Source organism: Lithobates pipiens, unplaced genomic scaffold (assembly GCF_037356315.1).
Source record: "Lithobates pipiens isolate NorthernLeopardFrog02 unplaced genomic scaffold, aLitPip1_a1.2 Scaffold_22, whole genome shotgun sequence".
Classification (NCBI taxonomy): Eukaryota; Metazoa; Chordata; class Amphibia; order Anura; family Ranidae; genus Lithobates; species Lithobates pipiens.
In genome coordinates, this window is record NW_027507784.1 from 325,037,831 (window position 1) to 325,109,919 (window position 72,089).

At 43.3% G+C, this 72,089-nt stretch overlaps 2 protein-coding genes across 3 annotated transcripts; both read right to left on the minus strand.

Annotated features, from left to right (window-relative positions):
- Positions 1 to 23,330: 23,330 nt before the first annotated feature.
- LOC143925540 (olfactory receptor 2L3-like) lies at positions 23,331 to 29,746 on the minus strand. Of its 2 annotated transcripts, none has more exons than XM_077450018.1 (2): positions 29,654 to 29,746; positions 23,331 to 24,685 (listed from the first exon to the last, which is right to left on the minus strand). In XM_077450018.1, exon 2 carries the CDS (start codon positions 24,669 to 24,671, stop codon positions 23,751 to 23,753), a length of 921 nt encoding a protein of 306 aa, XP_077306144.1. In that variant the 5' UTR covers positions 24,672 to 24,685; positions 29,654 to 29,746; the 3' UTR covers positions 23,331 to 23,750. The 2 variants fall into 2 exon arrangements, with proteins under 2 accessions (XP_077306144.1, XP_077306145.1); XM_077450019.1 differs by lacking the exon at positions 29,654 to 29,746 and adding an exon at positions 26,978 to 27,031.
- Positions 29,747 to 60,040: 30,294 nt separating this feature from the next.
- LOC143925541 (olfactory receptor 1E16-like) lies at positions 60,041 to 64,149 on the minus strand. The gene has a single exon (XM_077450021.1). The coding sequence runs from the start codon at positions 63,961 to 63,963 to the stop codon at positions 63,043 to 63,045; it is 921 nt and encodes a 306-aa protein (XP_077306147.1). The 5' UTR covers positions 63,964 to 64,149; the 3' UTR covers positions 60,041 to 63,042.
- Between the last annotated feature and the right edge of the window lie 7,940 nt (positions 64,150 to 72,089).

Sequence of the window (72,089 nt, forward strand, 5' to 3'; positions counted from 1 at the left end):
TATTTTGTAAACGCTATAACTTTTGCGCAAACCAATCAATAATCGCTTATTGCGATTTTTTTTTTACCAAAAATATGTAGAAGAATACGTATCGGCCTAAACTGAGGGAAAAAAATGTTTTTTTATATATTTATGGGGAATATTTATTATTACAAAAAGTAAAAAATAATGCGTTTTTTTCAAAATTATCGCTCTATTTTTGTTTATAGCGCAAAAAATAAAAACCGCAGGGGTGATCAAATACCACCAAAAGAAAGCTCTATTTGTGGGAAAAAAAGGACGTTAATTTTGTTTGGGAGCCACGTCGCACGACCGCGCAATTGTCAGTTAAAGCGACACAGTGCCGAATCGCAAAAAGTGGTCTGGTCTTTGACCAGCAAATTGGTCCGGTCTGAAAGTGGTTAAGGTAAACCATTAATGCCTGCATATGTTAACACTATTTTTTTATCTACACCTTTTTTAGGTGATGATCTGGTTGTAGAAGGACAAGCCGCAGAGCCATTCACAACTGACAGCGCCCAGAGACTGATTGGGCAGATCATGGTCTGGAATGGCGAGATCGATTCCATGCGGAACCAGATCCGCAACATGCACAGGCAGTTGGACACCATTCAGCAGCAAATGAAGAACATGATCGATGTTTTGGGGAGAATCTAAGCCCCTTTTCCCTAAAATGCAAGATCATGTTCTTCATTTGCTTGCAAAAATCATTTAAGGTTTTTTGAAATTTTAATTCAGTTTTAGAGTCCAAATTTAGAACATGCACACAGTGTGTCAACATGTACTATGTGCCATCAGAGGATCTCAATGTATTTTGTGTTTGCAACCCCTTCCTCATTCTAGTATGTGAGAGGAAGGGATTGCACCCACAAAACGCATCCATTGATCACTCATAATGGGAGATAGCACATGTTGACATTACCAATTTTAGGTGCACATCTTCTAAATTTGGCTTTTACCCTTGTTTTATGTAAATAGTTCAACTTTTAACATCCAACAAATATGTATGTGTGTATATATCTAGATTTTTTATTCTTTACAAAAAAAAAATATATATATATATCTATATCTATATATATTGTTTACTACAAAAAAATCTATATTGTTTACCAAAAAAAAAAAAAAGATATATTGTTTACTACAAAAAATCTATATTGTTTACCAAAAAACAAAACAAAAAAAGGCACTTGTTTCAATGTGCACTATTACAACTTTTCTAAAAAGATATGTGTGTGTGTGTGTGTCTCCTTCTTTCAATACTCAATACCTTTTTGGGAAGTAATTTTGTGTTTTCTGTGACAAAGGACCTTATTTCCTATTGGGAAAAAAAATAACACTTTGCAATACAAATGCACTAGGACAGGAATATGCAATTAGTGGAAATCCAGCTGTTGCATAACTAAAAGTCCCATGAAGCATAGCAAGACTGACAGCTACAAGCATGAGACCCAGAGGCATGATGGACTTGTAGTTTTGCACCAGCTGCAGGTCCGCCAATTGCATATCCCTGAATTAGGAGAATGTAGGAGACAACCACCTTGAAAAGCAAACAAGAACCAAACTTAAAAATTTGAACAGACAATATATATTTGAACAAAAGGAAATCTTTATTGCTCAGCTGGCATTGGAATAGCCCCCCTACCATTAAAATGGGTGACATACTGGTCACGCACCTCACGTGCTGTTTGGGGGGCTAAGCCAGGATGGGCAGGATCCAGCCCTGTGAGTTCAGGAATTAGTCCGGCCTCAGGCCCAATTGGCTGCAGGTAATGGGTTCCTGAATGTTTTCTTAAAAAGTTGTGTAAAATGCAGCAGCAGAGAATGACATAGTTCAGTTTGTACTCCTCTCCGGGGTGAGGGTCCTTTGGGGGAAGGGCTTCATCAAATGGTCACTCAGACCGAACGGTTCATCAGCGATAAAAACAAAAGGTAGACCCTCCACATTATCAGCATCTGGTGGCAAATCCAGGCCACCAGTGCTGAGACGGTGGCAGAACTCGGTCTGCTTAAACACTCCTCCGTCTGACATCCGGCCGTTCTTCCCCACATCCACATAGATAAAGTCATATTGTGCTGACACCACCGCCATTAACACCACACTATGGAACCCCTTATAATTCCAGTAGTAGGACCCCGAATGGGGTGGGGGCACAATCCGCACATGCTTCCCATCGATCGTCCCTCCACAGTTGGGAAAGTCCCAACGGGCAGCGAACTAGGAAGCCACAGTCTGCCATTCCTGTGGCGTGGAAGGAAACTGGGGAGTCAAACACAGGTAAAAAAATAAAAATAAAATTAGTCATTAAATCAAAACAATTCATAACAAATAAAACTCAAAAACATTTTGGAACAGTAGTTAAACATAAATATTGAAAATGTTTTTCTTCCAAAAAAAAATAGACGGCCCAATTCCCAGATTACTCAGCCCTCTGATGGACCAGGGGACATAAGTTATGTGGGTGAGTGGGGTGGGGGCCTAATTAATGAGTATACAATCCCTGAAACCAATTCCAGTGGGGTGGGGGCCTAATTAATGAGTATACAATCCCTGAAACCAATTCCAGTGGGGTGGGGGCCTAATTAATGAGTATACAATCCCTGAAACCAATTCCAGTGGGGGTGGGGGCCTAATTAATGAGTATACAATCCCTGAAACCAATTCCAGTGGGGTGGGGGCCTAATTAATGAGTATACAATCCCTGAAACCAATTCCAAAAGGGTGGGGGGCAGTAAAACAGTACAATGGAGCTGACAATATGAATTAGAGAAAAACAGTCTCGGCTGTGGGTGTATAGGGGCCAGGATTGCATGCTGGGGACGTTAGTGAAAGCAAATATGCACGTGGGACACAAAAAGGTAAAAGCAATAAAAAAAATGACACAAATAAATAAATAAATCAATAAAACAATTGCATGTATTCATATAAAGGGAACATTCACAGCATATTCCTGTCATGGATATTAAAAGTCATGATGAAATTAATACAAACATACAGTGCATATAATGCAATATTAAAAGAACAAACTTACCTTCATATATTCCTTCTGCAGGACCCGAATAATGGCAGAACAGGTCTCTGGAATAATGATCCCCAGAGCCTGGGGGGAGATGCCTGTTGAGAACTTGAGGTCCTGAAGGCTTCTCCCTGTCGCCAAGTAGCGCAACGTGGCGATGAGCCTCTGCTCCGGAGTGATGGCTTGCCGCCAGAAGGAGCCCAAAGGGTGCTTTGCTGTGTCTTGGACTTCCTATTTCTAGTCCCGTCGTACGTGCTGTACGTCATCGCGCAAGCTTTCGCCGGACTGTTTGTGTATCCGTGTGTGGCCAAGTCCGTTCAGTAGAAAGTACGCCGGATTGTCCGTAGGATTGTATGACGGACTAAGTACGTCATACAATTCGATCGTGTGTACGCGGCATAAGATTCATTTCAAACCTACGAAGGGCATTACATACCTACACAACAACAGCTTCTATCCTCCGGCCTGGAAATGCATCATTCCAGACAGCTATTTGTACAGGCTACACAGGAACTGCACTCTCAAGGAAGATTACATATGCCAAAGCTCAACCTTGAAGCAAATATTCCAACAAAAAGGATACAGGGAAGAGGCCATCAATTCATCCTTCCATAAATATTTGGTGAGGAGTCCCCTGATTGCTCTATTAAGAAGGCTCTTTACAAGCACTGGGGCAAGGTCAAATGTGACCCTAAGTTAGGCCCCATCCCTGTTTTCAGAAAGTCCTAGAGCATCAAGAACCTCATTACCCCAAGCAAATTATCACCTGCCACTGCCACGCCTGCCTATGGCCTTCTTACTTTCCTAGCTCTCAAGGGGAGCCTTTGTCAATGTGCCTTTGTCAATCATGGGTAACAATAATTTATGGATTCACAGGTCCACCTCTACACATTAAAGGTTTTTATACCTGCTCCACCTCCTTTGCTGTACTCCGTAGTGTACTGCATTAACTGTGCGTGTGGTATGCAGTACATGGGTAGGACTGTCAGATCACTTCGACCAAGATTTGGAGAGCATCATAGTAATGTGGAGAAAGACCTCCCCAAATTCAGTTTATCCAGACATTTTCTTTTGCACATCACAAGGATCCAAGCATACTGTTTATGATTGAATCCATCACACGGTCCCTACCTGAGGGTGAATGTTTCCAGAGAGACCTATTGGATATTTAGGCTCAACACTATGTCCCCCAATGGCCTCAATGAGGAGCTTGATGTGAATACCATCTTATAATCCTCTTGTGCGCTTGATTTATTCTGGAGGCCCTCCTTCCCCTCGGCTATTATAAGGAGTGGTGTTTGTTCATCATCCATAAACCCCCCTTGAGTCTCCTCCAGAGCCATTATAGTCCCTACCCATCTATTCGCCATACATTATATATGAAATATTACTAATGACAATCGTGTCTTAATTTTCAATCCTCTTTTTTTTTTTTTAATACACCATATGGCTGCCTTATTTCATAAGCTATCTGTATGATTTATATTGGTCCTTATACATCAATTTGACAGCCAGCTCTTGGTGACATCACTACTTATAATTTTCTGCCTGTACGTGGTGGTCCTGTCATAATAATACAAACATCATGTGTTTAGAGATTTTCTGAGAACCCTATATACCTCTGTCATCCAGGCCATGGGAACATGGTCACCTTTGGTTTTCACATATTTATTTATTCCATCCTGACAGTCCTCTCAGAAGCAGAGAGATATAAATATGTTTATATCCCTATGTGTGTGTATTTTGGCCTGGGAGTATTTTGTCCTGGCTTCAGAATTGATAACCACTCTTCATCTTCTCCCCTCTATGGTTGGGCATCTTAGATGCAAAATCATTCATAAAATAACAAGCGTACATCGATTTTTTTTTGAGGTAAGCATATCATTTGTTCCCTACCGTTTAGTGCATTTAGTATCTAGATGTGCTACTATTAATTTGGACACAATCAATACCCGTACGTATTCTTGTTTTATCCTTTTATAGTTCTCTTATATTCCCCCATGTGAGATGGTCTTCCCACAGGCTGGTGGAACTGTGTCCACACGCTTTTCCATCAATATTCTATTACCCTATCGTATATCTAACAGGTGACATCTGTTAATTTGATAAGGTATTTTTCATGACTCCATACAAGGATTGATATAATCCTGTTTTTTCCTTTCCCTCCTTGTGTTCCTGTTTCTCTTTCTCTTGCCCCCCCCCCCACCCCCCACTCTCCCTCCCTTTTCTTTCCCTTTCCCCCCTCTCTCCCCTTTTTTCTCTTCTCTTTGTCTCTTTTCCTGTCCCCTAGGAGATAGTTTGTCATTAAAAAATTTATGATTATTGTTATACATTTTGTACGCTATATATATTTTTCTTTGTCATTGTAGTGTACAATTATATGTAAACTTATATATATAATTTACTTTGATGTAATTGTAGTGTTCACTCATATTTGCATGAGAGATTCAAGGTCCTGATGAAGTGAATTTGTCTTAGAAATTCATCGACCCACATTGCAAAATCTGGGAGGATCTCCACGCAACAAATCCTCTGTTTCCTAATTGGAAGACAAGTGGTAGACTTGATGTCTTTTGTATAAGGATATGTTTTTAAAGGATGACTTTTTAAAATTGATATAATAAAGACATGTTTATTGTTTTGTTTTTTTAATATAGTTTTCAAGTGTATATTTGTCCATTGTGGGTATTTAGAATTCCACTACATTTAGTGCTGTCTCTTGAATTAATTCACTTGAAGATGAGACCCTCTAATGACAATTGTAATGTCATGTACCTGATATAAGAGAGGCTGACCTCATCAGCTCAGTCTCCTATCTCCTGTCCTGGCACACTGAGGATGAGACAGAGGAAGCCGAAGGACAGGAGGGACATGAGTGCCTGATGTGGATGATTCTGGGCCGGCAGCTTGTCAGGGTTCTGGAGACTGGAGTATGCAGCAATGTGCAGAGCGGGAGCAGGAGACAGCCAGGCAGGCACCTGAGGGTTACCAGAGGCCAGGATCATAGACAGAAGCGCAGTCTCAGGAATAGCCAGGGTCGTCAGCATGCGGGCAGCGGGGTACCAAATCATAGACAGAGTCAGGAACGGAGCCGGGTCAGATGTGAGTAGGCCATCTAGCACCAAGCGGGATTATGCCTGTGCGCATGCGCGTGCCTGTTAGCCATTCTTAGGGAAACTCTATGCAAATCTATGTGCCAGACATCTCCCAGGGATTCCCTGACAAGTAATTATCTTGCACCATTCCCATGTACTTAACATTTTTATACAGTATTCCCATTTGTCTATAATATTAATTCCATAGCTTTTCTCTTGACTGCACTGCTGGTCCTATACCACAGGCAGCTGTAGCAATTACAGTCAGTGTATTGTGCCACCTGCACAGTGTACACCTAAAGCTATCCCAATTGCTGGTGTTCTTCTGATCCTATACCACAGGCAGCTGCTGCAGCAATTACAGTCGGTGTATTGTGCCACCTGCACAGTGTACACCTAAAGCTACCCCAATTGCTGGTGTTCTTCTGATCCTATACCACAGGCAGGCAGCTCCAGTGATTACAGTCATCTGCACTGTGTCATCTGCACAGTTTGCACCTAAAGCTACCCCAATTGCTGGTGTTCTGCTGGTCCTATACCTCAGTCAGTTGTAGAAATTAGTCAGTGTATTGTGCCACCTGCACAATGTACAGCTAAATCTACCCCAATTGCTGGTGTTCTGCTGCTGCTGTTCTTCTGATTCTATACCACAGGCAGCTGCTGCAGCAGCAATTACTGTCGGTGTATTGTGCCACGTGTACGCCTAAAGCTACCCCAATTGCTGGGGTTCTTCTGATCCTATACCACAGGCAGGCAGCTCCAGTAATTACAATCATCTGCATTGTGTCATCTGCACAGTTTGCACCTAAAGCTACCCCAATTGCTGGTGTTCTGCTGATCCTATCCACAAGCAGCTGTAGCAATTACAGTCGGTTTACTGTGTCATCTGCACACTGTACACCTAAAGCTACCCCAATTGCTGGTGTTCTTCTGATCCTATACCACAGGCAACTGTAGCAATTACAGTTGGTGTATTGTACCACCTGCACATAGTACACCTAAAGCTACCTCAATTGCGCCAGGGGTTCTGCTGGTCCTATACCTCAGTCAGCTGTAGCAATTAGTCTGTGTATTGTGCCACCTGAACAGTGTACAGCTAAAGCTGATAGGTATCTGAAAATGACTTTTGCTGACTTTTAAAAGTTTCTTTACAACTTGTTTGTTTTGAGGTTGTCATCCTAAATTTATTCTCTTGTTTTTTAAAAGTACAAGATGGATTCTAATTGATTGCTATGGGAACCATTCTTAAGAATTCGCATTTCCTTCAATAAGAGACTATTATTGCTTTATGTCAGGGAATGGGAGACAGCTGAAATATCAATTTGTCCCTAAATACTTTTTGTACTGGAGTGAACGATTTAAAAAAAAAAAAGCCATGCAACTAATTCAAAATGGATAATGTTAATGGTGAACATTTGGAGATAAACTTTATGAACCATTATTTTCCCTGATATTCAACAAGATTTCAAAATGAAATGACAATTCACTGCAATGTATTTATTTATTGCAAGTAAACTTTCCTTAGAACTTTGTTATAAAGTTTACATGAGCTTATTCATCTGTTGACATGTAATGCATGTTATCTTTTTTAACCACTTAATAACCGCCCTATAGCCGAATGACGGCTTCAGGGCAGTTTCTTAACTCTGGGAGGCCATCATATGATGTCCTCCCAGAATTCCGCTCTCGTGTGCCCCCTGGGGCGCGCACTTGAGAGCATCCATGACCGCCGGGTCCACAGGTCCCGGCGTATCACGGATCACGGTAAATGGCCGCTCATAGCGGCCGTTTACCACGTGATCGCTCCGTCAAATGACGGAGTGATCACTTGTAAACAAACCGGCGTCATGTTATGACGCCGGTTCCTCCCTCCCCCTATCTGTACCGATCGGAACAGCGGAGGGGGAAGAGATCGGTGTCCGCAGCGATGTGGGCTGCATCTGCAGTGCCCACATCGCTGCTCACCGAAAATTAACCCTGCAATAACCCTGCAATAACCCTGCAATAACCCTGCAATAACTCTGCAATAACCCTGCAATAACTCTGCAATAACCCTGCAATAACTCTGCAATAACTCTGCAATAACTGCAATAACTCTGCAATACCCTGCAATACCCTGCAATACTCTGCAATACTCTGCATTATCCTGCAATACCGTGCAATACCTGCAATACTCTGCAACACTCTGCAATACCCTGCAACACTCTGCAATGCTCTGCAACACTCTGCAACGCTCTGCAATTCTCTGCAACACTCTGCAATGCTCTGCAACGCTCTGCAATCCTCTGCAACACTCTGCAATGCTCTGCAACACTCTGCAATGCTCTGCAACACTCTGCAACGCTCTGCAACACCCGCCAATACCGTGCAACACTCTGCAATGCTCTGCAACACCCGCCAATATCCTGCAATGCTCTGCAACGCAATACTCTGCAACGCCATACTCTGAGATACCCAGCCATACTCTGATATACCCAGCCATACCCAGCCATAGTCGGTGATACCCTGCAATACCCAGCCATAGACAACCCCCCCCCCTCCCGCCGCCCTCCGGTGCTTCTACCGACTCGCCAATACGATCAAATCCAGAATCTTTTTTTTTTTTTTTCAGGCTTCCCAGCTTAGAGGTGAGATGTGGGTCTTATTGACCCCATATCTCACTGTAAAGAGGACCTGTCATGCCATATTCCTATTACAAGGGATGTTTACATTCCTTGTAATAGGAATAAAAGTGATCAAAAAATTTATTTTTGGGGAAAAAAATGTCAAACTAAAATAAATAAAGTAAAATGAACAATACATTTTTTTATTTTTTTTTGAAAGCGCCCCTGTCCCCATGTGCTCGTATGCAGAAGCGAACGCATACGTAAGTCCCGCCCACATATGAAAACGGTGTTCAAACCACACATGTGAGGTATCGCTGCGAACGTTAGAGCGAGAGCAATAATTCTAGCCCTAGACCTCCTCTGTAACTCAAAACATATAACCAGTAAAAAAAATTTAATCGTTGCCTATGGGGATTTTTAAGTAGCGAAGTTTGGCGCCATTCCACGAGCCTGTGCAATTTTGAAGAGTGACATGTTGGGTATCGATTTACTCGGTGTAACTTCATCTTTCACATTATGCAAAAATTGGGCTAACTTTACTGTGTTTTTTTTTTTTTTTTTTTTTTTAAGCACAAAACTGTTTTTTTTCCAAAAAAAAAGCATTCGAAAAATTGCTGCGCAAATACCGTGCGAGATAAAAAGTTGCAACAACCACCATTGTATTCTCCAGGGTGTTTTCTAAAAAAAACATATATAATGTTTTGGGATTCGATGAAATTTTCTAGCAAATAAATGATGATTTTTACATGTAGGAGAGAAATGTCAGAATTGTCCTGGGTGCTCCAGAACGCCTGATGGCGCTCCCTGCATGTTGGGCCTCTGTATGTGGCCACACTGTGTAAAAGTCTCACACATGTGGTATCGCCGTACTCGGGAGTAATAGCAGAATGTGTTTTGGGGTGTAATTTGTGGTATGCATATGCTGTGTGAGAAATAAACTGATAATATGACAATTTTGTGAAAAAAAAAAAGTAAAAAAATCTTGATTTTGCAAAGAATTGTGGGAAAAAATGACAACTTCAAAAAACTCATCATGCCTCTTACTAAATGCCTTGGAATGTCTTCTTTCCAAAAAGGGGTCATTTGGGGGGTATTTGTACTTTTCTGGCATGTTAGGGTCTCAAGAATTGAAATAGGCCGTCAGTACTTCAGGTGTGATAAATTTTCAGATATTGGCACCATAGCTTGTGGACTCTATAACTTTCACAAAGACCAAATAATATCCATCAATTTGTACTTATTTTTACCAAAGATATGTAGTGGTATAAATTTTGGCCAAAATTTATGAAGAAAAAATTACTAATCTGCTAAATTTTATAACAGAAATGAAGAAAAATTCATTTTTTTACAGAATTTTCTGTATTTTTTCTTTTATAGCACAAAAAATAAAAAACCCAGCGGTGATTAAATACCACCAAAAGAAAGCTCCATTTGTGTGAAAAAAAGGACAAAAATTTCATATAGGTCCAGTGTTGCATGACTGAGTAATTGTCATTCAAAATGTGAGAGCACCGAAAGCTGAAAATTGGTCTGGTTATTAAGGGTGTTTAAGTGCCCAGTGGTCAAGTGGTTAAGACAAAAGAAGGAAAAAACTGTAAAAGCGGTACATTATAAATTATTGCAAATGTTTACTATAATTTTATATAAGCTGACTGAAATAAAAAAACACAAACCATTTTGTATTCAACGCATTAGTTACATTTTGTTTAGTTATAAATTACCTAATAATATTAGCACATTAAGGATAAAATAATTCAATGTATTCAGATTTTAGATTAATGATCAATTTAATTAATGACTTAATAAACTAAACAGTACATAATTATTAAGAAACTAAAGAATGAAAAACCTACAATCTGTCATAGAGTTACAGTGGGGCAAAAAAGTATTTAGCCAGCCACCAATTGTGCAAGTTCTCCCACTTAAAAAGATGAGAGAGGCCTGTAATTGTCATCATAGGTATACCTCAACTATGAGAGACAAAATGTGGAAAAAAATCCAGACAATCACATTGTCCGATTTTTGAAAGAATTTATTTGCAAATTATGGTGGAAAATAAGTATTTGGTCACCTACAAACAAGCAATATTTCTGGCACTCATAGACCTGTATCTTCTTCTTTAAGAGGCTCCTCTATCCTCCACTCATTACCTGTATTAATGGCATCTGTTTGAACTTGTTATCAGTATAAAACCTGTCCACAACCTCAAACAGTCACACTCCAAACTCCACTATGGTGAAGACCAAAGAGCTTTTCGAAGGACACCAGAAACAAAATTGTAGACCTGAACCAGGCTGGGAAGACTGAATCTGCAATAGGCAAGCAGCTTGGTGTGAAGAAATCAACTGTGGGGAGCAATAATTATAAAATGGAAGACATACAGGACCACTGATAATCTCCCTTGATCTGCGGCTCCATGCAAGATCTCACCCCGTGGGATCAAAATGATCACACGAACGGTGAGCAAAAATCCCAGAACCACATGTGGGGGGGGGGGGGCTAGTGAATGACCAGGAGAGCTGGGACCAATGTAACAAAGGCTACCATCAGTAACACACTACGCCGCCAGGGACTCAAATCCTGCAGGGCCAAACGTGTCCCCTTGCTTAAGCCAGTACATGACATCTGAGGTTTGCTAGAGAGCATTTGGATGATCCAGAAGAGGATTGGGAGAATGTCATATGGTCAGATGAAACCAAAGTACATCTGTTTGGTAGAAACACAACTCTTCGTGTTTGGAGGAGAGAGTTGCAACCAAAGAACACCATACCTACTGTGAAGCATGGGGGTGGCAACATCTTGCTTTGGGGCTGTTTCTCTGCAAAGGGAACAGGACGACTGATCCGTGTACATGGAAGAATGAATGGGGCCATGTATCATGAGATTTTGAGTGCAAACCTCCTCCCATAAGCAAGGGCACTGAAGATGAAACGTGGCTGGGTCTTTCAGCATGACAATGATCCCGAACAGGAGTGGCTTTGTAAGAAACATTTCAAGGTCCTGGAGTGGCCTAGCCAGTCTCCAGATCTCAACCCCATAGAAGACCTTTGGAGGGAGTTGAAAGTCTGTGTTGCCCAGCGACAGCCCCAAAACATCACTGCTCTAGAGGAGATCTGCATGGAGAAATGAGCCAACATGCCAGCAACAGTGTGGGACAACCTTGTGAAGACTTACAGAAAATGTTTGACCTCTGTCATTGCCAAAGGATATATAACAAAGTATTGAGAGGAACTTTTGATATTGACAAAATACTTATTTTCCACCATAATTTGCAAATAAATTCTTTACAAATCAGACAATGTGATTGTCTGGATTTGTTTCCACCTTTTGTCTCTCATAGTTGAGATATAACTATGATTATAATTACAGGCCTCTCATCTTAAGTGGGAGAACTTGCACAATTGGCGGCTGACTAAATACTTTTTTGCCCCATTGTATTATCAAAATGATTTTCATATTTAATTCATGTATTCATTCAATTAATAAATGTTGTTATTGTTCTTCTTATTATTATTATATTTTAGGAATTTCGGAGTGTATTTACCTAAACATTTTCTGGGAATGTATATTTCAGAATCAAAATGGTGGATGGAACAGATGATAAGTAAGTTTCATAGTAGACAGCACGAAGATTGCTTTATCTCTAAGCCCAACCAAGAAAGAGCCACAGAATCAAAGTGGTGAGCAAAAAATAAAATATCAAAAGCTAATAAAAAAAATTTAATTTATGTTCATAAATGTGAAAAGTCTGGCAAGCAAAATAAAAGAGCTAGAATTTCACATGACTGGATCAGATACTAAATGGATTGTAGGAGTATATTATAGGCTTCCTAACGTAAAGGACGAGCAAGATAATTGGCTCCATTTATAGACTGAAATAGCTGGGAAACAGGGCAATGTTCTTATTATGGTTGAATTCAACTATATATAGTCAAAAAAATGTTACCCTGTGACACTGCGCTATCCAAACAGAAAAAACAAAGCTGCTATCACAATCACAAGGATATAAAACAGTGAATCATTAACAAATATTAAATCATAGTGTAGCGCTAAAGAACAAACTATTACATAACAATATGTGATCATAAAATATTTTAACCAATCACAAAACTCATATAGTGTGCAAGAAATACACCTTAAGTGTATAATTCATAAGTGTATATAAAAAAAGTCCAAAGACAGAAAATAAAAAATAATAATAAAAGTCTCTGTATAAACGTTGATCGAATCCAAACGTGAGATAAAGGTCACCATCCACCTTCCTTAAATGAGACTAACATGCAGACACCATGTGGTATTCCCGTCACCTTTCAAGATAGAGGCTTACCAGATGTAATAGACCCACACGAATCTACACTCGGAGGGTCACACAGGCTTGTGTACTCGTATACGAGATTTTTAGACGTAGTTTTTCCAGGAAAGTAGCGAATCAGACTGGATGTCTCGGCTAGTTGACAAATCCTTCAGCAGTAAAATCCAACTCAAATAGTATTGAACCCATACAAAGAGAAAATAGGGGCCACAATAGTGTAATTCCGTTTAAGAAAAATATTTAATAAAAAGGTAATAAACTTACATGTAACCAAAGAATCAAGCGCTTAGTCAGTAAAAACAGTGCTACAGCAGGAGTCCCGACGCGTTTCGTCCTCCACAGACGTCATCAGATGACGTCTGTGGAGGACGAAACGCGTCGGGACTCCTGCTGTAGCACTGTTTTTACTGACTAAGCGCTTGATTCTTTGGTTACATGTAAGTTTATTACCTTTTTATTAAATATTTTTCTTAAACGGAATTACACTATTGTGGCCCCTATTTTCTCTTTGTATGGGTTCAATACTATTTGAGTTGGATTTTACTGCTGAAGGATTTGTCAACTAGCCGAGACATCCAGTCTGATTCGCTACTTTCCTGGAAAAACTACGTCTAAAAATCTCGTATACGAGTACACAAGCCTGTGTGACCCTCCGAGTGTAGATTCGTGTGGGTCTATTACATCTGGTAAGCCTCTATCTTGAAAGGTGACGGGAATACCACATGGTGTCTGCATGTTAGTCTCATTTAAGGAAGGTGGATGGTGACCTTTATCTCACGTTTGGATTCGATCAACGTTTATACAGAGACTTTTATTATTATTTTTTATTTTCTGTCTTTGGACTTTTTTTATATACACTTATGAATTATACACTTAAGGTGTATTTCTTGCACACTATATGAGTTTTGTGATTGGTTAAAATATTTTATGATCACATATTGTTATGTAATAGTTTGTTCTTTAGCGCTACACTATGATTTAATATTTGAATTCAACTATACACATATTGGCAAAAGGAACTGTGCATTCAGCAAAGGCTAGGAAGAGTCAGTGCAAAAAATCTTGTTGATAGTTCAGCTGGCAGAAGCGCCCAATGTGGTTGTTCAAAGGATAGGCAAGAGTCATATGCTTTGGGGGCGTGTCCAAGATGGCGCTGGGAGCAGACGTTTGTTAACTGAGCTCCCGTCTCCGGCTGCTTATCCTGCCGTTATCCTGGTGTACGAGACTCCCTATCATGTGATCCATCGGCGGAGTGCCTGAGGGGGATTTGGGCGATGCCCGGTGGCCGAAGAAATAGCCAGAAAAAAGCCCGCTACGACTCCTGCCTCTGCTCGCTCGGCCCGCGGCCTCCCGCACAAGCGGTCAACCACATGGAGGCACAGACGGACCCCCCCTCGAACAGAGCTATCCATGCCGGCTCGGAGGCTTTTGATGCTCTGATGCTGGCTATCTCCACCTTTCAGGCTGCCCTCACTACAAAGATTGACCATGTACAGACCGAGACGGCCCTGATTAGGCGAGACATGGACAAGTTTCGTGACCGGGTGTCGGAGGTTGAACGCAGAGTATCCGGAGCGGAGGACGTCCAAAGGACCCATGATGCCGACATCCAAGCCCTGAAGATCAAGGTCAGACATCTGGAAGCGAGAGCCGAGGACGCCGAGAACCGAAACCGGCGCAACAACTTGCGGGTTATTGGTCTCCCCGAGGGAGCGGAGGGACAGGACCCGGTTGCGTTTATGGAGGGGCTCCTTCCATCCTTGCTTCCCAGGGCTAAATTCTCCCCGCACTTTTCCATCGAACGGGCCCATAGGATGCCGGCGGCCAGGGGTCCCCAGGGCTCCCCCCTGCACTCTCATCTTTAAGTTGCTCCATTATCGCGACCAGGACACGGTGTTGCAGGCGGCGCGGCTGCAGGGGGAGCTCAAATTTGAGAATGCGAGGATCCTCATATTCCCGGATTATTCGGTCGAAACTCAACGACAGTGGAAATCCTTCGACCATGTCAGAAGCCTGCTGCGGCAGCGGGGGGTGAAGTATAGTATGCTTTTCCCGGCCAGATTGCGGGTTGAAGATGGTGAGAAGACAATCTTTTTTACTTCGCCCCGGGAGGCCGCGGACTGGGCCGAGACTCTCCCACGCTGAGCCTACCATGGTATGTGATCCTAATTCCCCTCCTTTGTGACTTTGCCTAGCTGACTGTGTCCTCCCCCCCTGCGAGATCACCCCCTGTACCTCGCTCCTCACCGGTCTGGTAGTGAACACCTCCATGCAGCCCTGGGGTCTGCTGCAGTTTATACGATACACTCTGTGGATCCTGGCGGCCCTACCGAACATGTTCTCCCTTTACCTGGGGTGGGACAGGACATATACGACTGGCGGAGGTTTGGGCACATTGCAACATTTGGACTTCTTTCAACCAGTGCTGGGGTACGAGGGGGTGATTGGGAGACGAGCAAGATGCAGTGATGCCCTGTTGGCGGGAGGCTCTACCTAGATCTGAGGGGTTTTTTGTTCCTCTTTGCATCCCTTCACGCCGGGTGGGATTCTGTCCCCGCGGCGCACTGACTATGCCCACATGCTTTTTACCTGATCCCGTGTAACGGGTTCCGAGGACCATGGACGCTGTCTCCTATCACTCCTTGGCACTTGGGACCTGTTCTATCGAGGGGCTTGGGACACGGATCCTAATGTATGATTTGTTCTTCCTTTTGTTTGGACTTTAAGTATGCACCCCCGGGGATCCGGGAGGTCTACACTTACTATCCATGCCGGACTGCAGTTTCACTGTTTTTCCACAGTACCTGTAGCGGGAGGCATAGCTCATCTTGCACACAGCCCTCATGGGTGGCTATCTAACCACCATATTTTTGGGAAGGGAAGCCCTCCTACCGAGTTGGGGGATGGGCGGGGTGGGGGGGATGGTTGGGTTATGTTGGTCTGCCGTTGCAGGCCCCCAGTTATTATTATTATTTTTATGCTTGGTGATTTGGTTATGCTTGACAGTACTGCTGCTGGTTTTCCTTAATTTGGCAACATGTATAGTTCAGCCCTTTGCATACCCCTCCGGGTCTGGGTGTCTGGATGGGGGGGTGAGTGTCCCACCTTCCCACCTCACATTATTTCTTGCCCCCACTGATGTCTTCTCTTAGGGTCCTCTCCTGGAACATGAGGGGTTTAAATTCTCCTGTCAAACGCTCCCTGGTTTTTCAGTTTGTTAAATCTTACCATCCGCACATCTGCGTGTTCCAGGAGACTCACCTAGTGGGCAAGAAAACCTTTAGCCTCAAAAAACCTTGGGTGGGCTACCACTATCACGTGACCCACTCTATGTTTTCGAGAGGGGTTAGTATTTTGGTTGTAAAGTCACTCCCATTCAGGCTCCTTGATCTGGCCCTTGACCCGGGGGGTAGGTATGTAGTGATGCATGCTTTGATTCATAATCAACCATGGGTGATTGCGGGCCTGTATCTCCCACCTCCGGCCTCCCTACAGGTATTGAATCAGGTTAATGCCAAAATAGCGGAATTCTCCACTGACCGGGTTTTGTTGCTGGGTGACTTTAACCTTGTCCCTGATGCAGGTCTGGATCGGCTTCTTCCTACGGGAGTGAGCCGACAGGGCCTGGCAGAATGGGCTGAGACCTACGGCCTAGTTGACGTCTGGAGATGGCAACATCCCCAGACTCGAGCTTATACCTGTCACTCTGCCTCTCATAGAACGTTCTCCCGGATTGATTTGATTTATGCGGGTGCCCCTGTTCTCCCTAGAGTCCGAGACATCTTGATTCTTCCCCGAGGTATTTCGGACCATGCCCCACTTCTCATTGACTTGGACCTATCCTTAGCCCCTTCGGACAGATTATGGCGCCTGTCCAGGTTCTGGGTCACGGACGAGGGGGTGGAACCGAAGTATAGAGACATGCTGGAAACGTACTGGAGGACAAATGCTGACTCGGCCCCGGCCTCCTCTGTTTGGGATGCTTTCAAAGCATACTCAAGGGGCCAATATCAATCTATCATAGCAGGGGTTAGGAGAGAGCGTAGGGCAGAGCTCACGGGGCTGGAGGCAGAGGCTGCCAGGCAGGAGGCGCTCTATGTTCGGTCCCCAGAACCGCACCACTATGATAGACTGCAATCTCTGTTGAGGGATGTACTCCTTCTGCGGACGACTTTGACGCAGAAAAGGATGCTCTATCAAACCCAGGGGCTGTTTGAGCAGGGGGAGCAGACTGGACGCCTTTTGGCCTGGCTCTCTAGGGAGCAGTCGGTGGGAGGGACTATCAGTCAGATTAGTGCGGCCGATGGTTCAATTTTGACCCTCCCAGTGGACATCAATCGGGAATTTGCTTCCTATTATCAGCAACTCTATAGCTCCCGCGCCGCCTATGATCTGGAGGAGTTGGATACGTACCTCCAGGGGTTTGACATCCCGACTCTCACCCCCACGTACTCTAAGGCCCTAGATGCCCCTATTTTGACTGAGGAGATAATTAGAGCGCTGAAATCCATGCAGACAGGTAAAACGCCGGGACCGGATGGTCTCCCGGTAGAATTTTATAAATTGTATGCGGAACAACTAGCTCCACGATTTCAGACCTTACTAACTAGAGCCAGGCTCGACGGTAATCTCCCTGACTCCATGCATGAGGCGGTGATTGTAGTTATCCACAAACCTGGGAAGGACCCCACCCTTTGCTCCTCCTACCGTCCCATTTCCCTCCTAAATGTGGACACAAAGATCCTTTCTAAAGTGTTGGCCCTGAGAATCAACTCTGTCATCACGGCCTTAGTGCACCCGGACCAAACGGGGTTCATGCCGGGAAGGGGAACGGACATAAACATCCGGCGGTTGCACACGCATATTGCGATTGCATCGTCTGGGGAGTCAGGAGTGGTTGCCTCACTCGACGCCGAGAAGGCCTTTGACTCGGTCGAGTGGGGCTTCCTTTGGGAGGTCCTGACCAGGTTCGGATTAGGGCCTGGGATCCGTGCCTGGCTTCGGATGCTCCTATGAGCGGCCCAGGGCTCGCGTCCGGACCAATGGAGTCCTGTCAGAGGCGTTCCGGTTGGGGAGGGGCACGCGACAGGGTTGCCCACTCTCCCCGGCTCTGTTCGCCCTGGCTCTGGAGCCTCTCGCCATCCTTCTTAGAGCGGATAGGTCGGTTAGGGGTATACAGGTGGGAGTGGTAGAAGAAAAGATCTCCATGTACGCCGACAACTCCCTACTGTATCTGGCAGATGCCGGGGACTCTCTGCGAGCAGCTCTGGATGTCTTTGACAGGTTTGGCAGATACTCGGGCATCCGCATAAACTGGAATAAGTCAGTTCTGTTTCCACTGGGCCGACCTCTCCCCCGGGAAGACACGGGCACTCCACTGGAGTGGGTAAGCGAGTTCACCTATCTGGGAGTACGGGTGGGGGCAGACTTGTCAGGATATCTAGCTAAAAATGTTTACCCACTGCTCACTCAGCTCCAGCAGAAATGCGCCACCTGGAAAGATCTCCCCCTGTCGCCAGTGGGTAGGGGTAACCTTTTGAAAATGATCTACTTACCTAAGTTCTTGTATTACTTTAGGCAGACCCCGATTCCCATTTTTAGATCCTTCTTTCGCAAACTCGATAGCGTGGTGGTATCTTTTATCTGGGCGGGGAAGCCCCCTCGGGTGGCGAAGACTGTACTTTTTCTCCCGTTGTCGAGGGGTGGTCTGGCTCTCCCCAATTTTTTGGTATACTACTGGGCGGCGGTCTTGGTCACGGTGAGATGGTGGTTCTCGCAGCCTCGTCAAAACCCAGCGGTTACCCTGGAGGCCGCCCTTCTCGGATCATATGCGGCGCTGTCCAATCTCCCTTATAGGGGGGAAAGGGCCAGCCCTAAGGTGACTGGGCCTATGGTAACTGTGATCCGGGTGTGGAGAGCCTCCAGGGCGGCTGTCCTGAAACGGGGGTGTATTTCGCCCCACTCTCCTGTCTGGGCTAACCCCATCTGCTCACGGTCCCTGATCCGGCGGCTTGGGCCAGGAGGGGAGTCATAAAGCTGCGACAGGTAATGCCAGGAGGGAAGATAGCTACGTTTCGGGAGCTACGACAGGCCCACCATCTACCGGGGAAATTCTTATTTAGATACTGGCAGCTCAACATGCCCTCAGAGCCCAATTCCCTTCCCGACCCATGCTAGAATCTGACCCAATTGAAAGCCTGCTAATCTCGGCGGGTCTGGAGAAGCCTCTCTCCTCCCTGTATCTTCACCTGACGGTGACCCATGATGTCAAGACTTGCAGATCCAGGCTTTAATGGCAGGGGGACATTCCCTCCTTGGGGGAGGAAGAATGGGAAGAGTGCCTGACCACCTATATCCCCTCTATGATTGCGGCCAGAGATAGATTTATACAGCTAAAATTTGTGCACAGGGCCTATTATACACCTCAGAGAATTGCGAACATCTACCCTGGCCTTAGCCCCAACTGTACTAGGTGCAACTCGGAGGAGGGAACGTTTTTTCATATGGTCTGGACGTGCCTGCGGCTGCACCAGTTCTGGAGTGCGGTGGCGGATACTCTGGGAGAGGTGTGCGGGATGCCGATACCACTGGATCCCTTGACATTCTTACTCAGTCATTTGGATGACATAGAGGGAGACCGCTATGTCAAGCTGTGCCTGACCTACACGTTATTCTATGCGAGGAGGGAGATACTGCTCAGGTGGAGGCAGGCAGATCCACCATCTGAAATGTCGTGGCGAAAAACGATAAACAATGTACTGCCGCTATACCGTATTACATTCGAAAGTAGAAATTGTCCGCAAAAATACGACAAGATCTGGTCAAATTGGATTGACGCATGCAGCTGACCCCCCTTTTAGATGGGGTGGGCCTCATGCGGGTCTAATCTTCACATGGTGCCTGGTCTCACCTCCTGTTCAGCCTGTGCCGGAGGTGGATTTCCTCCCTCCCCCCCCCCCCCCCCACAGCAGTCATTAGGCTGCGGGTTTGGGTCTAACCCCCAAGTGCTGTGCCTTCTGTGTCGGTAGGCTCCTCTCAGCAATGATATTTGAGCGCCCCCTTCGGGTTGCTAGTGCTCATACCCTATCAGATGCGGACAGGAGATCCTACTGTCCCTCACGGTGGGTGGAGGGCTGTTAAGGATGGGTATTACTGTCTGTTGATGTTAAAGGCTTGATGTCCTCTCAGGTACTCATGTTCTGATATATGTGCCTTATGATCTTTTTGTACATGACTGTTATGCAGCTACTGTCTTGTTTTGTTATCACCTTGTAAAAAACAATAAAAAAATCTTTCTGGTAAAAAAAAAAAAAGAGTCATATGCTTTAGGAAAAACATCCAATTACTTTTTTGTCACAGAATGAAACACATTTCATAACTTTAAATTGCCACTTCCTCAGTTCAAGGTGATACAAATTGGTGTCTGTGAGTAAAATGTTGTTATAGGATACAAAAGGAATTTAACATAACTGAAAAGCACAGTCCAAAAAACTGTGAAAAAAAATCAAACATAATAAAAATAGTCACATATGCAAGGGAGAAATGTGCAAATATCAAAATAAATGTAACAGTCAGCCTCTAAAATATCAAGTATATCAGAGATTGCATAAAATAATATATAAATTATATAATGTATATTAAACCTATCAATATATTTTGGAGACACCCTTACTGTTATAGTACACTTATTATATTAATCTATTATTTATTTATATATTATGTTATACGCTTTCTGATATGTCTGATATAATAACTGTAGAAATAAGAGAGTCTATAATATATTATTTATATATCATTCTTATGCTATCTCTTAAACATGTGAGAGACCCTCTGGTCAGTTCCTCTGGATCCTTTGGTCCATGATTTGCCACCACATGGCAGGAAAGGTTGATATTTTCTTGAACTTATTGCAGGACAACTTAAAGCAGAGTTCCACCCAAAAGGGGAAATGTTGCTTTACGCACTCCTTACCCACTGGCATGCCACATTTGGCATGTCATTTTTTTGGGGTACCCAGCTCCCACTTCCTGCTCTCGCCACCTCACCGTCTAGGCGATTCCTCTTCTCCCCCTCTCTCTCTCTCTGCAATCTTCTGGGACACGTCACAGGTCCCAGAAGATTGAATGGCCAGTGACAGAGCACAGTGCGACTCGCTGATACGCAGTGTGCACCCGGCTATGAAGCCACAAGCTGTCGCAGTCGAGTGCCCACATTTGCAATTCCGGCGCCACGGAGAGGCGGGAGAGAGGAGTGAGCCTTTGGACAACCTCATCCACTGGACCATGGGACAGGTGAGTGGCTGTTTATTTAAAGTCACCATCTACAAAAAGTGTAGGTGTTGTCTTGTAATAAACTTAAAAATGAGTGGAATCCTGCTCTAAAGGATTAGATGGTAGAAGCCCTAAAGAGAAAAAAATGCTCTGTTGGATCCATTCATTTTAAGTAACACAGAGCTCATTATAGATGTGCAAATTAGAAGCAACCTGGATAATAGTGATCATAGTGTAATTACATTTGCCTTTAGAAAAGAGAGCCATGTTGGTATAGCAAGAACACAATGTTAGAAAGGCTAACTTCAGCACACTGTGAACCTAACTGCATAATGCTGTATGGGATCAAATGTTCCCAATAAAGGACACAGAAGACAAGTGGGGGTGTTTTAAGGATGTTTTAAACAACTGCAAATACAAATGAATTCCAATAGTTAGCAAGTATAAAAGAAGAAATTGAAAATGTATGTGGCAACATTTTAGTGTGAAAAAGCAAAACAAGCTTCTTTGACCTTCAGATCCAAGTTTGTCAAGCTGGGTGGTGGTGGCAGGCCCACTTGCAGACCAAAATTAAAGAGAGTCAAGCTGAGTGCTTCCCTGCCATTCAGGAGAAGCCTTGTGTTTTTTTGTCCAGTGAATATAAGGCTTCCTCTCACTGGTCAAAATGGAAATCATGACATCATCTGCCAGCCTTGGCCAATCAGACTAAGCCTTTTATAACCCTGGATATGGTTTGTAAACTTGAGACCAGTGTAGCCAGAAACAGTGTTCCTGATCTCCGCCACACCAGCCCCAGTGTAGTCAGATCAGTGTTGGAGGGTTTACTTTGTAAAATGCAAAGAAAGAACAGCCTGAGAGCTGCCTCTTGACATACCTCCATCCCAATATTACATACAATGAAACAAACAATGGCCCCTGGGACTTTAATTGCCTTGACCATTATGATCACCTAATTTAAATAGAGTATATAAAATCTCAGAATTTATTTAAAGGTGTATATACATCATCATAAAATATAGACATGGACATGGATGACAAAACCCATCAAAAAGAACAGTATGGTACAAATGACTTTATACTACAACCATTGTTTAGCAACATGTTTATGGTTTAAAATATACCTATACATCTGTTAACGCAACGCGTTTTCCATTTTACCTCATTTAAAGTCCCGGAGCCATTGTTTGTTTCATTATATGTAATATTGGGATGGAGGTATGTCATATCAAGAGGCAGCTCTCATGCCTTTCTTTCTTTGCATTTTACAAAGTAAACCCTCCAACACTGATCTGACTACACTGGGGCTGGTGTGGGGAAGATCGGGAACACTGTTCCTGGCTACACTGGTCTCCAAGTTTACAAACCATATCCAGGGTTATACAAGTATTATCATTTGCCAGCCTTGGCCAATCAGACCGTCAGGATTAAAACAGATTAAAAACTTCCTCCCTCTGCCTCCCAATTCCCCAAAATACATAACATTCTGCTACCTACAGGGCATTCATATTGGATTGGATTATTATTATAAAGGTTTTGGTTTAGTGAATTTCCATATAAGTTCTTCAGGTCCTTGAATCTTGACAATGCAGAATTTGCTGTAAGTCTATGGTAGTTGCAAACCCAAATCTCATTCCTACTTGTGAGTAGACATGTGCACACTGAAATATTTCATTTTGGAATTTCGTTTTCGTCTGAAAAATAAATTTATTTAGTTACACCCGAAATTTGTTTTTATTTATTTAATTTCTTTAGAAAAATACATTCGTCCGAAAATCCAAAATAATTAAGGTTGAATCTGTCATTGAAGGTTTATGGTGTTTGTTGAATATTCTAAGAAGATTTGACGGAGCAGCTAAACTGTACAATGCCGCAATCGTACATTTCCGCTCGAATGTTCCACCTGCAAGCTATAGTAGAATTCTAATGTTGTATGACACTAGTAATAATTATATTTATTAATTATTATTACTAGTCAACCAACATTAGAATTCTTCTATAGCCTATGGGCAGAGCATTTGACCATAAATGTCCGCTCGCTGCAAACTGCTTCGTCAAATCTTCATGTGGAATCTTTTCTCTCTATGTTGAATAATCTTGGACTAATAGAATTAGGTTAGGCACATTCGTCCTTTTTTGCTATTGTCTCTATAATGTTGAATCTTTTCTCTCTATGTAGAATAATCTTGAAATAATAGAGCTAAGGTTAGGCACATTCGATCACAGGTTCGATGGACACAGGTCGGTCGCTATTGTCAGCATCATATCGAATCTCCTATCTATATTGAACTGTTGTCGCAACGAAAATGAAAATAAAGCATTTGTTTATGTCGGATTTTTTTGGTTTTTGGATTCTAAATGTTCGTTATTGTTTGTTAAAACGATAACGAAAATACCTAAAATTTGGACGAAAATGCATTCAGATGAAAACGAATGCACATGTCTACTTGTGAGTGCTACAGCACCAGTTTCCGCAAAGAACTCTTTACTTCTTTGTTTCTTAGGCTGTATATGAGAGGGTTCAATATGGGGACCACTGTGGTGTAGAACATGGTTAAGATTTGTTCAAGTAAGTCATAGTGAATTGATGGTGGGGTCATGTATACAGATACAGCAGATCCATAGTAGATGGCCATAACAGCGAGGTGGGATGAACAGGTGGAGAAGGCTTTACTTTGGCCATCCTTAGACTTAATATGTAATATGACCCTGATAATTTTTACATACGACATTGAGTTGCAAACAATTGGCAAGAGCCCAAATACCAAAGAGTCTGCATACATAACAATGTAAAACACTTCAGTACCTCCACAGGAAATGTTGATGAGAGCTTTAGCATCACAGAAAAACTGGTGAATAGTAACAGAAGAACAGAAGAATATTTTTAAGATGGAACTTGTAAGTAAAGATGAATTTGCACTCCCAGCAATCCAGATGACCATCATTAATAATAAGCAGATTTTCTTGTTAAGTATTCGATAATAGTCTAAAGGGTGACAAATTGCGACATATCGGTCATACGCCATTATAAGTAGAACAGTGACCTCAGCACTGTCCACTATAAAGAAAAAATACATTTGGATAAAGCATTGTGTAAATGGCATTTGATTATTACCAGAAAGTAACATGTGTAAGAGTTTTGGAATGATAACAGTTGTGTAACAAATATCAACAACAGACAAGTTGCAGAGAAATAAATACATCGGGGTGTGCAAATGGAGGTCCAAATATATCACTGCAATAATAACTACATTCATCAACATTCCAATTAAATAGATGAAGAAAAAGTAAACAGTGCTAAAGATGGTCAGTTTGGGGTCAGATTTCATGAAAAATGGCAAAATGTGCACATCTAGAAGAGATGTTGTGTTTTCCATAGGACTTGGGCACACTTAATAATAAAAACATATAAATTATATTAGCAATATAGTAATTTACATATTTAAAAATAAATATTGCTTAATACTTGTGAAAAGTAATTTCCTGTTATGGATCTTGAAATTGCATTCTTAATCCAGAATTAATAAAATAAAGTAAATAATTCCTATTTCTTTTAGTAACTTATCCAAATTAGTAGAATCACTTACTGTTATATTTCAACAGCCATTGTGTAAGGCATAAAATAAATAAATAAAATAAAATAGTCAGGTGCTAGCTGTATAACATGGAAGAGTAAATTTGGAAATGTAAAGATGAACTTCAGTCCCTGTAATGCTGGACATACAACTTGATCCAAAATGTAATATACATTGAGCATTATATCATTTTAAAACATAAATACCAATATACAAATGTGTGTTTTTCATTGAAATCAGAACACAGATCAAAATGAAATACAAGGTGATTATGCTTATTTTTTTATCTCATCACAATGGGAAATGGGAAAATCAAGGATACATGGGTCAAGGGTGGTGATTGTGGTGTGTCTGTGTGTGGGGATGATGAAGGGAACCTGTATTAAGAAACATAAAAAATGAATGCTGTCTAGTTTACCCTTGGTGCCCTCAATGCTCATGGTGGATTGCTTTTAGTGGGCAGTTCACAGGCAGCTCAGAGGTGACATGCACTCCACAACTACATGCAGTAGACAAGGTTGCAGCATGGAGACATTTACTTGAATGTGGCATACTTGGCAGCAGTACTGCCTGATGAACACAATGGGGGTTATTTACTAAAGGCAACTCCGCTTTGCATTACAAGTGCAAAGTGCACTTGAATTTGCACATGGAAGTACAGTCACTGTAGCTCTGAGGGGGACATGCAACAAAAATAAAAATCAGCATTTTAGCTTGCACATGATTGGATGATAAAATCTGAAGAGTTTCCCCTCATTTCAGATCTACCCCTCAGATTTACAGTGACTGCACTTCAAAGTGCAATTTCAAGTGCACTTTGCCCTTGTAGTTTGCATTTGTAGTGCAAGGGGTGGATTTGTCTTTTGTAAATAACCCCAATAGATTTTTTTGGCTGCCCACTCAAAGCATCATGGCCATACTTTATGATGGGACATTAAAAGAACATGGCAGCCCAGGCATCTAATATTTTCAGAAGGAGGTCTGCAGTAAAATCTTAATCATTGTTATCAGTCATGCTCTTTTTGTCAACTACAGAACCCAGGGCCGTTTTTTAAGGCAGGGCAAAAGGGGCAGCTGCCCTGGGCCCTGTCATTGTTGTGGGACCCAAAGCAGCTGCCACATGCTTGCCAACTATCCTGGTTTAAATTCCCTTGTTCCTTGAAGTTTTAGTCCTGTGCCATGTCCCAATATCTCAGTGTGAAGTGCTGCTACTAATGCTGCCCAGCTCTGCCCTATTGTTGTGTACAGATGACTCACCTGCAGACCCTGTATTTACATGTAAATAGTGGTGGCATTCATATGTATATCATGCCCCCCCTCCGGTCAAATCCACCATCACCTATACTGAATGCTGCCCACTGGGGAGGTAAAGGGGCATGCTTCAAAGTCTTGCCTACAACTGTGGTCATTAAGCCTAACATCTGCCTGTTCTGCAAAGGCAAGCGAATAGGTGGGTCCAAAGATGAGCAGAGTAGGCAGGTAGAGTTAAAGGGGGTGGAGGGTTGGTGTGGAGAGGATGGGGGAGGTTTGGGGTGCAGAGGTTAGCAGGGCTTTTATGATGCAAAGGTGTACTGACAGGGTGGATAAAGATGTAGGTCGCGTGTGGGGCAGCCCATTCATTTCATTGTGCTGCTCTATGTGCTAGAAATGCGGAAGAAGGTCCCTAACCCTTTTTCAAAATCACACGGTGCCGAAGCACATGTCAGCAGATGTGTGAGGGTGTCATTAACAATTGATGGCATTACTGTGTATCTGCTAAAGGGCAGCTGCAGATTTTGCATGCGTTCCTGACACACAAATGTGAACGCAGGCTAAATATCTCAGTTACATTGGTGGTCAGTGTATATCTTCTCATTACATTGGGGCTTGGTGTAGAATCATTTCATTCATGCCTGATCTGATACAGTAAACCGATTTTGAGTCTAGCTGCTATTTATTGTATATCTCAGAGCAGGCGGAGAGCGAAATTGCATGGGGGGGTGGTGGCGGCTTGGGCTTTGGCGTTGGGGGGGGCCCATGAGAATTTTTGCCCAGGGCCTAATCAATATTACAGACAGCCCTGACAGAACCCTGTCCTTCCATACAAACAGTGCAATGAGTGTTGTTACCCTAGGATAGCGTGTTACTGCCAGAATCTCCAGGCGATAATAAAAAAAAGCCTGAAAGAGAAAACCAAGACAGTCACCACATTTAAGGACTAGCAAGCTTCAATATATTACATGTTTGTTCTGTGTAGCTCTAAGCCCTTAATAGACAACATGCTAAATACAAAGCTACAGAAAAGCAATGCTGCAAATAAAAATGTAGCAAAAACATTTTAACCACTTGAGATCCGCGCTATAGTAAAAAGACGTCTACAGCGCGGATCTCAATTTCCGTCGACGTTGACGTCGTCCCGTGTACGAGCGGCCTGCGCGCCCCCTGAGGGGCGCGCGCGGCGCGCTCTGTGATCGGCGAGTCCATGAGACTCGCCTGATCACCGATCCGTGAAAGGGGTCGATCCCGACCCCTTATCATGTGATCAGCTGTCAGCCAATGACAGCTGATCATGTGATAGAACGGAGCCGGTAATCGGCTATTATTCCTCCTCGCGCTGACAGCGCGAGGAGAAAAAAAAAAGCCGATCACCGGCGGCCGTGATCGGGACATCAGTCCCGATCACGGCCAATAATCTAAGCGCTCACCTGCCCCCTGCAGTGCCAGTTTAATAAAAGTTAGTGCCCCCGTCAGTGCCACCCAGCAGTGCCCACAGTGCCACCCAGCAGTGCCCACAGTGCCACCCAGCAGTGCCACCCAGCAGTGCCACCCACAGTGCCACCCACAGTGCCCACAATCTGCCTAAAAAGTGCTGCACCCCAGTGCCGCCCCTCAGTGCCCAGCAGTGCCGCCCAGCAGTGCCGCCCATCAGTGCCACCTATCAGTGCCCATCAGTCCCATCTATCAGTGCCACCCATCCGTGCCACCCAACCGTGCCACCCAACCGTGCCACCCATCCGTGCCATCTTATCTGTGCCCATCTTATCTGTGCCGCCTTATCTGTGCCCATTGGTGCCGCCTTATCTGTGCCTATTAGTGCCGCCTTAACTATGCCTATCAGTGCCCACCAGTGCAGCCCATCAGTGCCCACCAGTGCAGCCCATCAGTGCCCACCAATGCAGCCCATCAGTGCCCACCAATGCAGCCCATCAGTGCCCACCAATGCAGCCCATCAGTGCCCACCAATGCAGCCTATCAGTGCCGCCTAATCAGCGCACTTCAATGAAGGAGAAAAATGACCCGTTTGCAAAATTTTAGAACAAACTATTAAAACATGATTTTTTTTTATTTTTTTTTTGCATCTTTTTTTGTTTGTTTAGAAAAAAATAAAACTCCGAGCTGTAACTAAATACCACCAAAAGAAAGCTCTATTTGTGGGAAAAAAATGATAAAAATTTCATTTGGGTACAGTGTTGTATGCCCGCGCAATTGTCATTCAAAGTGCATCAGCGCTGAAAGCTGAAAATTGGTCTGGGACTGAGGGGGGTTTAAGTGCCCAGTAAGCAAGTGGTTAAAAATAATTTTGTACTTACGTTTGATTAAATCTTCAGTGTACTCACGTATGCATTGCTAATTTGTAATTTTTACTGTATGCATGCACATAAAGATCTATTTGAGCAAGCCTAAGCTACATATGCAATTGTATTTCTTTACTACTGAGAGATGTATCTACTTTTGACAGTCACCACATTATAAGAATACTGTTTAATTTTTTTCCAAATAGGGTGTACACCAAAAAAGCTTTATTCATCCTGCATTTATGTGGGAGAAATCGCTCTGGGAAGTATGAGTACCTCCCAGATCCACTTCTTTCTGCATTTAAATGTATTGTAACTGTGTTTACGTGACCATAGCTGCATTCAACCAGGCTAAATGGTTCCTGGATACACACATCTTGTTTATGTAAGCTAAGCAACACTAAATGCACCTAAACGTTGCTCAATACCTAGCATGCATTCAGCCATAGAAAATCAATACATGATTCCAGATACATGTAGAAATCTGCACATGTGCAGCAAGCCTAAGGCCCTATGTACTCTGGACATTTAGCCTCATTGCATGGAACTCTGACGTTTAGGTGCGGGGAAGAATACAAGTGTCCCTGCCAGCAGCTTTTCATGGCTGGACAGTGCCCCTAGTTGTATGACATTTAGAGCAGTATACACCCAGGGACAGAGGTTGGGAAAGAAGCCAAACAGCCAGTGTACATAATGTATAAGTTGCTTAAATCTTTCAGTAGTAAAGAGATTGTATCCTCTGTTTAGCCCCAGTATAAGACATTCCTGCTGCAAATTTGGGAACAGCCCAGCATAGAAAATATGACCTAATATTCAGACATATAGGGAATTAAAAAGGATTAATGTAAAAAAGTAGAACAATTACTATATGCATACTTATTTTGTGCTTTTTACACCATGACAATGCATTCATTTGCTGTATGATAGTGGTGCACTGTCCATCTATACACATTCAACTCTCCTCTCCTTCCTGCAGTAATGCTCCTTCGCTGTTGACCTTATTTTACATATTTACACCACTGAGGAAAGGGTGTACATTTTAGAACCATTTCTAATCAAGCATTGATGATTTGGCACATTGTAAAATGTGCTAATATTTACAAAAAATATATATATTTATCTTTGGTAATGTTGTCTGTGTACTGACATTCTCAATATAGGAACGTGCTTTGGATTGTGTATATATGTATAAATATAGATGTATAATATTATATATCTGGCATCTCCTACCTGTTCAGCAATTTGCCCAACTATAGATCTTCTCACAAGTCAAATACTAAGAAAAGGTCGTGTTTTATAATCTGCGCAGTGCTGAGAACAAAGAGGAACCTTTAGGGACAAGACAATTACATCACCATTTACCTTAAAATGTAACTAAACTTCAAATCTCCTGGTATATAACTAACCAACACTCTTTAATAAGCTTTTGTTCTTTTTCTTTTTCATATTGTTATATATTGTGAACTTTTTTAAAGGACAATTCCAGCTAAGCTGATGCTTTATTTTTGATAGATGCAGCTAGGCTTCAGCTTGTATAACAGCAGTGGGTATGACAAACTTTTACAAATAATGTTGGCAAGAACAACAGCACAATTGCATATAAATTGAACTATGTATACTGTATTAGTAAAAGGAATTATTCCTGCGCCACGTCAAGGAAATGGAGGGAGATAAGGTACTGCTGCACACACTGAAAGGGAAATATCTGAACCCGGGGAGTAGTGAATAGGAAAGGTAGTGGTGCACTGTACGTACAGCGCACCACTACCTTTCCTATTCACTATATATACTGTATGCATTATACCTATCTATGCAGCAGGTGGCGCTGTGGTATTATAGTGTGTATTCTATGATATAACAGGATGTATTGTCTGTCTATGGCCTGTACATTCATTTGTGTTCTCTTCCTGTTTCCTGTTCCATGATAAAGACATGCTGTAAGACATGTTCTGACATTCCTCCATGAAAGTAAAGTATTCTCTGAATTCAAGAATTCCACTTCATTATATCAATACCCTGCTAACAAATAATTCATAGAACTTTCAGCAAGCTACAAGCAGCTTTGTTATAACTATTGAGTTCCAGTTAGCAGAGGTAAACAAGAATCTTAATACAGGTTATGACTGTCACTTTAAAAAAGCATTTCACAGACTTCAATAGGTGCCAGCACTTCTCGAAGCCAGGGCAGGATCTAGTTGATCAGACCTGGGGGTGCAGTTCAAAAGTCAGGCGGAGCAATGTTTACATTGTGTGAGTCACTGACAGTCTGTCACACAGTGAGAGTGTGACAGAGATGATGGAATCAGTTTTCCCTGCTCACTTCTTTACCAGGAGTATTACGGCCCGTAATTAGGGTCAGGTAGTGCAGCCATGGTACAAGAGTGAACAGGGAACACTACACTGTATTGGGCTGTCATTAGATTTGGTTGAGTAAACAAAACTTGTGCTAGCGTCAACTCTTCACATCATGTATCCCCATTAGAGTGGCCCCTTCCATCAGGTGTCCATAACAGAGTGCCCCCTTACATCAATTGGCCCCATCAGAGTGCTCCCTTATATCAGTTGACCCCATCAGAGTGTCCCCTTACATCAATTATCCACAGCAGAGTGCAGACCACCCCAACACCTCCCTAGATCTGAGCCTTCTCAAAGCTTGTTGAAATCCTGCTAAAGTCTGCTAACTGTTTGTATAAAATCACAGCACCCCATTAAGATCCATCCCTATACATTCCAATACTGGAACTGAAGGTAGACCCAGATAAATTTAAAATTAACAGAGGGGTTACATAACTATGGAAGGGATCGTCTCAAGAACAAGTTCAAATTGGCTAAATAAAGGGCTGTTGTGGCCATTTGAAATCTATGTTGCACATGTGTATTTATATGGGGGTCAATGGAGGGCCAAAACTGATGAATTCAGCAGTTCAGCTTTATTTACAGCCAAAAACAAAGCCCATAAAAAGTTTTCTGAAAACTTTGTAAATTATTTGCAAAAGCTTGTTGTACACAATTCTGTTAAACAAGTTGAAATTCACCTAAACACGGCCTTAAACTACCTGGCAGTCTCTTCTATATCTCAGAGACTATATTAGTGAGATTTGTGCTGTTTCCAAGGTTGCTCACCATCTTCGTCCATTATAATGAGTTCCCACTATCCTATCATATTGTGGAAAATGTACCGTATATACTCGAGTATAAGCCGAGATTTTCAGCCTCTTTTTTGAGGCTGAAAGTGCCCCCCTCGGCTTATACTCGAGTCATCGCTGTCTGCCTGCTCGATCAGCGTGTCGAGCAGACAGACAGCGGCCATTCTATTCTAATTCAAAAGCCGCGCCTCCGGCTCCGCCTTCGCCTGTGATAGGCGGAACACTGAATTTCCCAGCAGCCTGTGTTCCGCCTATCACGGACATCCGCTCATCCTCGTACTACGGACGAGGATGAAAGGATGGCCGTGATAGGCGGAACACAGACTGCTGGGAAATTGTGTTCCGCCTATCACAGACAGGGAGGCGCGGCATTTGAACAGGAAAATGGGCGCCGACGAAGAGCGGTGATCCTGGGACGGGACCGGACGGAGGCTCGGCTCGGCTCGGGACGGGACGGGACCGGACGGAGTCTCGGGACGGGACGGGACCGGACCGGACGGAGGCTCGGCTCGGGACAGGACGGGACCGGACGGAGGCTCGGGACCGGACGGAGGCTGGGGACACAGGTAGGCTGGACACACAAGGCCTCACACACACACACACACACACACACACACACACACACACACACACACACATGGATGGACACACACACAGGGATGGACACACACACAGGGATGGATGGATGGATGGATGGATGGACGGACACACACACAGGGATGGATGGATGGATGGATGGATGGACGGACACACACACAGGGATGGATGGATGGATGGACACACACACACACACAGGGATGGATGGATGGATGGACACACACACACACAGGGATGGATGGATGGATGGACACACACACAGGGATGGATGGATGGATGGACACACACACAGGGATGGACAGGCATATCTCACCCTCGGCTTATACACGAGTCAATAGGTTTCCCAGTTTTTTGGGGGTAAATTGGGGGCCTCGGCTTATACTCGGGTCGGCCTATACTCGAGTATATACGGTAACTGGAAAACAGGAACACACAAAGGTGGGTAGACTAAGAACATGAACAAGTGCTTCTCTTATCTGCAATTGTTGGTTTATTGTGTATAAAATAAAATTGCCACCAAAGGACTAGTCAAAGCCCTGACATAAATCTAAGTAAAACAATACAGGGAGACCAAAAAAGAGTTGCTAATTAGGGATGAGCCGAACACCCCCCTGTTCAGTTCGCACCAGAACCTGCGAACAGACCTAAACTTCGTGTGAACTTTAGAACCCTATTAAAGTCTATGGGACTCGAACGTTCACAATCTAAAGTGCTCATTTTAAAGGGTAATATGCAAGTTACTGTCCTAAAAAGTGTTTTGGGACCTGGGTCCTGCCCCAGGGGACATGGATCAATGCAAAAAAAAGTTTTAAAAACTGCCATTTTTTCAGGAGCAGTGATTTTAATAATGATTAAAGTGAAACAATAAAAGTGTAATATTCCTTTAAATTTTGTAGCGGGGGGGGGGGGGGGGGTATCTATAGTATGCCTGTGAAGGGGTGCATTTTTCCGGTGCTTAGAACTGTCCCTGCACAAAGTGTCATTTGTGCAGGAAAAAAAGTATTTTAAAATCACTTGCGGCTATATTGTCGGGTCCCGTAATACAGAGAACACTCAATGAGTGTTCTCCGTATTAGCCGACAATTCATTCATTCATTGATAATAAGGTTCCCCTAAATTCAATTACCAGGCCCTTCAGGTTTGACATGGATATTAAGGGGAACCCCGTGTCAAATTAAAAAAAAAAATTGACGTGGGGGTCCCCCTAAATATCCATACCAGACCCTTCAGGTCTGATATGGATATTGAGGGGAACCCCGCATCAAATAAAAAAAATTGACGCGGGGGTCCCCCTAAAAATCCATATCAGACCCTTTATCCGAGCACGCAACCTGGCAGGCCGCAGGAAAAGAGGGGGGACAAGAGAGCGGCCCCCCCTCCCTCCTGAACCATACCAGGCCACATACCCTCAACATTGGGAGGATGCTTTGGGGGTCTGTGACCCCTCAAAGCACCTTGTCCCCATGTTGATGAGGACAAGGGCCTCATCCTCACAACCCTGGCCGGTGGTTGTGAGGGTCTGTGGGTGGGGGGCTTATCAGAATCTGGAAGCCCCCTTTAACAAGGGGACCCCCAGATCCCGGCCCCCCTGTTTGAAATGGTAAGGGGGTACAAAAGTACCGCTACCATTTCACAAAGAAAGTGTAAAAATGGTTAAATAAGACAAACACACTTTTGAAATATTCCTTTATTAAAAATAAAAATAAATAAAAAAAAGAATTCCAGAGGTGGTAATCCACTCTTGCTATCCAGTGACGAATCTCCGGGGTCCAGCGATGGATGATCATATCCAGTGACGGGGGATCTCTCAGTCCAGCGCTGTCCATACATCCGTCTTCTGTCTCCACTCTGGAGACACTGCGGAGATCCCAGCGCTGACGTTTCTTATATTAGGAGGGTGGGGCCACCCGTCACCTGACCCCGCCCCCTCTGACGCTGGTGAAGGGAGCCAGGGGTTCCCCAGTGACGTATGGGTGACCCCGCCCCCTCTGATGTAACGGAAACCTGCGTTACATCAGAGGGGGCGGGGTCACCCACACGTCACTGGGGAACCCCTGGCTTCCCTCCCCAGTGTCAGAGGGGCGGGGTCAGGAGACGGGTGGCCCCACCCTCCTAATATAAGAAACATCAGCGCTGGGATCTCCGCAGTGTCTCTGGAGTGGAGATGGATGTATGCACTGAGAGATCCCCCGTCACTGGATATGATCATCCATCGCTGGACCCCGGAGATTCGTCACTGGATAGCAAGAGTGGATTACCACCGCTGGAATCTTTTTTTTTATTTATTTTTTTTTTTTTTATAAAGGAATATTTCAAAAGTGTGTTTGTCTTATTTAACCATTTTTACACTTTCTTTGTGAAATGGTAGCGGTACTTTTGTACCCCCTTACCATTTCAAACAGGGGGGGCGGGATCTGGGGGTCCCCTTGTTAAAGGGGGCTTCCAGATTCTGATAAGCCCCCCACCCACAGACCCTCACAACCACCGGCCAGGGTTGTGAGGATGAGGCCCTTGTCCTCATCAACATGGGGACAAGGTGCTTTGAGGGGGTCACAGACCCCCAAAGCATCCTCCCAATGTTGAGGGTATGTGGCCTGGTACGGTTCAGGAGGGAGGGGGGCCGCTCTCTCGTCCCCCCTCTTTTCCTGCGGCCTGCCAGGTTGCGTGCCCGATAAAGGGTCTGATATGGATTTTTAGGGGGATCCCCACGTCAATTTTTTTATTTTATTTGATGCGGGGTTCCCCTTAATATCCATATCAGACCTGAAGGGTCTGGTATGGATATTTAGGGGGACCCCCACGTCAATTTTTTTTTAAATTTGACACGGGGTTCCCCTTAATATCCATGTCAGACCTGAAGGGCCTGGTAATTGAATTTAGGGGAACCCCCACGCTTTTTTTTTTTTATCAATGAATGAATGAATTGTCGGCTAATACAGAGAACACTCATTGAGTATTCTCTGTATTACGGGACCCGACAATTTAGCCGCAAGTGATTTTAAAAGACTTTTTTTCCTGCACAAATGACACTTTGTGCAGGGACAGTTCTAAGCACCAGAAACATGCGCCCCTTCACAGGCATACTATAGATACCCCCCAGCTACGAAATTTTTATTAAAATCACTGCTCCTGAAAAAATGGCCGTTTTTAAAACTTTTTTTTGCATTGATCCATGTCCCCTGGGGCAGGACCCGGGTCCCCAAACACTTTTTAGGACAGTAACCTGCATATTACCCTTTAAAATTAGCACTTTAGATTTCTCCCATAGACTTGTACAGGGTGTTCCGTCTTTTCGAATTAGCCCAAATTGTTCACTGTTCGCTGAACAGGCGAACAGGCAATGTTCGAGTCAAACATGAGTTTGACTCGAACTCGAAGCTCATCCCTATTGCTAATGCTTTAAAACTCTATTTTACCTCCTATTAAAGCATTGTAGTAGAATATATATTAGGTACTGTAATATGAAAACAGAAAATGGATCCTGCGCCTCCCTAATTTCTAAACTAGGTCCCTAAACTGCCACCCCTTGACTAGGTGAAACATCACCAGTGCAGAATTTGGGGAGGTTGGTAGGGGCACTATTTGGTCTATCAAACCTAAAAAAAAAAAAAATGTTTTTATGGCAACCAGCCTGCCTGGTTTTACAACTAAGTTAGATATCTGGTAAACTATAATTGACTTATAAAATGCATATAGATGTGAATCTTAACAGTACCCACAGAAATTGTTAAAACGAATTATATATATATATATATATATATATGTGTGTGTGTGTGTGTGTGTGTGTGTGTGTGTGTGTGTGTGTGTGTGTGTGTGTGTGTGTGTGTATGTATATATATATATATATATATATATATATGTGTGTGTGTGTGTGTATATAATGGTATGTGTGCAAAATAATTGACTTATAAAAATATAAATCTTAACAGTATCCACATGTATTCCAATAACCAATCAAAAGGTATGTGCAAAATATTGTGATAACCAATCAAAGGTATGTGCTATCACACCATATAAAATATAGACAACATTTCATAACAAACAGAAACTGCATTCATTTAAACCCTACCACCGAATAAGTAAATGCACCAGCCCTCCTATCCACAAAATAAAATATTTATACCTGTGAACTGGTCGCATATAATAAATACCAATAAAATGCTTACACAGTGAATACCTATCTAGGTGTATCAATCAAAATCATTGTACATATCTTAAATTAAATAACATTTATGAGTGAACCAAAAAAGTCCATATATATGTGATTCTTGTAACCGATTTTTTTTTTCTTCTGAACCATCAATGGAAAACTTTTACCACATTATGGCTATCACCTGGAAAGTGCTAAAAAAAAACTGGGTGTCAGCTTACCAGGTGAAGTTGACCTAATTAGTGAAAAGGCAATCCTTGCTGTTTTGGAGAAATCTGAGGATCAGATACCCAGTCCCCAGCATATGGAGCTCACGAATGGAATATGAAACAAAATGCAGAGGAACCAAAAATAGTATAATCCCATTTATTTTAAAAGGTTAAAAATAAGAAAAATGGCAAATGGCTGCTTACATATCTTGTGCCATGGGCCGACACTGAGGCTGAAAAGCACTGCTTATTTGAATGGTATCCCACAGTATTGCACTGTCAAGCGGCGTGCGTTCCACCTACGACGGGGAGACAACCACAGGGACCGGATAGGACGTAATCGCGTGACCAAAGAACCGCCTCGACGTACGTTTCATGTGAACATGTCTTCAGGAAGCGCTTCCTGCTTTGTAAGCAAGTTTGCAAAACTTGCTTACTGGGCACTTAAACCCCCTTCCTGCCCAGGCCATTTTTCAGCTTTCATAAACTGTCACACTTTGAATGACAATTGCATGGTCATGCTACACTGTACCCAAATACAATTTTTATCATTTTGTTCACACAAATATAGTTTTATTTTGTTGAAATTTAATCACTGCTGGGTTTTTTTTTTGGTAAAAAAATGAAAAGGGATCGAAAAAAAAAAAAAAAAAACACAGTATCATAGTTTGTTTTAAAAATGTAAAACTAGGTAACTTTTCTCCTTCATTGATGTGCGCTAATGAGGCAGCACTGATAGGCTGCACTGATAGGCACTGATAGGCTGCACTGATGAGGTGGCACTGGTGGGCACTGATGGGTGGCACTGATTGTGGCACTGATTGGCACTTGTAGGCACTGGTAGGTGACACTGATAAGCAGCACTAATAGGTATGATGGGCACTGGTTGGCAGCACTGATGGGCACTGATAGGTGGCATTGGTGGGTACTGATAGGTGGCACTGATATGCACCTGTAGGTGGCACTGGCAGGCACTGCATAGCAACAGTGTCTCTCAGTGTTCGGGACCAATGCCCCTCTGACAGAAGCCAGTGATCGGCCTATTTTTTTCCTCACGCTATCAGCATGAGGGGAAAAAATGTTACTTACTGATCTTTTGTTTACATCACGTAATCAGCTGTCATTGGCTGACAGCTGATCACATGGTAAGGGGCCGGGATCAGCCCCTTAGGCCGATCTGTTTTAGCTGAATCTCATTGACTTGGTGATCGCATAGCGCGCAGGCAGCTCATGCACGGGAGGAAGTCTATTGATGACCTCCTGGCAATTAAGGCCCGCATTGTAGCCATCATTCAGCTATAGTGCGGGCTTGAGGTGGTTAACACAGCAAATTTTAATATGACGTTAATTGTATACTGAAACAGACTATGATCACTGCCCCTATTTATACCCTTTAGATATATGCATTTATCTAACTAGTAGTAATATAATTAAAAATTAAATATGTTTGGAAGCTACTTTTGCTAACTTGTATTAAAACTTGTCTGTTTTTGGAGTTGTCATACTCACGTTCCAGCTTTACTACTTAGTAAGTCATCAACTTGTATGATGTGGGGATGTGGGGATATGTAAGTGGGGATTTTTTGCCTTCATAGATGGCAGTAATTATATAAGCCAATTGTGTAGGAAACATTTAGCACTAGTTTGTTGGAGATTAATATGATTATAAAAGCCCTCTTTACCCAAGGCTGGTATATTTTTAGTTGCACGTGGTTACTAGTAAGAAAAGAAGTGTTGCTTTTCATAGATCTCTCTAGTGATCTATTTACATTTCTTCCCAGTGTCTTGTGGCACCAAAGATAATGTCAAAATTACCTGCTGGATTAATCAATATGTATCATAAGCAAGTAATTTGAGAGTCCAGCTACACAAGAATTTGGCCATGTTAGATACAAATTACTGCTGGGAAATATTACTACAGCCTCCAAAAATGAAAGGAATATGTTAGGTGATTCAACACAAAACTAAAATTTTTCTTTTCTTTTTTTTTTTAAGATTAACTTTAAGATGTTACTAAAGTTTTGAAAATGTCAGAAACTGAAACATTTTCCGGAAGAAGGAAGAAAGAAGTCCCCTTTAAGTCCATACCCTGGTGGCGGGGCTCGCCAGGTGTCAATCTGGCCGATGGAGGCGGCGACATTGACTTCCCTCACTAGTCCCATCTACCTGGAGCCGCGTTCAAAATGAACTGACTTTTCTGTGTGTGTGAGCAAGTCCATTCATTTCAAAAGTCCGGCAGACTCCCGCCATAATCCGGCGGACCTAGTCTGCCATAAAAGTCCGGTCGTGTGTGGGCAGGTCTTCTCGTTCGGAAAGTCCGGCAGACCTCCGCTGCAAAGTCCGGCGGTTTGTCTGCCAGATAGTCTGATCGTGTGTATGCGGCATAAGAAGTAGCATGCAAGAATGAGAACCTTGGCTTCAATATAACAATGTTAATATGTTATTAGTTTATGTAAGGAAATGGCAGACAGCTGAAATATTGAGAATTTGTCCTCAAATCATTTTTGTACTGGAGGGAGTTATAAACTTCATTTCAATCACTCTATCTCTAGAAGAAGCTGTATAAATCAAAATGGATAATGTTAACGGTGGACAATTAGACATAAACATTGTAAACTACTAGTTCAAAACGTGTTCTTTTTCCTGTTCAATAACAAGATTTAACGGTATTTAAAATTAAGATTTATTGCATTTATAAAGAGTGAATTAAACTTTCCTTAGAACTTTGTTATCAAGTTTATATGAACTTCTTCTCCTGTCTGCATCCATTTTCTCATTTTCTAAGGAAAACAGCAAGTCATTGTACATTAAAGGCATTAATCACATTTTATTTATTGATAAATTGTATAATAATAATAATTCAATGCTAAAAGGATTCATTTTAGAATTAATAATCAATTTGATGATGACTTGATAAACTATAGCATAATTATTAAGGAACTGAGGAATGAAAAACATGCAATTTGTAATTTTAGATTTTTTAATGGTTTAATATACTTTTTAATTGTTGATGGAAAGTCATTTTAATTCATACATTTATTAAATGACTATTGCTGGCATTTTTCTAGTCTAGTTCAAACTAGACTGCAGAAAGATTGTTTTATTTAAGCGCAAACAAAAAGAGCCACAAAATCAAAGTGTAATTCAAGGGTGAGCAAAAAATGAACAATTTGATTTGGTGGGAGTATCAGAAGTCTGGTTGGATAGTTCACATGACTGGGTTGTTAATATTAAAGTGGTAAACTTTGTTCTTGACATATAGGCCACTTCTTCTACCAGTCCTGCCCCACTGAAATAATCTGAAAGGGAGCATGAGAGATGACATTGGTAACAAACGTTGTGTTGGAGCAGACTCACTATGTCTGGAGCTTTACATTTGTGCATCAGCTAGTAAATTAGTTGGGGAGGTAAGTTATAGCCTCCTTAACATAAAGAATGAGGAAGAGATTCAGCTCCTTTCATGGACTAAAATAGCTGGGGAACATGGTCATGTTCATATTATGGTAGATTTTAATTATTCAAATATTGGCAAAAGTAACTGCACATTCAGCAAAGGCTGGCCATTTCTTGAATCTTTTTATTTCAAAGTATTTTATTGAATTTATAGAATAGCATACAGTAGCATAGATATAACAAATAGACATCAGTATGAGAAGTTACTCAAGAACAGCCCATCCCTGACTGAGCAGATGGCTAAAAAGGGAAAGGATACAGGCTGAAAATCGAGGCTAACAAGGGATACATAACATTAGACCAACAAATCTGTGGTCCTTCAGGAGGACGTCCCCCCATCGGGCGCCCCAACTGGGATCACACTGCGCCCAAAAGGAAGAACACCCCCCCAACCCACCAAAATACTCTTATTAGCAGTATTCTACAAAAAACCTTTCCCTATGGGAAACTACAAATCAGGTATGTTTCCATAAATATAAGCCTACCATTTTCCCCAAAATTATGAGTAGAGTAAAATAAGCATAGGAAGAGAAGAGGCAAGGAACGGGAAAGGGGAAAAGAGTGGGGTTGGAGTAGAATCAGGGAAAGAGAAAGAGGGGAGAGAAGGTGGAACACCAACTGAAGAGAGCGGTAGAACTCAGGGAGGCATTGAGTTTGTGATCCAAGGAGTTCCTACATAAATAGCCCAGGGCTCCCAGGTCGATTCAAATCTGTTTGCCGTGTCTATTACATTATCCAGGAGACTTTTCTAACGGCTGCTAGAAAGGAAATCTTGGGATTTTTCCAGGCTTTAGCAACTGTGAGTTTGGCCCCCAGAAGTATGAAACGGATCAGTCTCCTGGACGCTTTGGAGATGTTTGGGATATGATCTTTGAGAGGCTTGTGGGCAGCCGGATCCCCAGGTCCCCTTTAGTAGCCCTTCTCAATCAAATTGAATACCTTTCTCCAGAAGGAGCGTATTCTGGGGCACTCCCTCCAGATGTGCGACATAGTTCCAGTTAGTTTACATCCCCTAAAACATAGGGGGTCAGCCCCCGAGTACATTGAGGCAAGACGTGAGGGGGTGTAGTACCATCTCAAGATGATTTTGAGGCTAGCCTCTATTAGAGTGGTGTTAAGGATGCCCTTGAAGAGATGAAACTTGCTTTCTGCCAGACCCCCAGATCCCAATGGAACCGGAAATCCGACTCCCATTGCAACATATGAGGAGATTTCTGAGAAGGAGAGGTAAGTGACGAGTAAACCAAAGAGACACCTCCCCTTTGGTCCATGGCTTGACCACACCATAGTTCGTATTCTGTAAATCTTGGTGGGAGAGGCTTGTCTTTCCAGAGTGTTTGAAGAAAGTGAGAGATCTGGCCGAATCTGAATTTTTCAGTGCTTGGCATATCCAGCTTCTTGGCACAAAAGACAGGGGTGATCGGGCCAGTTGCTGTGAAAAAATGTCCGATTCCGTATAGCCCCTTATCCAACCACCATTTAAATGCTTGGATATTTTGTCCTGGGGGAAAGTCCGGGTTGTGGAATAGATGAGTCAAAGGTTTGTATGCTGAGATTAAGGTGTCATGTGAACGCCACTTGTCCCAGAGGGCGAACATGTGGGAGAGGGTAGGGGCTAAGATCGAGGGGCGAGTTTTAGATTTTGACCAGAGGAGATAGTCAAGGGTGAAGTGAGGGACTGCCTGCCTTTCTATGTGGACCCAGTCCGGTTTTTCAAATCTCGAATAAATTACAGAAAATTGTGCTATTCTAGCAGCCACGTAATATTTGTGAAGGTGGGGAAGCCCTAGACCCCCTTTCTTTCTGTGTAGGTAAAGTGTTTGTTGCGGAATCCTGTAGCCCGCCGCACCCCAAGTAAACTTTCTTGAATCTTTTGCTGACTGGCTGCCATCACTGTTCAGCCAACAATTTTCCACCCAGCACCTTTTTAATATTCAAATCCAAATTTGCCAAACCAGGTGGTGGTGGCAGGATCACCATCAAAATTAAAGAGACCTGGATAAGCGAATTTTCACCATTCAGAAGATGCTTTTTATGATTACAAGGCTTCCCCTAATTGTTGTAAATTGTGAGATCATCTACTGCCTCTTCACCTCAGCCAATCAGAGGGAACCCTGAGGTACAGCTCAAACAGAAAAGCAATCTATTTATTTAGAAGGAAATCATCATACATGCAATGACATATATTTAAGTAAACAAAAAGGGATCTATACCACATATATCACAAAGATAGATAGGTGCCAAGGTATATTCAGTATGTATAGCCATGTGTGACTTGTTTCCTTACAAATCGAAATTTGGAAAACATTTTTGTTCAATACAAATCTGAAATAAAGTATAATGAAACAGAAAATTACATTTAAAGCATCCAAAATAACATAACAAAGGATCTGAAATTGAAATGTCACTGTAAGCAAATTATGTTCTTCTATTTATAGCTGATACAAGCAGCTCCTTAAATGCTTAATTTAATTAATAATTCTGAAAAATAAAAATATAAATTATAGTAAGTCTAAATTGCTACTTTTTAATTATTTGAAACCCCCTTGGCCTTCTATTCAAGGTGTGTGGATGACGTCATCATGCCTGAATAAGACCTCCTAGGGTAGCTGGGTGCTTTTAATCACACGTCCACCCCTGCAACAGTATGGAGTGCATTCTCACCAGATTTTGAACACCCAGCTATCCCAGGTATCAGTGATAGTACCTGGTGATAATACCCGCTCAACATTACCCACACCACCTTGAAGGATCAGAAGCCTGGGTCAAGATAATTTTTTTTAAATGTTCTCCTTTATTTAACAACAGCTTTACAGATGATTTGACTTTGGGAGTTACTTAGAGATGACCTCCCATTTTCACAGAGGGTCTTCTTAATAAAAAAGGCTACAGCCAGCAACAATAATATGCCCTATTATCACTGCAGAGCATGTAAATAGGGACAGACTGTTTAGAGACTGCATTAGGATGTAAGAAATGAAGAAAAATTGTAAAAACCCTTTCTTCTTCCTACCTCAAATTCTCCAAAATAAACACAAAGCCAGGGGCCTGCAGCACATAACCCCAGAAGGATTGTTATAAAGCCCACTGCAAAGCAAGCATTGTATAAAATGTGAACATGTTAAAACAGGCTACACAACATCTCCTCAATCCCTGTCAACTGCTATCTGAAAAGTGATCCATTGCAGAGTGCTCTTCAGAGAGCATAAAATGTGCCAAGTGTGGTGGTGATGACCAGATGCTACCTTTTTCAACCTGCAACACAACTACTTCCAGTTCCTATGGGACTTTTGCCTCCAAAGGGTCGGCACAGCTAGGGGGGCAAGTTTTTAGCCCAGTTGTGAAAAATCTCTTCATGGGGTATTGGGAGGACTTATTTATTTGGGCCAACAACCCTTATGCAGAACACATCATCAGGTATGGGTGATACATTGACGATATTCTCATTATCTGGCAAGGTGAAGAGGACCAGCTATTTCAATTCATCAAATATTGTAACACCCCTTTTGGGATATTTGCTCTAAGATTCATTTCAAACCTACGAAGGGCATTACATACCTACACAACAACAGCTTCTATCATCCGGCCTGGAAATGCATCATTCCAGACAGCTAGTTGGTACAGGCTACACAGGAACTGCACTCTCAAGGAAGATTACATATGCCAAAGCTCAACCTTGAAGCAAATATTCCAACAAAAGGATACAGGGAAGAGGCCATCAATTCATCCTTCCATAAATATTTGTTGAGGAGTCCCCTGATTGCTCTATTAAGAAGGCTCTTTACAAGCACTGGGGCAAGGTCAAATGTGACCCTAAGTTAGGCCCCATCCCTGTTTTCAGAAAGTCCTAGAACATCAAAAACCTCATTACCCCAAGCAAATTATCACCTGCCATTGCCACGCCTGCCTATGGCCTTCCCACTTTCCTAGCTCTCAAGGGGAGCCTTTGTCAATGTGCCTTTGTCAATCATGGGTAACAATAATTTATGGATTCACAGGCCCACCTCTACACATTGAAGGTTTTTATACCTGCTCCACCTCCTTTGCTGTACTCCGTAGTGTACTGCATTAACTGTGCGTATAGTATGCAGTATATGGGTAGGACTGTCAGATCACTTCGACCAAGATTTGGAGAGCATCATAGTAATGTGGAGAAAGACCTCCCCAAATTCAGTTTATCCAGACATCTTCTTTTGCACATCACAAGGATCCAAGCATACTGTTTATGATTGAATCCATCACACGGTCCCTGCCTGAGCCCACGTACACACAGTCGGAGATTTTGGCAACCAAATCCGTCAGATTTTGCCCGTCGGATTTAGTCCGACGGATTGTGTCCGAAACTGTTGCATACACACGGTCGGGCCAAGTTGGTGAAAAATCTGATCTTTCAGAACGTGATGACGTAATTTCGTTACGATGGGACTACATTCAGGCTAGTAGCCAATAGCTTTGATGTAGGAATTTGATCTGAGCATGCGTGGCACTTGGGCCGATCAAAATGCTCTACACATGATCGGATTAGGTCCGTCCGGCCCAGTTGGTCGGGAAATATTTCCAACATGTTGAGAAATTGGGTCGGACGGAGATTCGGACGGAATCAGTCCGATGCATACCACATACAGTCGGATTATCTGACGACACGGTCCGATAAGACTCATTCCGACAGATTCTCCGACCGTGTGTACAAGGGCTTAGGGTGAATGTTTCCAGAGAGACCTATTGGATATTTAGGCTCAACACTATGTACACCAATGGCCTCAATGAGGAGCTTGATGTGAATACCATCTTATAATCCTCTTGTGCGCCTGATTTATTTTGGAGGCCCTCCTTCCCCTCGGCTATTATAAGGAGTGGTGTTTGTTCATCATCCATAAACCCCCCTTGAGTCTCCTCCAGAGCCATTATAGTCCCTACCCATATATTCGCCATACATTATATATAAAATATTACTAATGACAATCGTGTCTTAATTTTCAATCCTCTTTTTTTTTTTTTAATACACCATATGACTGCCTTATTTCATAAGCTATCTGTATGATTTATATTGGTCCTTATACATCAATTTGACAGCCAGCTCTTGGTGACATCACTACTTATAATTTTCTGCCTGTACGTGGTGGTCTTGTCATAATAATACAAACATCATGTGTTTAGAGATTTTCTGAGAGCCCTATATACCTCTGTCATCCAGGCCATGGGAACATGGTCACCTTTGGTTTTCACATATTTATTTATTCTATCCTGACAGTCCTCTCAGAAGCAGAGAGATATAAATATGTTTATATCCCTATGTGTGTGTATTTTGGCCTGGGAGTATTTTGTCCTGGCTTCAGAATAGATAACCACTCCTCATCTTCTCCCCCCCTCTATGGTTGGGCATCTTAGATGCAAAATCATTCATAAAATAACAGGCGTACATCGATTTTTTTTTGAGGTAAGTATATCATTTGTTCCCTACCGTTTAGTGCATTTAGTATCTAGATGTGCTACTATTAATTTGGACACAATAAATAACCGTACGTATTCTTGTTTTATCCTTTATAGTTCTCTTATATTCCCCCATGTGAGATGGTCTTCCCACAGGCCGGTGGGACTGTGTCCACATGCTTTTCCATCAATATTTAATTACCCTATCGTATATCTAACAGGTGACATCTGTTAATTTGATAAGGTATTTTTCATGACTCCATATAAGGATTGATATAATCCTGTTTTTTCCTTTCCCTCCTTGTGTTCCTGCTTCTCTTTCCCTCCTCCCCTCTACCCCCACTCTCCCTCCCTTTTCTTTCCCTTTCCCCCCTCTCTCCCCTTTTTTCTCTTCACTTTCTCTCTTTTCCTGTCCCCTAGGAGATAGTTTGTCATTAAAAAATGTATGATTATTGTTATACATTTTGTACGCTATATGTATTTTTCTTTGATGTCATTGTAGTGTACAATTATATGTAAACTTATATATATATTTTACTTTGATGTAATTGTAGTGTTCACTCATATTTGCATGAGAGATTCAAGGTCCTGATGAAGTGAATTTGTCTTAGAAATTCATCGACCCACATTGCATAATCTGGGAGGATCTTCACGCCACAAATCCTCTGTTTCCTAATTGGAAGACAAGTGGTAGACTTGATGTATTTTGTAAAAGGATATGTTTTTAAAGGATGACTTTTTAAAATTGATATAATAAAGACATAGCACGAGGTAATTTTTTATTTTAATTTTTAAAACAGCCCCGGTCCGTGGCAGTTTTGGGTCGGCCCGACTCTTGGTGTACTGTGCCGCCTCTGCGCAGATATATATGCAAGTCTGTGGGTCGAATGTGCATTTGTGGGGGATTCTCCATGTCTGTGCATTTGTGGGGGGTTCTCCATGTCTGTGCATTTGTGGGGGGTTCTCCATGTCTGTACTTTTTTTTAATTAAAAAATGGTTGTTTATTTTATTCATAGGCTACCACTAAGGTGTTGCTCCTGACGAGTGGCTCTAAGGTCACGAAACGCGTAGAGCTTTCAACTGCCGTTTTGTGTATACAACTGTCAACAAAGCATGAACATTCCTTTTTGATTTTTGTTCTTATAATTTTATGTTTTTTCTTTAAATGATGCTTCAATGTGTCATGTATTTGCATATAATCTGTGTTTATTGAATACTTAGCTTTTCATATGTTTACTATTAAGTCCTTGTTGGAATGTGTATACATTGATGAAATAGAAAATACAAATTTATGATGAAACAGAAAAATACTAATTTATGGTTGTGCAATAACATGTAAATATATGATTACTTGTACTTATTAAAAACTTGTTTTTTACCAAATTTTATGCTTCTGCTCCCGTGTGCCTCATATAAAGTCCCGCCTGTTGCTCTTTTCTTTTTTTAAATATCAAATCGGGATGGAGGAGGGGATGTGAACGCCCCCTATTACATCATTTAAAGTCCCAAATAACTTCTTTTCTTTCTTTTGTCAAACTAAATAATCAGGGATGGAGGCACGCGGTAGCACTAACATTTGATTACATTTAATTTATTTCTCTTCATTTAGATTTTTTTGGTATGATTTTTGATTGTTGGTGTGTAGAAACTATTAATTGGAGACTACACTTTTTTATCCTTTATTCTCATTTATTTTTTGTTAGTCCACTGACTTCTTTGTATGTGCGCATTGGCGGTGTCGGGCGCTGTCTGTGGTGTGGCTGTGCTCGTCCCTGTCATGACCCGGGGTTGCGACGCGCACTGGGGATCTCCCCCCGCCCTGTTCTGACGTGGGGCGGGTGGGGTTTCCTCCACTGCTCGTCGATGTCATGCTTCCGGCGCCGGATAGGTGACGTCTCTTTGGCGTGTTTGTTCTGGCTCCCGGATTAACCATCTCTGACCATTTGGGGGCTGGGTTCGGCGCGTGCGGCTGTCTAGCTTGGTTTGTACGGCTGGCGGCTGTGTGACGCCTTCCCGGCCCCCTTGGATCTCGGATGCATGACGTTGGGGGTGGGTCTATGGCGGCGCCATCCCATGCAGGGTCTCACCCTTCGGATTTCCCTCCTTCACTCCCCATTTGCAACCACATGATTTATGGCTTTTTTGCCCTTAGTCACATAGCACAAGGTAATTTTTTATTTTAATTTTTATTATTTACTATTATCTTCTTTTCACAATATCTCCTTCCTTTTCCACTCAAATTTCCCTCCTTCCCTTCCAGTTCACACTATTATAAATTCTTCACACACATTTTAACACACATTAATTTTAAACGCCTATTCTCCATAGGTCCCCCATGAGGGCCACCCCACTTCCAATATTCAACTCTTGCTACATTCCTCACCCCAACCTGCTGGGGGGTGGTTTGTGTGTTTTGGTTGTTGCCCTGGGCATGCTCCCTCAGCCCCGGTCCGTGGCAGTTTTGGGTCGACCCGACTCTTGGTGTACTGTGCCGCCTCTGCGCAGATATATATGTAAGTCTGTGGGTCAAATGTGCATTTGTGGGGGGTTCTCCATGTCTGTACATTTGTTTTTTGTTTTTGTTTTTTATTAAAAAATGGTTGTTTATTTTATTCATAGGCTACCACTACGGTGTTGCTCCTGACGAGTGGCTATAAGGTCACGAAACGCGTAGAGCTTTTTTTGTGTATACAACTGTCAACAAAGCATGAACGTTCCTTTTTGATTTTTGTTCTTATAATTTTATGGTTTTTCTTTAAATGGTGCTTCAATGTGTCATGTATTTGCATATAATCTGTGTTTATTGAATACTTAGCTTTTCATATGTTTACTATTAAGTCCTTGTTGGAATGTGTATACATTGATGAAATAGAAAATACTAATCTATGATGAAACAGAAAAATACTAATTTATGATTGTGCAATAACATGTAAATATATGATTACTTGTACTTATTAAAAACTTGTTTTTTACCAAATTTTATGCTTCTGCTCCCGTGTGCCTCATATAAAGTCCCGCCTGTTGCTCTTTTCTTTTTTTAAATATCAAATCGGGATGGAGGAGGGGATGTGAACGGCCCCTATTACCTCATTTAAAGTCCCAAATAACTTATTTTCTTTCTTTTGTCAAACATAATAAAGACATGTTTATTGTTTTTTTAAATATAGTTTTCAAGTGTATATTTGTCCATTGGGCGGGTATTTAGAATTCCACTACATTTAGTGCTGTCTCTTGAATTAATTCACTTGAAGATGAGGCTCTCTAATGACAATTGCAATGTCATGTACCTGATAGGAGACTGAGTTGATGAGGTCAGCCTCTATTATATCTCCTGTCCTGGCACACTGAGGATGAGACAGAGGAAGCCAAAGGACAGGAGGGACATGAGTGCCTGATGTGGATGATTTTGGGCCGGCAGCTTGTCAGGGTTCTGGAGACTGGAGTATGTGCAGAGTGAGAGCAGGAGACATCCAGGCAGGCACCTGAGGGTTACCAGAGGCCAGGATCATAGACAGAAGCGCAGTCTCAGGAATAGCCAGGGTCGTCGGCATGCGGGCAGTGGGGTACCAAATCATAGACAGAGTCAGGAACGGAGCCGGGTCAGATGTGAGTAGGCCATCTAGCACCAAGAGGGATTATGCCTGTGTGCATGCGCGTTCCTGTTAGCCATTCTTAGGGAAACTCTATGCACATCTATGTGCCAGACATCTCCCAGGGATTCCCTGACAAGTAATTATCTTGCACCATTCCCATGTACTTAACATTTTGATACAATATTCCCATTTGTCTATAATATTAATGCCATAGCTTTTCTCTTGACTGCACTGCTGGTCCTATACCACAGGCAGCTGCAGCAATTACAGTCGGTGTATTGTGCCACTTGCACAGTGTACGCCTAAAGCTACCCCAGTTGCTGGTGTTCTTCTGATCCTATACCACAGGCAGGCAGCTCCAGTAATTACAGTCATCTGCACTGTGCCATCTGCACAGTTTGCACTTAAAGCTACCCCAGTTGCTGGTGTTCTGCTGATCCTATCCAACAAGAAGCGGTAGCAATTACAGTCGGTGTACTGTGTCATCTTCACACTGTACAACTAAAGCTACCCCAATTGCTGGTGTTCTTCTGATCCTATACCAGAGGCAGCTGTAGCAATTACAGTTGGTGTATTGTGCCACCTTCACAGTGTATACCTAAAGCTACCCAATTGCTGGTGTTCTGCTGGTCCTATACCTCAGTCAGCTGTAGCAATTAGTCGGTGTATTGTGCCACCTGCACAGTGTACAGTTAATCTACCCCAATTGCTGGTGTTCTGCTGCTGGTGTTCTTCTGATCCTATACCACGGGCAGCTGAGGCAGCAGCAATTACAGTCGGTGTATTGTGCCACGTGTACACCTAAAGCTAACCCAATTGCTGGTGTTCTTCTGATCTTATACCACAGGCAGGCAGCTCCAGTAATTACAATCATCTGCATTGTCATCTGCACAGTTTGCACCCAAAGCTACCCCAATTGCTGGTGTTCTGCTGATCCTATCCACAAGCAGCTGTAGCAATTACAGTCTGTGTACTGTGTCATCTGCACACTGTACACCTAAAGCTAGCCCAATTGCTGGTGTTCTTCTGATCCTATACCACAGGCAGCTGTAGCAATTACAGTTGGTGTATTGTGCCACCTGCACAGTGTATACCTAAAGCTACCCCAATTGCGCCAGGGGTTCTGCTGGTCCTATACCTCAGTCATCTGTAGCAATCACAGTGAGTGTATGGTGCCATCTGCACAGTGTACACCTAAAGCTACCCCAATTGCTGGTGTTCTGCTGGTCCTATACTTCAGGCAGCTGTAGCAATTACAGTTGGTGTATTGTGCCACCTGAACAGTGTACAGCTAAAGCTACCCCAATTGCTGGTGTTCTTCTGATCCTATACCACAGGCAGCTGTAGCAATTACAGTGAGTGTATGGTGCCACCTGCACAGTATACAGCTAAATCTACCCCAATTGCTGGTGTTCTGCTGGTCCTATACCTCAGGCAGCTGTAGCAATTACAGTTGGTGTATTGTGCCACCTGCACAGTGTATACCTAAAGCTACCCCAATTGCGCCAGGGGTTCTGCTGGTCCTATACCTCAGTCATCTGTAGCAATTACAGTGAGTGTATGGTGCCACCTGCACAGTGTACACCTAAAGCTACCCCAATTGCTGGTGTTCTTCTGATCCTATACCACAGGCAGCTGTAGCAATTACAGTCTGTGTATTGTGCCACCTGCACAGTATACAGCTAAATCTACCCCAATTGCTGGTGTTCTGCTGCTCCTATACCACAGGCAGCTGTAGCAATTACAGTGAGTGTATAGTGCCACCTGCACAGTATACACCTAAAGCTACCCCAATTGCTGGTGTTCTGCTGGTCCTATACCTCAGGCAGCTGTAGCAATTACAGTCGGTGTATTGTGCCACCTGAACAGTGTACAGCTAAAGCTTCCCCAATTGCTGGTGTTCTTCTGATCCTATACCACAGGCCGCTGCTGCAGCAATTAGTCTGTGTATTGTGCCACCTGCACAGTGTACGCCTAAAGCTACCCCAATTGCTGGTGTTCCTCTGATCCTATACCACAGGCAGATGTAGCAAATACAGTCTGTGTACTGTGTCATCAGCACAGTGTGCACCTAAAGCTACCCCAATTGCTAGTGTTCTTCTGATCCTATACCACAGGCAGCTGCTGCAGCAATTACAGTCGGTGTATTGTGCCACCTGCATAGTGTACGCCTAAAGCTACCCCAATTGCTGATGTTCCTCTGATCCTATACCACAGGCAGGCAGCTCCAGTAATTACAGTCATCTGCACTGTGCCATCTGCACAGTTTGCACTTAAAGCTACCCCAGTTGCTGGTGTTCTGCTGATCCTATCCACAAGAAGCGGTAGCAATTACAGTCGGTGTACTGTGTCATCTTCACACTGTACAACTAAAGCTACCCCAATTGCTGGTGTTCTGCTGGTCCTATACCTCAGGCAGCTGTAGCAATTACAGTCGGTGTATTGTGCCACCTGAACAGTGTACAGCTAAAGCTTCCCCAATTGCTGGTGTTCTTCTGATCCTATACCACAGGCCGCTGCTGCAGCAATTAGTCTGTGTATTGTGCCACCTGCACAGTGTACGCCTAAAGCTACCCCAATTGCTGGTGTTCCTCTGATCCTATACCACAGGCAGATGTAGCAAATACAGTCTGTGTACTGTGTCATCAGCACAGTTTGCACCTAAAGCTACCCCAATTGCTAGTGTTCTTCTGATCCTATACCACAGGCAGCTGCTGCAGCAATTACAGTCGGTGTATTGTGCCACCTGCATAGTGTACGCCTAAAGCTACCCCAATTGCTGATGTTCCTCTGATCCTATACCACAGGCAGGCAGCTCCAGTAATTAGTCAGTGTATTGAGTCATCTGCACAGTGTGCACCTAAAGCTATCCCAAGTGTTCTCAGCTCCCTGCAGGCCATTAGTATGTCTGGAAGGCCAACAAGGAGAGGCAGACAGTCACGAGCCAATAAAAGAGGGCAATCAGGCTCTGTGTTGAGAGGCAACAGTGCGGGTCATGGACACGGTGCATCCTCATCAGCACGTGACCATGGGACACATTTGTCCTTATTTTCGGCAGCTGGACGCGTTGAGCCGCAACATGCCGAAGACTTGGTAGAGTGGATGACCAAGCCATCATCATCCTCCTCATCCTCTCTCACCCAGGCTCAGGGTACTGGCAAAGCAGCTGCCAACACGGCCTCTTCCCTCGTCTCAATGGCATCAGTCACTCCTTCCCTAGCCCCACCCCGTCCTCCTGAGGAGTCCCCTGAACTCTTTGAGCACAGTGTTGGGTACATGCTCCATGAGGATACCCAGCGTTTTGAAGGCTCTTATGATGATACCCAGCTAAAAGACGGCAGTAACGTGAACCCAGAGAGAGGAGATGCCCAAGAAGGACAGCAATCTGGCAGTCATGTTCCCCCAGCTGCAGCATACAGCCAGGTTTGTACCAGTGATGAGGTCACTGACTCCACGTGTGTGCCTGATAGGAGAGAAGAGGAGGAGGAGGCACATCTCCAATGAGGCAGGATGCCCTCCAGGGGCCAGCTTAAGGGCAGCAGACCGACTGCATCACACCGCAGAGCTCCGCCTGTTCAGGGCGCTACTTCTGCATGTTATTCCAAGAGTTCTTTGATGTGGGCCTTTTTTGAGATGAGTGCATCAGAACGCACCGCTGCTATTTGCAACATAACCTGCGTGCAGGCTACATGCAGTTCATTGGCAAGCGTACCTAAAAGACCCACACCAAAGAACAAAGCGTACCTCTCCTTGCTCCTCGTCAGCTGGGATCTCCAACCCCACTATGTCTTGAGTCCTCTATGAAATCTGCACTGAGAGGCAGGTTGCACTTGAATGAAGGTGTAGATTTAGGTGTGTCACAGCCAAGTACTTGCGGGTAATCTGCTAGCGGTACACCAACGTCCGATCGTACCAGGCAAATTTCCCTGCCCCGGCTGCTGCACCGTCGAAAGAAGTTCATTCCCAGCCTTCCACATGCCCAGCGGTTGAATGCTAGCTTGGCTAAATTGCTAGCACTTCAACTGCTGTCTTTTCAGTTGGTAGACTCGGCCCCCTTCCATGAGTTTGTGCAATGTGCGGTTCCTCAGTGGCAGGTTCCCAAACGCCACTTTTTCTCAAGGAAGGAGATTCCAACTCTCTACCGGCATGTGGAAGGCAATGTCCATGCCTCGCTGGACAGGGCAGTCAGCGGTAAAGTGCATATTATTGCTGACTCATGGACCAGCGGGCATGGACAGGGATGTTACCTATCTTTCACGGCGCACTGGGTGACTCTTCTGGCAGCTGGGAAGGATGCAGGACAAGGTGCAGTAGTGTTGGAGGTTGTTCCACCACCACGCCTCCAAAATGCTACTACTGGTGATTGTGACACACCTCTCTCCTCCACCCCCTCCTCTTCTTCTTCCTCCATGGCCTAACTGTGCTTTGTCCACGGAACCAGCGGTGCTCTGTAGGCCTTCAAGGGGCTACGCAAATACGCAGGCAAAAAGATGCCATGCCGTGCTTGCATTGGTGTGCTTGGGGGAAAGGAGCCATACTGGGGCAGAGATTCTGTCAGCTCTGCAGGGGCAGGCTGAGAGGTAGTTGACGCCATGCCAGCTTAAGCCAGGAATGGTGGTTTGTGACAATAGCACCAACCTCCTCTCCGCCCTCCGACACGGACAACTGACCCATGTGCCCTGTCTGGCTTACGTCCTTAACTTGGTGGTGCAGCGGTTCTTGGGGAGGTACCCGGGCTTACAGGATTTCGTGAGACAGGCCAGGAAAGTCTGTGTGCATTTCCACTGGTCATATAATGCCAGTGCTCGGCTGGCTGACCTCCAAAAGCAATTGAACCGGCCCAAGAACCGCCTAATCTGTGACATGCCCACCAGGTGGAACTCAATGTTGGCCATACTGCAATTACTGCACACACAGCAGAGGGCCATCAATGAGTACCTATGCGACTACGGCACCAGGACAGGGTCAGGGGAGCTTGGTTTTTTCCCCACGCCAGTGGGCCATGATCAGGGATGTATGCACTGTCCTGTCACCATTTGAGGAGGCCACGAGGATGGTGAGCAGTGACAGTGCATGCATCAGTGACACTGTCCCTCTTGTCCACCTGTTGGAGCACACACTGCGTGGAATAATGGACAGGGTACTTGAGGCAGAACAGAGGCCAGAAGAGGAGGACTTCCTTGCCTCTCAAGGCCCCTTTTATCCAGACAGTTTTCCTGCTGGGCCGCCGATCACACAAGAAGAGGACAAGGAGGAGGAGGATTGTGCCAGCATGGAGGTGGAGCCTGGCACTCGGCATCAGCAGCAGTCTTTTAAGGATCATTTACAGTCCCAAGAAACCCATAGACTTATACGTGGCTAGGAGGAGGTGGCTGCGGATCATGCCGTCCTTAGTGACCCAGAGGACCGAATGCCTCAGCTAACCTACGCTGCATGGCCTCCGTGATATTGCAAAGCCTGCGGGAGGATCCTCGTATTCATCTGATCAAGGAGAGGGATCATAACTGGCTGGCAACTCTCCTTGATCCACGGTACAAGGCTAAGGCCGCGTACACACGAGAGGATTGTCCATCCAACTTAGTCCGCTGAAACACATTTCAGCGGACAGTCCGCTCGTGTGTGGGCTTCAGCGGACTTTTTCAGCGGACAGTCTGGCGGACTAAGTCTTTCGGAATTTCCGTAATACAGTCCGTCCAACTTTGGTTTCAGCGGACAGTCCGCTCGTGAGTAGGCTAGTTGGACGGACTAAGTATGGCGCATGCTCAGAAAGGATTTACACGGCCGAAGGTTGCATTGCAGTGTATTGGACGTTGTATTTCTAGTCCCGTCGTACGTGCTGTACACGTCATCGCGCAAGCTTTCAGCGGACTGTCTGTTCATCGTGTGTGGTCAAGTCCGTTCATTCAAAAGTAGGACGGACTGTCTTTCGAATTGTCTGACGGACTTAGTTGGCCAGACAGTCCGCCCGTGTGTACGCGGCTTAAGGTTGCAGTCCTTATCTTGCCATCACAGAGGTAGAAACGTCTGTGCAACGCGTTCCCAGAGACTGGGAGGTTACAAATTCCTGGTCCTTGACAACGTGTTGCTGAGGCTTCAGTCAGTCACAGAAGGAGTGGTGGAGAAGGTGGCCGTCTGACCGATGCATTCAGACAATTTTGTGTCCGCAGCCCCAAGATATGATCAGTTCCAGCAACCATCAGCAGTGTCTGATTTACATGGAGCAGGAATACCTAGGGGCAAGATCAGACATGGACACCTTTCCCACGAAAATCCTCTGGGTTACTGGGTCTTGAGGATGGATCACTGGCCATAGCTTGCACAGTATGCAATTGAGCTACTGGCCTGTCCTGCATCCAGCGTTCTTTCGGAACGCACATTCAGTGCTGCTGGAGGCTTTGTAACCGATCACAGGGTGTGCCTGTCCACCGACTCGGTTCATCGTCTGACCTTCATAAAAATGAATCAGTCTTGGATCATCACCAGCTACCAAGCACCAGAAGCTGATGTAACCGAATATTTTTTTTTGAAATGTCACATCCCTTCAAGACTGCCTATGCTGATGCTGAGTGACTATCCTCTTCCTCCTGCTGATAGCTTGGAAGAACATTTTTGGTTCTGGGCTCCGCCACCAGTTGCTAAGGCCCAATTTACACTTTTTGATGCAATACTTTGCAGCAGGGCCCATTCATGTGCTCCAACTAAGGTTTCTGTGAGGTGTTGCAGTGTTGTGGCACCAGTGCCTAAGGCCACATTTTTCTAATCCTGTTTAACAGGTGCATGTAATTACAATTCTTGATATATTTCACAGCAGGGCCGGTTCCAGTGCCCACCAAGAGTAACTGTGAGGACTTAGTGTTATGGCCCCAGCAGCAGCACCACCAACACCACCAAAGGCCCAATTTTTCTACCACTGTTCAACAATGGCATGTAATTGCAATTCTTGATATAATAGTTCAAAGCAGAGTGTTCCAGCGCCCACCAAGAGTCAACTTGAGGGCTTACAGTGTTGTGGCAGCACCAACACCTTAGGCCCAAATTTCTGCAGAGCATATAGGGCAGGGCCCTACTTTCAAACATCCAACTTACAAACGTCTCCTACTTGCAAACGGAAGGAGACAACAGGAAGTGAGATGAAATCTACCCCTAAGAAGGGAAATTCTCTTCTGTAAGTGTTGATATGGGAAAAACGTGTTTCCTCTCCACTGATGCTTTATCCCAATCCTTGTTTTACTAAAACCCCCACATTTTCAAAAAACATTGGTCATTGGGAAAGAAAGTGAGGTGAAATCTTCTAAAAAGGTGCACAGACGGAAAAAAAAAATGTTACAGGGCTTATAACCCTTCCCTATGTTTTCCAAAAAGCTTAAAAATAAATTTTTTGACTGAAACTACACTTTAAAAATATACCAGTTCAAAATTACAAACAGATTCTACTTAACAACAAACATACACAGCAGTCCCTATCTTGTTTGCACTGCCTGTATACTGCTGTTCTGAGTATATAGGGCCTGGGGGCCCCACGCCTTTACTTTTTTTTTATTTGGGTATGGGGTTCCCCTTAATATCTGTACAAAACCCAAAGGGGCTGGTAATGGGCAGAGGGGGTACCCATGCCATTTTTCTCAATGATTTTCATCCATATTGCAGGGACCAGACATTACATTAAATCCGCAAGCAGTTTTTAAAGTGGTTGTAAACCCTTATAAACCACTTTGACCTACAGGTAAGCCTAGATTAAGGCTTATCTGTAGGTCCAAGAAATATCTCCCAAACCTATACGGTTTAGGAGATACAGTGCCTTGCGAAAGTATTTGGCCACCTTGAACTTCTCAACCTTTTGCCACATTTCAGGCTTCAAACATAAAGATATAACATTTTCATTTTTTGTGAAGAATCACCAACAAGTGGGACACAATTGTGAAGTGGAACGAAATCTATTGGATTTTTGAAACTTTAATAAAAAAATGAAAAGTGAGGCATGCAAAATTATTCGGCCTCCTTGCGTTAATACTTTGTAGAGCCACCTTTTGCTGCGATTACAGCTGCAAGTCGCTTGGGGTATGTCTCTATCAGTGTTGCACATCGAGAGACTGAAATTCTTGCCCATTCTTCCTTGCAAAACAGCTCGAGCTCAGTGAGGTTGGATGGAGAGCGTTTGTGAACAGCAGTTTTCAGCTCTTTCCACAGATTCTCGATTGGATTCAGGTCTGGACTTTGACTTGGCCATTCTAACACCTGGATACGTTTATTTGTGAACCATTCCTTTGTAGATTTTGCTGTATGTTTGGGATCATTGTCTTGTTGAAAGATAAATCTCCGTCCCAGTTTCAGGTCTTTTGCAGACTCCAACAGGTTTTCATCCAGAATGGTCCTGTATTTGGCTGCATCCATCTTCCCCTCAATTTTAACCATCTTCCTTCCCTGTCCCTGCTGAAGAAAAGCAGGCCCAAACCATGATGCTGCCACCACCATGTTTGACAGTGGGGATGGTGTGTTGAGGGTGATGAGTTGTGTTGCTTTTACGCCAAACATATCGTTTTGCATGGTGGGCAAAAAGTTGGATTTTGGTTTCATCTGACCAGAGCACCTTCTTCCACATGTTTGGTGTGTCTCCCAGGTGGCTTGTGGCAAACTTTAGACGATACTTTTTATGGATATCTTCAGAAATGGCTTTCTTCTTGCCACTCTTCCATAAAGGCTAGATTTGTGCAGTGTACGACTGATTGTTGTCCTATGGACAGACTCTCCCACCTCAGCTGTAGTTCTCTGTAGTTCATCCAGAGTGATCATGGGCCTCTTAGCTGCATCTCTGATCAGTCTTCTCCTTGTCTGAGCTGAAAGTTTAGAGGGGCGGCCAGGTCTTGGTAGATTTGCAGTGGTCTGGTACTCCTTCCATTTCAAAATGATCGCTTGCACAGTGCTCCTTGGGATGTTTAAAGCTTGGGAAATCTTTTTGTATCAAAATCCGGCTTTAACCTTCTCCACAACAGTATTACGGACCTGCCTGGTGTGTTCCTTGGTCTTCATGATGCTCTCTGCGCTTTCAACAGAACCCTGAGACTATCACAGAGCAGGTGCATTTATACAGAGACTTGATTACACACAGGTGGATTCTATTTATCACCATCAGTCATTTAGGACAACATTGGATCATTCAGAGATCCTCGCTGAACTTCTGGAGTGAGTTTGCTGCACTGAAAGTAAAGGGGCCTAATAATTTTGCACGCACCACTTTTCAGTTTTTTATTTGCTAAAAAAGTTTAAATTATCCAATAGATTTCGTTCCACTTCACAATTGTGTCCCACTTGTTATTGATTCTTCACAAAAAATTTAAATTTTATATCTTTATGTTTGAAGCCTGAAATGTGGCAAAAGGTTGAAAAGTTTAAGGGGGCCCAATACTTTCGCAAGGCACTGTATTTGCCCGAAGATGGGCACCGCTGTCTACGGCGCATGCGCCATAGACAGCAGTGCGCAGGCGCACTGAGCGTGGCATCGCCGATGACGAAGATGCCGCATGTCTCGGCTCCCGTGCGCATGCGCGGGAGTGACGTCATCGCTGCTCCGGCGAATCACAGCGCCAGAGCAGCGAGACCCACGGAGACCCACCAAGAAGATGGGCGCTCGGAACTACAGGGGACAGCGGTGACTTCGCTGGCTCCTGTGTCAGGTAAGTGACACATAATGGGCTACTATGCGATGCATAGTAGTCCATTATGCTTTGCCTTTGCAGGGAATGAAAGAGGAAGTAAACTCATCAGGGTTTACTTCCTCTTTAATTACTTATTTTCCATTAGAAATGTCACTTTGTGCAGCGACTGTTCTAAACAGGGGAATCACTGCATTGATACATGTCCCCTGGGGCAGGAGCCCAGTACCCACATCTTTTTTAGGACAATAACTTGCATATTAGCCTTTAAAATTAGCACTTTTGATTTTGAACGTACGAGTCCCATAGACTTTAATGGGGTTCTAAATTTCGCACAAATTTTCAGTCCGTTTGCAGGTTCTGGGGCGAACTGAACTGGGGGGTGTTAAGCTCATCCCTAGTATGGAGGTTAGAGGAGGAAGATGCAAAGACAGTAATTAGACAATCCCTGAAACAGCGAGGGCTATGATTTCCATGGGAGGAGGCTAGGGTGGGAAATTGACTCTTCCTGAAGTAATCACATTTTCCAGCACAGTGCAGAGGTACATTGCAAGTCAATAACAAATTTGTGAAAAGAAAAAAAACTGTGTAATTATGCTATTATACTTTTATGGTAAAGCATTGTAAACCTAGATATAAACAAAGCACAATCATAGAGTCTGTGTATGGCAAAGTATTACAAAATAAATAATAGACATATGCAATTTGTTTCATTCCGATACGTTTTTCAACAAAACTCAACAAGTTTGTTAATTTGGAAATATTTGAATTAACGAAAACCTGTTTAACAATTTTTTCTGAAAATTCGATAGAACGAAAATCCGAAATTAAAAAATTAAAAAATTGGAAAAATCTGAAATCCGAAAATAAGAATAAAAATCTGAAAATTCAAAAGAACAAAAGTCCTAAAATAAGAACGAAATTTTGAAAACCCCAAAATTTGAAAATCTGAAATAGTAACTAACTAATAACTATGACTTACTATTAAATAATAGGTATTGGAATTTCCTTTCAAACTTGGCTGTTAGTGACCGTAACGTATACAAATTTATCCAAAGTTACGAATCATTTGAAATGACGAATGCCGCAGCTAAATTAATAGAACATAATGAATTAATAATAAATAATAATAATAACTTTTATTATTATTACTAATTCATTATGTTCCATTCATTTAGATATGACATTCACTATCTCGGATAATTTGTAACCTTGGATAAATTTGTATTCATTATGTTCACTAACAGGCAAATTTGAAAGGAAATTCCAATACCTATTATTTAATAGTTTTTATTCATTATTTCAGATTTTTTTTTTCAGATTTTCAAATTTGGGGATTTTTGTTCTTTTGAATTTTTGAATTTTCATTCTTATGCTCGAATTTGCAAATTTTTTGAATTTTTGAATTCACAAATTTTGCTAATTTTTAAAATTCTGAATGTTCTGATTTTATAATTTACAAATTTTCTAATTTAGGTATTTTTGGATTTTGAATTCAAATTTTTCTGAAGTTATGAATTTATTCGAAATAACAAATTTTGATCATAATGAATGACCCGAAAAATGAAAACAAACACTTTTTTTGACAGTGCACATGTCTAATAAATAATTTTTTACTCTGTACAGCTAAAACGTAATCAACTGCTTCAACATGTCGGCTTCCAAAAAAATTAAGAATAGTGAACAATACATCTCTAGACACATTAAATACTGTCACTTAACTTCAAAGAAAGCTGTCATCTCAATGCTTTGAGTAAACATTAAACCAGGGGGTCTATGGAGGACCCATTCTGTAGGCAACTGTTCTCAACCATATCCCAAAGTCTATGGTATACGGTTGGGTCTACAGGACACACCCGTACCCCTGAACATAAGGTGAAGAAGCTAGTTAACACGAAAAAGAAGGGTGGGGGAGAAATCGAAGCGGGACAGGTGGGAAAAGGGAAGGGAGGGGAAGAAGGAGAAGAGAGAAAAAAAAGGGGGGAGGGGAATCGGGATGAAAAGGGCAAAAGGCGGGCTACCCGCTCTCATTCAAGAGTCTCATACCCAGCTCCCTGGGCATTGTTGTGTTTAAGGCGGTCAGTCGGTTTTCACGGTAGCAGAATCTCAGTAGCCATCTCACGCAAATACTCTTGTGTGCTCGTGTAATACCTCCATTTGTCATGGAATTGCTCTTCCGTGTTGTAAAGAGTAGCTGTCAATTCCTCCATCCGGAGGATGTAGTTACCTTTAGAGTACCACAGGACCCTCAACGAAGGCTGAGGTTGTCTCCACATCGCAGGGATGCATGCCCTTGCCGTATTGAGAAGTTGCATCATCAACGTCTTTTTAATACTTCCGAATGGGCCTCTCTGTTAGGTGGAGAAGACACGCAGCCGTGTTAACCCTTAATTCCACCGAGGTTATGTCTTAATAGTCTCCGTCACCCCTTCCCAGAATGCCCCCAATGCTGGGCACGCCCAGAAGATATGACCCATGGTTCCTACCGCTCAGTTGCACCACCAGCATTTATCTGGGATTGTTTTACTCATCTTATTGAACAAGTACGGAACCCTGTACCAGCGAGAGATAATTTTGTACCCTGATTCCTGGAAGTGATTTGCAATGGATGCTTTGTGCACTAGCAGCAGAATTTTTCCTATCTGCTGTGGAGTGAAGTGGGTTCCTAAGTCTTTTTCCCATTGATGGATGAACATCAGGAGTGTCTCATCGTCTTGATTAGTCAGGAGGTTGTACAGTAGGGAGAGGGTATGTCGTACAGGTTCGGTTCTGTGACACACAGTCTCACAGCAAGTCAAGTCTCGTGGTGTGTAGGGGATCTTTTGTATTGTTTTGCAAGAAGTGTTAGAGCTGGTATGCGCTGAACATGTCAAGTGGTGGGTCAGTGAGCTCTGTGATGGCCTGCACGTTCCGGAGCTCTCCAGATGGTCACACCTCCCCCAGACGGTGTCTCCCAACTACTGTCAATTGTCCCAGCTTTTTGTTAGTAAGGCCCAGGGAGAAGTCTGGGTTTCTGATTATCGGAGTGTAGAGGTGAGATACATGTGTTTTGCGGAACAGTCTCCTCACAATTGTCAGCACAGCTCCAATCAGGGGGTGATCCCTAATATCTTTAGGTAGAGTTGTCGTGAGCCACGGGAAAGTCAGTAGAGGGGTGGTTGTATCTTCTATCGCCATCCCTACCCATTGTTTGCGTTCTTTGTTACAGTGCCAGTCCACAGCTCTGGAAATCAAAGTCGCCCTATAGTATCTGCGCATATAGGGGAGACCTAAGCCTCCTTTTTCCGTTGGCCTGGATAAGGTTTGCAGTTTTGTTCTAGGTGGTTTGTGTGCCCATATGAAATTTCTAAGAAGAACCTTCAGTTGTGTGAAAAATTTCAGGGAATACGAATCAGCAAAGTTTGAAATACATATAGGATCCTCGGGAGTGCCGTCATTTTGAAGGCATTACATCGCCCAAACCAAGTAAAAGTCAAAGTGTGCCAGCTCTCTAGGTCTACCTTTAGTTTACGTAACAAGGGGACATAGTTTTGTAGGTATAATTGTGCTAGATCCGGGTGATGTCAATGCCCAGATATCGTATTGACTTATCTCCCCATTGAAATGTGAAGGCTGAATGTAGGCAGCGAGCCTCAGAGACGAAGATGTTCAGAATAGCGGACTTGTCGCAATTGAGCTTGTAGTTTGACAGGACGCCGTATACTCACAGACCTTCCAAAATATTTGGGAGAGAAATGCAGGGATTAGAAACAAAAAAGATCAAATCGTCGGCATAGGCCACGAGCATGTGGTGAGCCAATGGTTTCCGCACTCCTTTGATATTTGGATCATTCCACACGTGGCACATAAAAGGTTCTAACGTCAAAATAAAAATGAGGGGGGACAGGGGACACCCCTGCCTCATCCCGTTCACGATTGGGAAAAAGTCCCGGAGCCATTGTGTGTTTCATTGTATGTAATAGTGGGATGGAGGTATGTCATATCAAGAAGCAGCTCTCAGGCCGTTCTTTCTTTGCATTTTATAAAGTAAACCCTCCAACACTGATCTGACTACACTGGGGCTGGTGTGGTGGAGATCAGGAACATTGTTCCTGGCTACACTGGTCTCAAGTTTAAAAACCATATCCAGGGTTATACAAGGCTTAATCTGATTGGTCAAGGCTGGCAGATGATGTCAGATTAAAAACTTCCTCTCTCTCTCTGTTCCCCAATTCCCCAAAATACATAACCTTCTACTACTTACAGGGCATTCAGATCAGGCAGTGGATTATTATTATAAAGGTTTTGGTCTGGTGAATACCCATATAAGTTCTTCGGGTCCTTGAATCTTGACAATGCAGAATTTGTCCATGGTAGCTGCAAACCCAAATCTCATACCTACTTGTGAGTGCTACAGCACCAGTTTCCGCAAAGAACTCTTTACTTCTTTGTTTCTTAGGCTGTATATGAGAGGGTTCAATATGGGGACCACTGTGGTGTAGAACATGGTTAAGATTTGTTCAAGCAAGTCATAGTGATTTGATGGCGGGGTCATGTATACAGATACAGAAGATCCATAATAGATGGCCATAACAGCAAGGTGGGAGGAACAGGTGGAGAAGGCTTTACTTCGGCCATTCTTAGACTTAATATTTAATATGACCCTGATAATTTTTACATACGACATTGAGTTGCAAACAATTGGCAAGAGCACAAATACCAAAGAATCTGTATACATAACAATGTAAAACGTTTCAATACCTCCACAGGAAATGTTGATGAGAGCTTTAGCATCACAGAAAAACTGGTGAATAGTAACAGAAGAACAGAAGAATAATTTTAAGATGGAACTTGTAAGTAAAGATGAATTTGCACTCCCACCAATCCAGATGACCATCATTAATAATAAGCAGATTTTCTTGTTAAGTATTCGATGATAGTCTAAAGGGTGACAAATTGCGACATATCGATCATATGCCATTATAAGTAGAACAGTGACCTCAGCACTGTCCACTATAAAGAAAAAATAAATTTGGATAAAACATTGTGTGAATGGCATTTGATTATTACCAGAAAGTAACATGTATAAGAGTTTTGGAATGATTACAGTTGTATAACAAACATCAACAACAGACAAGTTGCAGAGAAATAAATACATCGGGGTGTGCAAATGGAGGTCCAAATATATCACTGTAATGATAACTATGTTCATCAGCAGTCCAATTAAATAGATGAAGAAAAAGTAAACAGTGCTAAAGATGGTCAATTTGTGGTCAGTTGTCATGAAAATTGGCAAAATGTGCACATCTAGAAGAAATGTTGTGTTTTCCATAGGGCTTGGGCACACTTATAAATAAAAACACACCATAAATGATATTTGCAATATAGTATTTTACATATTTAAAAATAAATATTGCTTATTACTTGTGCACGTGAAAAGCAATTTCCTGTTTAGGATCTTGAAATTGCATTCTTAATCCAGAATTAATAAAATAAAGTAGATAATTCCTATATATTTTTTTTTTTTAAACTTATCATCCAAATTAGTAGAATCACTTACTGTTATATTTCAACAGCCATTGTGTAAGGCATAAAAAAATGAAAGAAAAGAAATAATCAGGTGCTAGCTGTAATACATGGAAGAGTAAATCTGTAAATGTAAAGATGAACTTCAGTCCCTGTAATGCTGGACTTACTTTGAAATTATATATTTATATATTAAACTCATTGCAGGGGCATATTTAAAGAGGCATACAACTTGATCCAAAATGTAATATACATTGAGCACTTTAGAGGTTTAAAACATGAATACCAATATACAAATGTATGACTTTCATTAAATCAGAACACAGAGCAAAATGAAATACAAGGTGAATATGTTTATTTTTTATCTCATCACAATGGGAAAATCAAGGATACATGGGTCAAGGGTGGTGATGGTGGTGTGTGTGTGTGGGGGGGGGGGGGGGATGTTAAAAGGGAGCCTGTATTGAGAAAAGTAAATTAAAATATTAGTGCTGTCTTGTTTACCCTTGGTGCCCTCAATGCTCTTGGTGGATTGCTTTTTAGTGGGCAGTTGACAGGCAGCTCAGAGGTGACATGTACTCCACAACTACATGCAGTAGACAAGGTTGCAGCATGGGGACATTTACTTGAATGGGACATACTTTGCAGTAGTACTGCCTGATGAGTGATGAACACAAAGTATGTTTTTTTTTTTTGTTTTTTTTGGCTGCCTACTCAAAGCATCATGGCCATACTTTATGATGGGACATTAGAAGAGCATGGCAGCCCAGGCATCTAATATTTTCAGAAGGAGGTCTTCAGTAAATCACAATCGTTGTTATCAGTCCTGCTCTCTTTGTCAAATACAGAACCTTGTCCTTCCATACAAACAGTGCAATGAGTGTTGTTACCCTAGGATAGTGTGTTACTGCCAAAATCTCCAGAGCCTGAAAAAGAAAACCAAGACAGTCACCACATTTAAGGAGTAGCAAGCTTCAATATATTACATGTTTGTTCTGTGTAGCTCTAACTACTGAGAGATGTATCTACTTTTGACAATCACCACATTATAAGGACTACTAAACAAAAAGTTGCGCAAATACAAATGGTGAACACGTGTGTATAAAAACAGTCTTGAAATAATTAATGTAATTTTATAAAAATCGTGATAAAAATACAAAAAATGATTTGTGTAAGAATTCAAAAAATCCATATGAAAATTGAAAATACTATGTGAAAAAAATCAAAAAAATAATAAATAAGCGAAGTGAGTCATATATGTTGCATGTCAAATAACGACAGTGAAAAAACTTCTGAAAAACACCAAACTACAGACAAAAATAGATAATTAACAATTAAACACACAAGTGTATATAAAAATGTGTATGTATAATGATAAAACCTCCAAAAACAATATATATATTAGTCCAGAACAGGGTGATGAAAACAGCTGGTGTGATCCTACAGACTCTGTAGCCATTTCATATTCATCCTACACGGGTATATCAGATATTGCACATTGGTCCTTGCGGGGGACAAAACAAGCAGCCAGATGGCTTCTCACCAGATCTGATTGACTCCTAATTACAGGAGTCGTTCTCACAAAAGTGACTGAAGGATTCAGCTTCTGGTCTCCAGAGATTGTATCCTCTGGTTAGCCCCAGTCTAAATCAGTATACGACATTCCTGCTGCAAATTTGGGAACTAACAGCATAGAAAATATGACGTACTATTCTGACATATAGGGAATTAAAAAGGATTCATGTATGTAAAAAAGTGGAACAATTACTATATGCACACTTATTTTGTGCTTTTTACACCATGACAATGCATTCATTTGCTGCATGATAGCGGTGCACTGTCCATCTATACGCATTCAACTCTCCTCTCCTTCCTGCAGTGATGCTCCTCGCTGTTTACCTTATTTGACAAATTTATGCCACTGTGGACATGGTCTACATTTTACAACCATTTCTAATCAACATTGATGATTTGGTGCATGGAAAATGTGCTAATATTTACTTAAAAATTATATATTTATCTTTGGTAATGTTTGTGTACTGACATTCTCAATATAGGAACTTGCTTTGGATTGATTGTGTATATATGTATAAATATAGATGTATAATATTATATATCTGGCATATCCTACCTGTTCAGCAATTTGCCCAACTATAGATCTTCTCACAAGTCAAACACTAAGAAAAGGCTGTGTTTTATAATCTGCGCAGTGCTAAGAACAAAGAGGAACCTTTAGGGACAAGACAATTAAATCACCATTTACCTTAAAATGTAACTAAACGTCAAATCTCCTGGTATATAACTAACCAAAACTCTTTAATGAGCTTTTGTTCTTTTTCTTTTTTCTTTTTTCATATTGTTATATATTGTGAACTTTTTTAAAGGACAATTCCGCTAAGCTGATGCTTTATTTTTGGTAGATGCAGCTAGGCTTCAGCTTGTATAACAGCAGTGGGTATGACAAACTTTAACAAATAACGTTGGCAAGAACAACAGCATGATTGCATATAAACTGAACTATATATACACTGTATGCATTATACCTATCTATGCAACAGATGGTGCTGCGGTATTATAGTGTGTATTGTATGATATAACAGGATGTATTGTCTGTCTATGTCCTGTACACTCTGTAGAGGGTCAGGTGTGCTGAAAGTGTCAGTGTGGAGTTGTTGAGTAGGAGAGAAAGACACAGCAGCACGTTGTGCGGAGACGTCCCTTGCTGGAAGGTGTACCTGCTGGGTGAGCTTAAACCACAAAAAGACTTTAGCTGTGTTTGGAGCTATGAACTGTTACCTCTAAGCCTGTGGGCTGATGAACTGTGAGCTGTACCTGTGTGCACATCCGTGTGACAAGACAAGTCTGTCTGATCTTATGTTTTGCTGTTTTGCTGAATAAAAGCCAATTTTATTTTACTGGACTGCCTCTGAGCCAGCTCTTCACCCCCTGATCCCCTACAACTCGTTTGTGTTCTCTTCCTGTTTCCTGTTCCATGATAGACATGCTGTAAGACATGTTCTGATATTCCTCCATGAAAGTAAAGTATTCTTTGAATTCAAGAATTCCAGCACATTATATCAATACCCTGCTAACAAATAATTCATAGAACTTTCAGCAAGCTACAAGTAACTTTGTTAGAACTATTGAGCTCCAGTTAGCAGAGGTAAACCAGAATCTTAATACAAGTGTAGCGCTGGCATCCTTGCCTACTAAATTATATTAGCAATTATAATGAAAGTCAATGGACGTTTCTATGACTTAGTGTTTGGAGCCATCTAGCGGTCAAACACTGATAGTGGACTTAAATGATTTTGCTTTCACAAGCATTGGACTATTTACATAAAGTGACTGTTATTTACATTGGAGAGTTGACCTTTTTACCCAGGATGTCAGGTTACCTACCCATGGACACCCTCTCTGACAGTGCATGCTGGGTAGGACATAAAAGGAGCCCAAGCAGCCATCTTAGGTCTCTGGGGAACACATGGCCTGCCAGTGAGGACTTGTGAGGAGGCCTCCCGGAGGAAGCGGCCTATTACCCTTGCGGAGCGCAACCCTGCTCAGTTGTGTGAGTGACCTGAAATGCCAGAGACACAGTGATCAGATTGGGAAGATCCAGAGACACTCGTTTGAGCATCGGAAGACCAGGTCCACCTATCAGAATGGAGTGGAGTGACGGAGACAGCTAACATAGAAGCAAGCTTCAAACACCGGACCAAAGTTACCATACCGAGCTTCGGATCCAGTTGGTGAGTGGGTTGCGGACCATAGTTTATTAACTATTTGCACCTAGTCAGACTTATATACAGGCCTCACTGGAATCCATAATCCTATGGAGGAGGAGTATAGCAACAGACACTAGGCAGGCATAAGGCCTACTTCCTATCACACCTCAAATATTGTATTATAGTTATGGAAGAAACACTGAGATCATCCTTAACTCAACTTTAATTACTTTAACCCTTAGATTACAAATTTATAAGGAATTATTATTGCTAGCGAAGACAAGAAGACCAAAAAGACTGAGTACTTTAAGTGAGATCTCACATATAGCTACAAAAGTAGGGGGAGCTCCCTTGTAATTATATTGTTTATAATTGTCATATCAAAAGTTATTGTTTTGTCATTCTATGTTGGGATGACAGCACAATTATTGTAACCACCTGTTTGCCAATACTCAAAAATATACTATAAAATATACTCTGGCTATGTACATTGTTGTGTGGAGTATTGTTTTTCCCCCAGCAGGTGGAGCCAGTGAATCCTGAGAGGACAATACAGGTATATTGTGTTATCTTATATTGTACTGTATTGTATTGCACCACAGCTGTGTCAAGGGGACTGAGTCAAGTTATAGGGGGGTTTATTGGCAGAGGGCAGGCCCAAATCAAGCCAGCAGCTCCTTTGGGGGTCAGTGCTACATGTGGGGGCTCGAGTCCGGGATTTTCCATTACCTCTCGCAACAAAAAAAAAGGAACTGTATGTGTGGAGTCTATAAGGTAGAGGATTGTGTTTTTTGGACTGCCATTTTTACAAGGAGTGATTGACGGCCACTGTTGGTGCGTAAACTGTGGGTGGAGTCAGAAAAAGCCTGTGAGTTGCATGACCGGAGGAACCAGTGGGAGGAGTCTTGCCTGTTTTTTCCTGCACGAGGCACCGCGTGAGTGTGTCATAGAAGAAAGAGGAAAGAGGTTGGTTTTCTTTGCGGAAGAAAAAGAATACGTTCCGAATGCCAGGAAAATCATCCATCATGGGACCCAAGATGCCTTCAGTGGGAAATCCCACAAGTGTGAGACTGCCTGGGACTTTACTCATGGATACAGGAATTCGCCTGAGACCACAAGGGCGTTTTGTACTGTACACCACGGGACGTTGAGGCGCTGGGAATGCTCTGCAACAAGTGTGAGGGACTGGTCGCAAGTCTCCGGCCATTTGTCTGATGCCTACATGTGGAGAATATCTGTTTAACCTCCCTGGCGGTATGATTATTTTAGATTTTAGGTGCTGAAAGCGGTACAATTATTTTGCATGAAAATTTGGCATTTTATATTGTAGTCCTGTAATTCTTAAGCCACGTACACACGGGCGGACTGTCTGGCCAACTTAGTCCGTCAGACAATCCGACGGACAGTCCGTCATACTTTTGAATGAACGGACTTGACCACACACACCACTTTTTGAGCGGACTAATACAGCGCACTAAGTCCGCCATACTATCCGCCCTACTTTTGAAATGGACGGACTCGCCCACACACATGGAGGAAAGTCCGCTCATTTCGAGCGAGTCTCCAGGTAGGCGGGGCCCGCGAAGGAGACGTCGCTGACCCCGCCGCCTGGTATGGACTTAAAGGGGAACCCCAACGCCGAAAAAAATCGGCGTGGGGGTCCCCCCCAAGTCCACAACAGACCCTTGTCCGAGCACGCTACCCGGCCGGCCAGGAAAGGGGGGCGAGCGAGCGTACCAGGCCGCGTGCCCTCAACATGGGGGGGTGCCTTGGGGAAGGCGGGGCCGCGCAGCCCCCCCACCCCAAAGCACCTTGTCCCCATGTTGATGAGGACAAGGGCCTCTTCCCGACAACCCTGGCCGTTGGTTGTCGGGGTCTGCGGGCGGGGGGCTTATCGGAATCCGGGAGCCCCCTTTAATAAGGGGGCCCCTGGATACCGGCCCCCCACCTTATGTGAATGAGTATGGGGTACAATGTACCCCTACCCATTCACCTGTAAAATAAAAGTACAAAAAAAAACACAACACACGAGATAAAATACTTTATTGCACAGCTCCAGGGGTCTTCCGTCTTCGGGGGTCTTCTCGCCGGACCCCTCCGCTATCTTCTTGTAGCTCTTTTGCTAGCGGAGGAGTCCGGCTTTCTTCCTCGCCGCCGGCCTCTTCTCCCGACTTCGGGGGTCTTGTCCCCCTCTTCGGTTCTTCTGCCGGGCCACCGCGCCTTCTTATAGCTCTTTTACAGGCGGTGGCCCGGTCTTCTGTCGCCGCCGCCGCCGCCTTCCGTTCTTCTTCTTCTTCTTCTTCTTCTCCAGGAGATGTTGCCTCGACGATCTCTCTCCGGCCGGAATTCCAGGGACGCACTGCGCGGCCACTTATGTAGGGACAAGGGGCGGTGTCACATGGCTTTATGTCACATGGGTTGATGTCACATGGGGACTATGACATCGTAAGGGGGCGGGGTCACCATGTGACACCAACCCATGTGACATAAAGCCATGTGACACCACCCCTTGTCCCTATATAAGTGGCCGCGCAGTGCGTCCCTGGCATTCCGGCCGGAGAGATCGTCGAGGCAACATCTCCTGGAGGAGAAGAAGAAGAAGAAGAAGAACGGAAGGCGGCGGCGGCGGCGACAGAAGACCGGGCCACCGCCTGTAAAAGAGCTATAAGAAGGCGCGGTGGCCCGGCAGAAGAACCGAAGAGGGGGACAAGACCCCCGAAGTCGGGAGAAGAGGCCGGCGGCGAGGAAGAAAGCCGGACTCCTCCGCTAGCAAAAGAGCTACAAGAAGATAGCGGAGGAGTCCGGCGAGAAGATCCCCGAAGACGGAAGACCCCCGGAGCTGTGCAATAAAGTATTTTATCTCGTGTGTTGTGTTTTTTTTTGTACTTTTATTTTACAGGTGAATGGGTAGGGGTACATTGTACCCCATACTCATTCACATAGGGTGGGGGGCCGGTATCCGGGGGCCCCCTTATTAAAGGGGGCTCCCGGATTCCGATAAGCCCCCTGCCCACAGACCCTTGTCCTCATCAACATGGGGACAAGGTGCTTTGGGGTGGGGGGGCCGCGCGGCCCCCCCTTCCCTAAGGCACCCCCCATGTTGAGGGCACGCGGCCTGGTACGGCTCAGGAGGGGGGGGAGGCGCTCACTCGCCCCCCTTTCCTGGCCGGCCGGGTAGCGTGCTCGGACAAGGGTCTGTTGTGGACTTGGGGGGGACCCCCACGCTGATTTTTTTCGGCGTTGGGGTTCCCCTTTAAGTCCATACCAGGCGGCGGGGCCAGCGACGTCTCCTTCTCGGGCCCCGCCTACCTGGATACCCGCTCGAAATAAGCGGACTTTTCTCCGGGCGGGAAAAGTCCGCTCATTTCAAAAGTACGGCGGACTGGCATACACACGGGCGGATTGTCCGCCGAAATGCGAGTCCGACGGACAGTATTACAGAAATTCCGAAATACTTAGTCCGCCAGACTGCACGCTGAAAAAGTCCGCTGAAGCCCACACACGAGCGGACTGTCCGCTGAAATGTGTTTCGGCGGACTAAGTTGGCCAGACAGTCCGCCCGTGTGTACGCGGCTTTAGGAATAACTCACTTAAATCTCTCCAAATTAGAATCTAGCAGACATCCCGGGTATGATAAAGTTTGAAAAATGAAATCATAAATTATAATAAATAACTATAAATAATTATACCAAATAATAATATAACAATAATAAAAATTATTCAATAATGTCAAATCAAAACCACTGACATTTGCTCAGTTGCAGAATTGTCACTGTCATTACTTTTCAGTATTTGAAGGTGGATCTCCCCACAAATCACTATTGCTCAATTCTGCGAGTGATTCAAATTTATTATCGCTGTTTTCTAGCTGGTCTAAAACCATTTTTGATGTAAAGGGACAGTTTTGGTTGCTATGGACAATCTCCAGTTTCCAGGCATAAAGAACAGCTTTTATATTATAAAACTGCATGCAGGGCACTGGGCAGACCACTAGGGACAAAGGGGGATGTGAAATAATTACATACAGCAATGTATGTAATGTGTGTGAATGAATGAATGAAATAGCGCACAATGCGAACTGAATTGCCTCTAGGCGCTGTGGCGAGCTTTGATCATCTGCTAAAAGAGTAAGGTCTTGAGTTTTTTCCTAAAAGCCAGGTGATTTTCTTCCAGGCGGATGTTGATTGGTAGAGCATTCCATAGCTGA

Bases quoted from the DNA above. Each gene is read 5' to 3' on its own strand.
- LOC143925540 (XM_077450018.1), bottom strand. From the start codon at position 24,671: ATGGAAAACACAACATCTCTTCTAGATGTGCACATTTTGCCATTTTTC.
- LOC143925541 (XM_077450021.1), bottom strand. From the start codon at position 63,963: ATGGAAAACACAACATTTCTTCTAGATGTGCACATTTTGCCAATTTTC.